This window comes from Taurulus bubalis (assembly GCF_910589615.1).
Source record: "Taurulus bubalis genome assembly, chromosome: 1".
Lineage (NCBI taxonomy): Eukaryota > Metazoa > Chordata > Actinopteri > Perciformes > Cottidae > Taurulus > Taurulus bubalis.
Genome location: NC_136589.1, coordinates 21,675,136 through 21,730,913, shown reverse-complemented (window position 1 = coordinate 21,730,913; position 55,778 = coordinate 21,675,136). Strand labels below are relative to the sequence as shown.

General features: G+C 41.8%; 2 protein-coding genes across 2 annotated transcripts; one reads left to right on the top strand and one right to left on the bottom strand.

Annotated features, from left to right (window-relative positions):
- Nucleotides 1-640: 640 nt before the first annotated feature.
- LOC306745136 (glutamate decarboxylase 1-like) lies at nucleotides 641-20,965 on the top strand (the record flags this gene model as incomplete). Its single annotated transcript, XM_079227881.1, has 16 exons — nucleotides 641-662; nucleotides 1,813-1,917; nucleotides 3,166-3,272; nucleotides 8,881-9,016; nucleotides 9,991-10,081; nucleotides 12,219-12,331; nucleotides 12,573-12,688; nucleotides 14,224-14,303; nucleotides 14,672-14,726; nucleotides 16,479-16,595; nucleotides 17,805-17,869; nucleotides 18,168-18,246; nucleotides 19,260-19,409; nucleotides 20,101-20,208; nucleotides 20,393-20,482; nucleotides 20,608-20,965. The coding sequence occupies 16 exons, from the start codon at nucleotides 641-643 to the stop codon at nucleotides 20,779-20,781; spliced, it is 1,608 nt and encodes a 535-aa protein (XP_079084007.1). The 3' UTR covers nucleotides 20,782-20,965.
- Nucleotides 20,966-37,107: 16,142 nt separating this feature from the next.
- cahz (carbonic anhydrase) lies at nucleotides 37,108-47,160 on the bottom strand. The gene is made up of 7 exons (XM_079217761.1): nucleotides 46,863-47,160; nucleotides 45,965-46,162; nucleotides 44,667-44,785; nucleotides 44,079-44,171; nucleotides 43,851-43,913; nucleotides 43,566-43,721; nucleotides 37,108-39,341 (listed from the first exon to the last, which is right to left on the bottom strand). The coding sequence occupies exons 1-7, from the start codon at nucleotides 46,894-46,896 to the stop codon at nucleotides 39,222-39,224; spliced, it is 783 nt and encodes a 260-aa protein (XP_079073887.1). The 5' UTR covers nucleotides 46,897-47,160; the 3' UTR covers nucleotides 37,108-39,221.
- Between the last annotated feature and the right edge of the window lie 8,618 nt (nucleotides 47,161-55,778).

The window sequence follows — 55,778 nt, the reverse complement described above, 5'->3', positions numbered from 1 at the left end:
TGACCCAGGCCCCGTTCAGAAACAAATACTAATCAGTCAACATCCATCATCTGTCAGAATTCCAGTGAAGTTGATCAGGAGCCACCTGGAGTCGGACCTCTCATTTATCAAGGTCTAGGCAGGAGTGATATTTGCTGCAGAGTTTAATCTAATAGTCATACAATCATCTTACTGCTGGTTCAATCACTTCAAGCCCACTAAGATAGTCTCTGAAATGTAACTTCTTTATTTTTCTCCATGTGATCGTAAGAAAAGTGTGGACACACCCATCTTAAAGGGTGTGTCCACAAAGGGTACTTCAAAGCTGAGTCAAATAAAACAAAAACATCAAAAGAGAAGTGCGAAAATGTGTTCTTTATTGCTTTATACAAATAGTTTGTATATTATTAAAGCGGACTTTCCATTAGCACTGTGAGCAAGTTGTAGAAAAACCCTTGGCATTATGTTACATTAAGGTAGGCGTTCCTTACACCCTGCCAAACTGCAGCTGGCTGCAAACCACACCTCTCTTTACCTGCTGCTCTTTAACAGCACACTGTCCGTGAGTCTCATTTGACTCTCACATCAGAACAGTTAGAGTGGGACTGAACTACACTGCTCTACACATCTTTTAACCATCTGCCATTGATTTGTAATCAACATGGATTTCTCTCAGCTGTCAGGTAAGATCAGTTTGATGAAACTAAATGTGAAGTAACTAGACATGAATGATGTATCAACTGAATAGTGCAGGGATTTAAAGCCTTTTTTGGAGAGACAGTGAGTTTGATTACTGGCAGTGGCAAGTGTGTGGCAAGTCTGTGGCAGGCGTCAGCTAGGTGTCAGGACAGCGGCGAGTCTTTGGCAAGCGTAGTCAGTGGCGAGGCTGTGGCAAGTATGTGGCAAGTCTGTGACAGGCGTCAGTCAAGTGCCAGGACAGCGGCAAGCAAACGTTACTCGTTCGGCATTGTTACACAGGTACATTACAGTAAGCAGCGTTGGGGGTTGTTCTTTATGAAATGTTTTACTTCTATCCACTTGAATAATATGCTAAATGTTTAAGAGATAAATTGACCGACGGACATAGGGGTGGATGGATGTACAAATAGATATAGCTACATGGGTAGATAGATAGATAGCAACATGGACGAACGGATGAATAGATGGCTACATGAATAGATGAATAGATAATATGGATGGATGATGAAAAGATGGCTACATGGATAGATAGATGCTAGATGAATAGATAGCTATGGGTGGATGGATGGATACATAGATAGCAACATGGATGGATGAATGGATGAATATATATCTCCATGGAAGGATGGACGGACGTACGGAAGTTAATAAAAAAATGCAGAACAACAGAAAAGCACACTGCAAAATGCGAGCGGAAGCAGTAGAACATCCTGGTATTTTTGGATACTGCATTTTACATACTATGTATTAGGACATACTAAATATTTTTCTGGCATACTAAATAGTATGGTAGTATGGGTATTGGAATGCAACAAAGATGTTGCCTAAACCTTATTGGGTCAATTTGAAAGCATTTTTTGTTTTGTTTTGTTTACAACGTTAAACACATGTTTTAAACTGTTGAAAATTATAACCGTAAACTAAGAAAATACGTCTCCCTCGAAACGTAATTGAGAATGCAGTGTAGTTGTATGGGAATGCAATGGGTTGATCAAAGAAGACAGAGACTGTTGCAAAGTCAAATCAGTTGATTTATAGAGCACACTTAAATGCAACAGGATCTGAAAATGATGAACGTTCCCACAGACTTCAGCTGCTTGTTTGCTGACAAGCTTTTCTGTTTTGTGCTTTCAGACAGAATAATTGGTAGGAACACTGGGAGGAACAAAGAGCAGAACTCAGCAGCAGTAAAAGACAGAGAGCAGACACCTGCTGACTTCAGCCGCTTCTACAGCAAAGGTGAGAGCTCAGGTTATCCAGAGTCTCGCAAGGTTTGGTCCTGCTGCCAGTCAGGACTTGGAGGCCTCCGTCATGTTCTGTGGCTGGGTCCGTGGGGCTGTACGTTCATCTTAACCAACCCAATCATGCTGCGAATTTAGAGGATAAACAAACTAAATGATTTTTCAGTGACACAACAACATTCAAATAAATAAATCTGACAATAGTTGATCAACCTGTAGTTTCCCTCAAAGTATGAAATTGAAGATATGACACAATTCTCTACACACTTTTTGAATCCATTCGTTTTTAATAAATTGCATCAAGCTGCGATTTGCCAGATAAATTCATTAACAATTGTTTCCTCATTATGTTGATTTCAAATCCAATCCGGATCAATCGGAAATTAGTATTATATGATTTCTAAGAGACAGTGTGACAGCTGGTAAAAAGTTGCTTTATTTTGTCTCTGTAAGCATGTCTCTGTAAGCATGTAAGTAAGTATGTGTACGTAAAATGTCTTCTGTTCTGCCAGGCCAGCTTTGTACAGCTTCTGATGTCTAAATAGACCCTTTAAGAGCCAACGCCATCAAAAATATGTTGGCAACGGTATGACCTCTTGTTGCTTGTTGTCGGAATCATTATTCCTTCTAAAGAATTGCAACAGGATCACAACCGTTTCGGAGCAACAGGTGACCCGGTTCAACTGGTGACTTTCAGCCGAATGCGACCGCGGTTGCTCGTAGTAACTTACGTAAATGGTTGTCGTAGATGTAAAAAAGCCATAAAAATAGAAGTTACTACTGCACTGCTCGTTTTAGTAGTAACTGTGAAATTTCACGTCAGTGACTTACCGTAAGTTTGTTTAGTTATACTGAATTTAACCACGGCCGCATACGGCGGAGAGTCGCTGGTTAAAACGGTTACTTGTAAAACTGAAACACATGCACATGCTTGTGTTTGTAGCTGGCATTTTAAAAACTAAATCAAATCAAAACTCATAATGTCTCAGCTGGTGTAACGTTATACACTAGGTTTTTCCACCAAATACATGTACTGTATGTATCTTGCCACTAAATATTGTGCCACTTGCTAATATATTCTACAGACTAATCACACCTCACTTATAGCACACAGATCTGGAAAATATTTTTTTTTAGGTTGCATTTGCCATGTTAGGTTATTCCCTTCCATAGCTTGACAACATGTTGCATTTTGTTGGTCAACTGTGTCCACAAAGCTGTTACATCTGTCTATAAATGTGTCCAGATCTGCTCCCGGCTCCAGGTGGTGAGGAACTGACCAGAGAATTTCTGCAAGAGCTGGTTGACATCCTGTTGGGTTATATCAGCAAGTCAAGTCAGCGGAGCTCCAAGGTACTCAATTGTTTGTCAGTGAACAACATAGTTGTGTTTGAATCCTGTACAGTATCGCAACACTTCCATCTGGTCTCGTACCCTCTCGTACCCTCCACACTAAAGCTTGCTGCTGTCACCCTTGTGCTGAAACCTGGTCTTGACCCCGACATCCCCAACAACTACCGGCCCATCTCTAACCTTCCCTACCGGTCCAAAGTCCTTGAGAGAGCTGTTGCATCACAACTCAAGTCCCACCTCAATCTCCACAATCTCTACGAACCCTTCCAATCCGGCTTCCGTTCAAAACACAACACAGAAACCGCCCTCCTGAAAATCACAAATGACATACTACTCTCTGCTGACTCTGGCTTCCTCACCATCCTCATCCTTCTTGACCTCAGCGCCACCTTCAACACTATCAACCACTCCATCCTCCTCTCACGTCTCCAGCACTCCCTTGGTATAACTGGCACTGCCCTCTCCTGGTTCACCTCATGTCTCTCAGACCGACATCAATTCATTGCCATAAACAACTGTAAATCCTCTACCTGCCCAGTGGCCCACCGTGTCCCCCAAGGCTCCAAGGTGCTTGGTCCCCTCTTCTTCATCATTTACATCCTTCCCCTTGGACAAATCAGCCGCCATCATGGTCTTCATTTCCACTGTTACGCTGACGACACCCACTCCACTCTCACCTCCTGTCTCACTGATATAAAATCCTGGATGCAGCAGAATTTTCTTAAACTCAACTGCAATAAATCTGAAATGCTCATCATCGGCCCTAACTCCCTCACCCGCTCAGCCCAGACCCTCTTTCTAAACATTGACGGCTCCATCGACACCCCCTCCACCCAGATCCGCAACCTCGGCATCATTCTCGACCCCACCCTCTCTTTCCTACCCCACGCAAACCACATCACCAAAACTGCCTTCTTTCACCTCAGGAACATTGCTCGCTCCAGCCCTCCTTGTCCTCTGCCACCACCAAAATTCTCATCCATGCCCTCTTAACATCTAGACTTGATTATTGCAACAGTATTCTCTACGGCTCCTCCAACAAAATTATCAATGAACTTCAATATGTTCAGAACTCTGCCGCTCGACTGCTCCCCTCCACCTCCCGCTATGACCACATCACCCCGGTCCTACGCAACCTCCACTGGCTCCTGGTCAAATACAGGATTGACTTTAAAATGTTACTCACCACCTACAAAGCCCTAAACAACCTGGCCTCTCCCTACTTTGCAGACCTCCTCCCCTTTAATGCCCCAACCCGTTGCCTCAAGTCCGCTGATGCAAACACTCTGAAGGTCATCAGGACCAAGCGCCGGACCTGGGGTGACAGGGCCTTTTCAGCTGCTGCACCCCCCCTCTGGAATGCCCCCCATCCACATCCGTGAGGCTCCCACCCTATCGTCATTTAAGCAAGCCCTCAAAACCCACCTCTTCAAACTCGCCTTCACCTGCTACTCCCTGCTCCCTACCCTTCATTACAGGACTAATTCCGTTGCAGTTTCTCCAGTCTTTTTATTTTTACCTTTTGGGATTGTTTGTTTTGTTTGTTCAATTATCTTTCTATATTTTTTGTTTTTCTTCTGTCTGTCTCTGTCAAGCGTCTTTGAGCATTTGGAAAAGCGCTATATAAATTAAAAGTATTATTATTATTATCTGCTGGGCAGGAAATAATACGCAAATAGATAATAAAGTATACAAGTGAAGGGAGATTTCACTATGAGACAAAGCACTTCCAGACTTGATAAACATGTATATTCCACCAGTACTATGTCCCAGATCACAAAGATTTCAAGGAGTAGGAGTTTTTATTAACTCTCCACCAAAAGAGAGAACAGATTTTGATGCCTCACAGGGCAGACCACCGCTCCTTAACCAAGGATGGGTCAAATGCAGAGAAGAATTTCCCTGAGGGGATAAATAAAGGATACATTATTATTATTATTATTATTATTATTATTACTATTGTTAATTAAAGGACAGTCATCCAGCTCAGATCTTCGAACTTGGGTTGCCAGAGGCCGTTACAGTAGTCAAGTCTACTGAAGATAAATGCATGGACAAGTTTCTCCAAATCCTGTTGAGACATAAGTCCTCTAACCCTTGATATATTCTTCAGGTGATAGTAGGCTGATTTTGTAATTGTCTTGATATGGCTGTTTAGGTTGAGGTCTGAATCCATAACTACACCTAGATTTCTGGCTTGGTTTGAGGTTTTTAACATTAGTGATTGAAGCTGAGCGCTGACTTTCAATCGTTTGTCCTTGGGACCAAAAACAATTACTTCTGTTTTATCTTGATTTAATTGAAGAAAATTCTGGCACATCCAGTTATTGATTTCTTCAATGCATTTAGCCAGCCCTTGTATGAGATAGTCCCCTGGTGATATAGTTGTGTAGAGTTGTGTCATCTGCATAATTATGATAACACACTTTGTTGTTTTTCATAATCTGAGCCAGTGGAAGCATGTAGATGTTGAACAGAAGAGGCCCCAGTATTGAATCTTGGTGAACACCACATGCCATCCTGGTCAGCTCTGATGTGTAATTAGCTACCGACACAAAGTATTGTCAGAATACTTTACTATCCTGCCATCAAATTGTTAAATAATTCTTAATAACAGAAGCAACCAAGCATTTTTTTAAGGTCATTAATTAAAGGTCCAATAGAAGTATAAATTGATACTCAGTAGTTACTTAGTTATACTTGGTATATAAGCAAATCACTATAATCGATGTAAAGATATCAAGGCAACCCTGTCTCCTAAAAATTACGTTCCCCAAAACTAAAATGCATTCTCAATTACGTTTGACTAGAAACAGATTTTCTACCGAATTACGTTTGTATTTGACATATTACAAATACTCACAAATACTGAGCAGATATTCTGATCTCTGTGGTCAAATCAGCAGACACTGAGATTTTAGGAAACACATTCAAACGAGCGGAGAGTCAAAAACATGTTTATTAGAAATGAGATTTTTAGATGTAGGACTTTTACTTTATAAAATGTCTGAATTGGTACAGTTGAGATGTTTGGATGTGGTCAGAAATGTTCTGAACACATCCATATCAGTCAGTATTTTGAAAACCGGGTGTTGTGTCACGTGTATCTCTCCGCTCGTTTTAATGTGTTTCCTAAAATCTCAGTGTCTGCTGATTTGACCACGGAGATCCGAGTGTCTGCTAAGTTGACTGCAGTGGTATACTGCCCTATATGGAATTTACCACCCACTTTGGGCTGCATTCCCAAACAACCTGACCCAGAGAAGAGCGGACCCGGTGCGACGGAGGCTGTTACCGGCCTCACACCGTCGGGCAAGCGGTCTTCAGACCGGACCCCGGTGCAACTGGACGTTTCTAGTCAAACGTAATTGAGAATGTGTTTTAGTTCTGGGGGAATGTCATTTTTACTAGAAGGGGTTGATCAGGGAGCAGAAAATGAAGTAATTCTCCTGTGTATGTGTGTGTGTGTGTGTGTGTGTGTGTGTGTGTGTGTGTGTGTGTGTGTGTGTGTGTGTGTGTGTGTGTGTGTTGTAACACTATTAGCTCTGCCACCACTGTTACTATTGCAGAGCTGCCAACTTTTCAAAAAACCTTGGAGTGAGATTTTGTCGGGGGTGAACAAAATTTTGCCGCGCACGCAGCCACACACGTTGGTGGCTCAAATATCAGGAAATTTGAATTAGTTTGGCATTGTACCCATGTTATACCCTGCATTTTGGTGGTTTGTGGGGCCTAAAGTCGTTGATAGGGGTGGCCTACTGGAGATGGACAACATTGGTTACATTATGTGAAGCAAAGACATAGCTGATGGTCCACCCCCAGGACATTTTGGTTTAAGTAGATGTTATTTCATGCATTCTAGTGGATTTTTGGGTGGTATGCTAAAGATGTAGCCTGGTACCAGCCGAACTTAGCCCCGCCCACAACATTTGAGGTCTGGAAGTTCGGTCTGGCACTGCTCCATTGGGGAGAAATGATCCAAAATCAAAAATTGTTCGGACCAATCAAATTGTCAGGGTGGGCTTCATACGATGATGGACAGATGACAGTAACGTAATCAATCACGTCACCAAAGAGCGCTTGGGAACCACATGTCATTAACATACCTTAGTCCAGGGGTGGGCAATTCATTTTCCCAAGGGGCCACATGAGAAATTTGGACTGTTGTGGAGGGCCGAACCAATAGTCTGAACTTAATTCAATTAACTCAATATGAATGTTATTACTTTATTAAAAAACTGTAAATTATATTGTTTTGAGCTGCTACTGGTAATAATACGTGTTACAATAAGGCTATAAAAATAAGTTTAAAAAAATGTAAACCGTACCTTAAATATGTATGTTAAAGACCAGCAATTTATTAACTTTAAACAAAAGCAATAAGTGCTTTTGATGTTTTCCAGTTCAGTTGTTCTTACTCAGTGAGAAAAGTCCAGTCTGTGTTGGCTTGAACAAGAGCATGAAGTCTGGTTGAATGAGGTGGAGATGTGAAGGACAGCTGACGGGTATCAGTGAGAGAGGATCTGATCTGTTGAACTTCATCACTAGAATGTTTGTTCTCATGTAGGTAAATCCAAAGAGAACCAACATCTTCTGAGCATCTTTCCTCATGTGAGGAACGTTCTCCTCTTTGAGAGAAGAGTGAAGATCCTGACTTAAAGTGCTCTGCCATAGTGGATCAGACCGCAAGTCAGATCCGCGGTGGCTTTGCGCGATTAATTTTTCAATCTGGAGGCGGAGACTGCAGCACGAGGCTCCTTGGGAGGCGGGGGTCTCGCGACAGAAACTGCATAACAATACGCTTTCACTTCAGTCTCTAAGTCGGCAACACTGCCCGTAGTGAGGCTGCACAATCGCGCGTGCGTGCGCGCACACATAAATAAATCGCCTTCAAAGTAAAAGCAGTGCTGTTTGTATTGCATTCATGGCGTGCACCTTATTTATTTATTTTTCATTTTTGATTGACCTCACGCGGGCCAGACTGGGAGAGCCGCGGGCCGTAAGATGCCCAGGTCTGCCTTAGTCTTTGCTCCTCCTGAGTTTCTCCCGGGGTTGTGTCTGTTTGCTAACTTCGGGACTCTTTGGGGTAAATAGGATGTCTATGCAGCGAATAGGTTTACAGATGCGCTCCTTAGCGCCATCTATCGTCGGGGAGTTTGAAAAGGAACGAACGCGCCTCGGCCCAAAATCAGCAAAAAAATTTTGCCGTGAGAAATTGGTTGTGTGGCGGGAGTGCGTGTGAAAACATGCAAAAGCGTGTGTCACACGGTGAAACCGTGAGAGTTGGTAGCTCTGCTATTGTTTGCACTGTTAGCGCTGTTAGCTTTGCTGGTGCCATGTTGAGAGCCTTTGAAAAGCAATCAGAAGGCTCTTAATCTTGTATAAATTTAATCGAGAATAATGTACATTTCTAAATTAGTTAGTACCACGAAAACCATACTTTCTTCTGATGCCAGCTAGTGGGGATGTAGCGGGCTCTTGTGTTGTGAAACATTTTGGATACAGACCAGAAGAGCTGTAATAAAATGTCAGAGGTTCCATGTGTACATTAGTAAATATTAGACACAGAACATGACATAATGGAATGATACTGCTCCCTGTGTTTTAGGTCCTGGACTTCCACCATCCTCACCAGCTAAAGGAGGGACTGGAGTGCTTCAATCTGGACCTGCCTGACCAACCAGAAACTCTTGAGCAGATACTAGTGGACTGTAGAGACACACTTAAATATGGTGTCCGTACAGGTGCGTGCGTGTGTGTGTGTGTGTGTGTGTGTGTGTGTGTGTGTGTGTGTGTGTGTGTGTGTGTGTGTGTGTGTGTGTTGATTATTATATTATTATTGACAGTTTTGTAAATATTGCCCTGGCCAGAGTCATTGATGTAGGGATGCAAATAAACAAAATGCATTTAATTTTTCCTTTACATGGAGCTAAGACATGCCCATAAAATGAAGATTAAAAGTGGACACAGTCACACAGTCACAATGCTTTGAAGCCTCGAGTTGGCATTGTGTCCATCGCCATCTTGGTCTTGGATATTTTCTTGGTGCTTTACAATATAGGACATAATAATAGACATAAATACGCCTGGGGGAATAGGACCATTTTTTGTCTGCTTATGAAATGTTGAGATCTCAAGACATCAGGCAGCTTGTTCCAGAGATCCGGTAACAGATTTGCTCCATCACCAAACCTGGATCTTATACTAGGTACAGCTAGAAGATGACCTGGGCCTGATAACCTTAGAGGTCTATTCAAGTTATAAGCAGTGAGCAAGTCAAAAATGTACTGAGGCGCCAAACTAGTTGGCGTTTTGAACAATTATCAGGATTTCGAAGGTGATTCTTGATTGTTCCCTGAGCTAATGAAGAGATTTGTAATCACAGAGTAATATGTTCAATTTTTTGTGTACGTGTACGGACTCTGGATGCTGCATTTTAAATGAGCTGAAGGCACTACGGCATTGCTGCCTGGAGGTTGCCACCTGGACACAATAACACAAATAAAAATAAACGTTTTAACAACAGCATGACGCACAGCGAAAGCAGAAGTACGATCACCTTTTTTGCACAAACACAAAACTACACCACATTAAATTCACAAAATTGTTCAAAACGTTTTAAACAGCACTAAAGCAGTTTCATTTAATCTCTTTCATGTAAAGCTACAAAAAAATAACAACTCGTAGAACGATTCAGGTTCTGTCTCTGTTTTTCCAGGCCATCCCCGTTTCTTGAACCAGCTGTCTTCAGGTCTGGATGTGGTTGGTGTAGCAGGCGAATGGTTAACCTCGACAGCCAACACGAATATGTAAGATCTCTTCATCAGTGGAAAGTATTTAGGATTTAGACGAGAAGTAGAACGGACATTGAACTGTTTCCTGTGGTTATTTGACGAGTATAAAAGAAAATGGCGATTGTTGTTAGTTGTTATGATGACAACACCCATCAGGGGTAGGGATGGGTATCGTGTGGGTTTTTTCCGATACCGGTGCTAAACCGATACTTTTAAAACGATACCGGTGCCTGAACCGATACTTTTTCATTGCCAAGGCAATTTTTTTTCTTCAAATTGAACAATACTTTAACTGTTTAAAGTATACTATAGATATAAATAAATACATACAAAACACTTGACTTCAAACTACAGCTTCAAACCTTTTAACTTCAAACTATAAACAATATATATTTAAAAAAAAAAGAACAGACACAAGCATCAAGTGGCCTGATTGGGACCGTGTGCAACAGAACTCAGACACTGTTGGATTCTACAAACTGCAGCTTTACTGGACTACACGTCATCATTAATATCAACTGGGAGAGATTTGTTCCAGCAAGCCGAGGACGGACGTTCAAAAGCTTGTGCTCGTGTCTCCAGTGATCTCTGTGTGCACGCGTTACGTGTGGTGTGCGAGTGCTGGAAGCCCCGCCCCCTCGAGCCCCGCTCTGCATGCAGGTGGACAACCGAGAGCAGAACAGCGAGTACACTTTGATCCGCGCTATTTTAATAGAGAAACGATACATCAAAATCGTATTGTTTTTAATGTACGGATACCGCGCTACCTTGTTAGTATCTATATACCGTGCAACATTACAGAGTAGAGTAAAAATCAGCTCTGGCACCGAAATCTGCGTTGCTTTTCGGTCCGGTAGGTACCGGACGTGTTGGAACCGAGAATGTTGGAGTTCTCTGTACCCAACCCTAATCAGGGGGGCCGTACATTTGGTCACAACTTGCCGGAGAGAGATCGGAAGTAGATCCGGTGTTCCCGGACACGGATGGCTGGCTTAGCTAGCTAGGCAGCCTTTCCCTCTCCAGAGTGACGGGGAGTGAGGCAGAGAGGGGTTAGACCCAGCACTGCGGCTGGAATTAGCAAGCTAGCTAACTAGTCAACTGTCCACTAGTTAGCTAACCAGCTGTTAATTTCACTACGCTACAGAAAATGAGCCGAAAAAAGCGATGTGCTAAACTCAAAGTAACTCCCATCGATTCCAAAAAAGGTTTAATGAGGTGGATTGTGGTCGGAGCTGAGGCAGCTAGCGACTAGTGACGTAACACCTGCCACTCAAAGCAGCCCCTTTATATGGCTAACTTAAGCCTTAAAACCTTTTAAAAACTCACCTATTGTTAGACTCTTTCTTCGAAAAGTGCATACCCAAACTAAAAAGGGTCTATCTTTGCAACCACCAGGGCTATTTGAATAATTCTGGTCATAATAAAAGGCTACACATGTGAGATTTTGTTCAGATGTGTAAATATCAGTCTATATGTTACTGGTTAAGATTAAATGAAGATGACACACAGAACATTTTTTAAAGGTTTCAGTTCTGCCTAGAAAAAAAAGCATTTTCAGGATTTTTTCTTTGAAATGATGCAGCTGTAAGGTCCAACTCTAACCCAAATCATAGCACAATATGTGAACATTCTCTCTGCAAAGGCTGACTTTAATAAAGTGAAGCAGAACAAAGTAAGAGAGGGTTTAGTACAGAGAAAATTCCGGCGAAGTCTCCACAATTTGCATTGGGGCACATTTCCCCACATCTGTGACATTTAAATTTAGTTATGTACCAAACTATATATTTCACTTGTATATTACTTATGGTGTTCAATACTTCCAGATACAGCAGTTTGGGCCTTTTTTCTTCTTAAAACAAGCTATGATTTACAGTTTTATATAACAATCGCTCAGTCCCCCTAGGGGGGGATTTGATTTTAAAAGGTTAACATAATTTAAACAGGTTTAAATGTTGTTGCTGTTTGGTTTAAAACTGCCACTGGATGCAAATCAGCCATGGCACACTTCACAAAAAAAACAAATGTTGACTTCACAAAGTAATCCTCGACTGTTTTCTAATGCAATTTAATATCTCTGCAATTCAGGAATCTAAACATGATATGTCTGATAAGAAGACAATTATAACACAATACAAAAAAATCCTTTTACCAGGTTTACATACGAAGTGTCCCCTGTTTTCGTCCTCATGGAGGAGTTTCTGCTGAGGAAGATGCAAAGCATTTTGGGCTGGTCTGAGGATGTGGGAGACGGAATTTTCTGTCCAGGTAATACATGCAAGGAAGGTATGACAGGAATGGATGATTGATGTTTAGAGAGACACTGAATGACAAAAATTCAGGGACATTTAAGCAACAGTTTAACTATTATGCATTAACCATTATTCTCAGTGTGTTAACGGAGGAAGTTCCAAATAATAACATTGAAACTTCTAAAATTGTACAGTATCGACATACAGTTCATACTGTATACAGTACAAGTCCATTAACCATTTACCATTTCCTGAAGGTGGCACAATATCCAACCTGTACAGCATCCTGTTGGCCAGATATCACTTCTACCCAGAGGTGAAGACCAGAGGGATTGGAGTCTTGCCTCAGCTGGCCCTCTTCACTTCAGAACAAGTAATCACAACTCACACACTATTACTAACCCCATTTGGGATTTAAGGGGTATTCACATTGAAGAGTCACTCGCTACCCGATCCGTATATTTCGCAGGCAGAATAAGTCTGCTCCCATCAGCAATATTGTAGCCTGCAAGAAAGTAAACCATGCTTTAGGCAAGGGCAGAATCCAAGGTAGTTTGGGAAACTGTTATCCCCGAGAGCCCAACTACTATCATTGCCCTTCTGCTCGCAAACTGTTCAGCTGGTATTCTTTTTGACAGTAAGTGGGCGGACCCAGTCACCATTGAATCCCTAAACATAATTGGTTATAGAGCTGAGAAGGAAGTGACCTGGCTCACTCGTTAGCTACTTCCATCATCAGCAGGTAAAAACAATGTGTTTAATTCAGAATGTTATTGATTAAGTCTTTAACTAAGTTTTAACGTCTTCTGGATGCAGTCTGATGGAGGAAGATGATGTGAATGTATTGTTGTGGGACACATTTGGAATTCACACAATCACATGCGTCGCCATCTTGGTTTCAAAACGAGGCTTGGGTGGGCAGCCATCACTGTACAGCTGTTCTCTCTCCTCCTGACTTAAATTGAAAGTAATTGACAAAACGAGCCCATTAGAGAAGTGAAGAGCCAGCTAAATAACAATGGCTATATCAGCAAAAACAGATTTTCATATAAGTTAGTAATAGCTATTGCTAGTTTCTTCTTCTTCTATCTAATAGAGTGATTCAGGGATGACTTATTGCTGTAGGTCAACCCCTGAAGTCAGCGTCGCACTGGTTCCCTCGACAAAAAGCCAATGGAATTTTTGTGTTGGATTTTGGATTATTGGAGAAAATAAGATCAAATGCAAACACAAGTATATAGACTTGGTAAATGGTAAATGGACTGCACTTATCTTGCACTTTTCTAGTCTTCCGAATACTCAAAGTGCTTTAACACTAAATGTAATTATTCACCCATTCACACCCATTCATGCACTGATGGCCAGGGTGTGAATGGGTGAATGATGACATGTTGTGTTAAAGTGCTTTGAGTGGCCGGAAGACTATGGCTTTACAAGCACAGGTGCCTATGTTAACCACTGACCTCATATCAGGCATCTAACCCCCAAAAATACTCATAATCAATAACATTCAGAATGTTCTGGATCTGATAATGAAAGTAGCTAACCAATGAGCCATCTTGCTTCCTTCTTATCTCTTTTAACAATTGCACAGGTGAGATATCGATCAAACAAAGAGAGCACTGCAACCAATTCAAATTAGGAATACACACTGGGTCTGCCCACGTACCAGAGAGCTTTTTATCTCCAAACAAAAGACGGCATCTCAGTAACAGCAACCTTTGTTCACACACACACACACACACACACACAGATATGAGCAGGGCTCTTGACATGTGCACCTGGGAACCTTTTCTTAGAACCAAACAATGCAGCCACTTCTGCCAGCTGAATGAAACGTCTACCTGTTTGCAGTGTCTTTGAATTGAGACAAATGAAGATGAATGGCTGTATTTTCACTCATTTCAGAGTCACTACTCAGTAAAGAAATCTGCAGCGGTGCTGGGGATGGGCAGTGAGAATGTGTTCATGGTGAAATGTGATGAAAGGTGGGTAAGTTCAAAGTACACAAAGGGGTTTTTAGTTGTCAATGTGATGCACAACAATGGAAATGTTTGCTCACCTGTTGCATCTTTGTATGTATCTGTGTGTGCATCTTTGGGGTAAATTTGTCCATGGGCTAGTAAACATTCTGTAGCTTATACTACATGTTTGTGGCAGTTAACACATAGTATAGGCTTAAATTTCAAATACATTGTACTATTTTTACGTTTATTGTGCATCGAGTATGATGATTGAACTCTTTTAGAGCACATGTAGAAGGCAGGCTGGTGTCAGGGGTCTGTATATGCGTTTTATACTATATGCATTAATAATTGGTCTTTACTGAACTTTGGTCTACTTCTGCTCCTTTAAGCGGTAAAATGATTCCCGCTGAACTTGAGTCTTCCATTGTTACCGCTGAAGAAAAGGTATGAATGAAAGACAGCAAATGTCCAGAAGAACACTCCTGTATAGTTTTTATGAGAAAAAATACTAAATGTGTTCAAAATACCCTTTTTCACATTACTAAGACATTATTTAAGATTTCTGATTTGTCATCAAAACCTCATCCTTGAATTTAATTGAGATGTATTATATATGATACACAGTGTTGGGGTAGTTACTCAGAAAAAGTCACTAGTCACAAGTTACTAGTTCCGTCTGAAAATTGTAACTAGATTACTTTACTAGTTACTGCATTTGAAAAGTAACTTCACTACTAGGTACTTTACTTTCCATTTTTTTAAGCAAATGTCTAAATTAACCGCAAAGATGCATGGACAAACATCATGGCCCTTTCATCACTTTATTTTCAATGTTCAATAAAGGGCATCTCTTAGCCTTTCCACATAGTGTATTGTAAACATGTAAAACAAAATGGCATATAAACATCAGCCATTAACTTGAACGAACATTAACCCTGTTCACACTGTCTGACCAAAGAAATATGCCTCACTTTAAAATCCACAAACAACAGGATACAAGAGGCTGTGTATGGTGGGGAAATTCAGGTCAAACAGCATAACACATTAAAAACAGGCTTTTGGAAACATGAGACCCCACTAAACCAAATGGGGGCCGACTCCTAAGAACAAAACCAGCTTGTTATAGGAATCATTAAGTGGTTTAAGAAAAATAGAAAAATTAATGGCACTTTTTCCCGTAAAATAGAAACAGAAATGCACTTCACCCAAAAAATAGAAACTGAAAATGCAATTAAATGAACAGAAAATCCACTTCATCATTTCCTAAATAAACAGAAAGTGCACTATATCCTATGAAGTTGATCATTTTTCTCTATTCCCTGACCCTTCAAAATAGCGATTGTATCGCATGAGTTAAAGTCTCTTGAATCTTTTATCCGACAGCCTGTTCCTCCTTGGGGTCAGAACAATACTGCCCAGGCTGAAAGCCTTTTGACAGTGTTGTGACTTGTTTTATTACATGATTTACTCTTATTGTGAAGAGCATGTAAACAGGAAGTGCTTTTACGTTGAAGGCAGAAAGTACAATTATACGTGCTTGATGACGCAAACTAATGTTGATGTTACGTGTGGAAAATATAAACATGTCGGGTGCAAGAGCGTGTTCTCAATGCTTTAACAGTTGTAATACTGCAGTTCACCAGTAGAGGGATTCCGTTCATACCAGACGTGTCTTGGTCCTCATTAGAAGCTCCACTTCATTACAGACAGGTGCACTTGATGGTATTGGAGTGTTGTATTGCTTTGCAATATCCTTAATCCTAGGGAACCTGGAGAGAACCTCCCAGTTGGATCCGGGCACTCCGTCTCCGTCTCATCCATTCCCCGCTTCCCTCCTTCTACGCACGAGCAGCTACGTCACTCAAATCACTCAGATCGAGTTCTGTGATAGACTGTTCATGCAGGAAGTGTCGTGTGACTCGCGCGCCGCTAAAAGAGAACTTTTCGGACTGGTACAAATGGCTTGTTTAACGCAGGGACGCGCGTTACTGAGGTCTAGTAAAGTAGTGTAGTTACCAATATTTTGAGTGTAATGCGTTACTTTACTTCGTTACCTATAAAAGTAATTACGTTACTGTAATCCGTTACTTTGTAACTCGTTACCCCCAACACTGATGATACAGTCACAGTTGATGCTGGAACAGACAGCACACAACACTCTGTTGGATGAGACCAGCCTCAGTTCTCTCTCTCCAGGGTTTGGTTCCATTCTATGTGAATGCGACAGCGGGCACCACGGTGTACGGAGCCTTCGATCCTCTAAATGCCATAGCTGACATCTGCCAAAGAGACACACTGTGGATGCATGTGGATGTAAGGCGCCCCATCTCTCTCTCTCTCTCTCTCTCTCTCTCTCTCTCTCTCTCTCTCTCTCTCTCTCTCTCTCTCTCTCTCTCTCTCTCTCTCTCTCTCTCTCTCTCTCTCTCTCTCTCTCTCTCTCTCTCTTTCTCTCTCTCTCTCAAACACACACACACACACAAGGAGGTTGGCGTCTGCAGATCTGAGTTTGCCTGGTGGGAGCGTGTTGGTGCAGGAGGTCAAAGAGGTATGAAGGGGTTCAGGGTTGTGAAGGGCTTTGTAGGTGATGAGGAGGATTATTTGCTGTATGGGGCGCTGTGGAGGAGTGGGAGAGATTCATGAGTTCAGGTGTGAACCAGGGGACAGTTCTGGTTTTAAGAGAGGCAAGGCAAGAGGACACTGTGTTATCATAGAGGTTGACCAGGTCTGTGGGGGAGGGGCTAAAAAAAGGGGGGAGGAGGGCATTTTTCAGTGAGACAGGCTGACAGGGATGAGGTGCAGATGGATTAGATAGTACAGAAAGTGATGGTGCACATGTATGTGTTTGGAATGGGGATGTCGATGATGCTAGGTGGTCGGGGATGGTGAGGTCAGAGCCAGAGAGGTGTTGATGGTGAGTCCTGTGGAGTAGACCAGGTCCAGGGTGTGGCTGTGGTTGGGGAAATTGATGTGCTGAGTGAAGTTGAAGCATCCAAGCATGTCCAGGGGGAGGGGAAGGGGTTAGATAATTGAGATGACCAGGGGTTTAGGGACCGTAGAGTTTGAATGTCAGGTGTTCAAATGAGGAGTTTGTGCAGGGTATGTACATCTTATAAAGGAGCCGTGTATAAGGGCAGGGGTAAGATGATTACTTAATTAGCCATCTGTACAACAGTTACTAACATAAATATTCTGTGGTTAACTGTCTGCACCCTCATTCAGTTAAGGCCTCTTATGAGAGCAAAGCAAACCTCCTATATGGTCAGTAATGGTGGTTATTGAGTAAGGCACACAAAATAAGTCACATTTAGAAAAGTTTGAGCACAGCGGAAATGTTGCCTGGAGGCGGGATGTCCCAGCTCCTCCCACCAGGAAGCCAATCTTCACCCAGGGTCCCACGTGCAGAGTGGGCGGGTCGTCACAGTCACACACATACACATACCTGCATTTATTAAGCCAGAAAGCATAATCAATCAGTATGATTTATGAGTGCCCTATCTATTGATTTTAACTCTGTCCCTCCAGGCAGCGTGGGGCGGAGGCCTGCTGATGTCAGACCGGCACAAGATGAAACTACAGGGCATTGAACGGTAACTGCATCTACTAACCACCTAACTACCAACCACTATACAACGCACTGTGAATTCAGCTTGAATAATAAAGCAAAGCACGAGGACAACTGACAATATATGCAATAAATGGAGCAATTGTTGTAGCAAAGCTATTTCCAAATGTGTGTGGAGGTTGTGTAACTGTGTCTCAATTCATTTGTCAGTTAATCAGATTTGTAAATGTGTACAGGAGTCCGCAAATGTGTATTCAGAACCATGTGAGCGTAAAATGCCAGTCAGTCAGTGTGGAATTGTTAAATTTGAAATTGTTTTCCAGAGCCTGTTCTGTTACATGGAATCCTCACAAGATGATGGGAGTCCCTCTGCAGTGCTCTGCCATACTAGTCAAGAAGAGAGTAAGACATTATCCTCTCGTCTTCAATTCAAGTGTGTATCACAATAAACTACCTTTGGAGGCTATTCACTAAATGTTTTCAGCCCTTCTGGTAAGGCCGCAAGGGACGACTATTTCCATGGATTGCCATGAAACTTTATACAGACTTCTCAGACAACACGGTCGGTCTCTCAGCTCATAAAAATGGCACCTTGATCAGTGGCCCTATGCTCCAAACTATGACGCACAACGTGCTCCTCCATTATCAATTTCAATTGTACGTGTCAATTTCTGCTCGTTACATGTGACATGCATGAACACAGAAGTTTATTCTGAAAAGACAGTTCTTATTAGAGTAAACTTCTGTGTTCTCAGGGAACAACACAGCAAGGTTTGCACAACTAAATTAAATTAAAGTTGTTAGCTGAAATTGTTAGCAGCAGCAGGTCAGAAAGAAAACAAGAGGGTTTCTAATCTCATAATCTGAGTTTTTTTATTATTATATTAGTACAGTACACTCTTAGGAATGAAAGTGCTAACTACAACCATATAGAGTTCTTCGGCTTGTCCTCATAGGAAAACCCTTTTTGGTTCCTGGTAGAACCTTTGAAAAAGGTTCCACCTGGAACCCTTTGAGAGGGTTCTACCTATAACCCCAACCATTTTCTCATCCAGACGCGTTGAGCCTTTTGCTTTACTGTTATCTCAATGCAAAGCATCACGAACGCAAGTTGTAGCACCACATCAGAGAGAGATCACGTGAGGTGGTGCATTGCCCCCATCTGGCTGGATCATTTTAATAATATCCTATGGATTATGATGTGCCATTATTTGTAAATCTTTTAGTGTGTATATTTTTGAGATTAGAGAGACGGGCATCTGTAAAGATTCTCCTTATGCGTGTGATGATGCAACCCAATTTCAAAATGGGTTTACATTTTGAAACTCCTGTCGTCCGAGCCCGGCTTAAAGGCGGCCCATGTTTGATCTCCAGCTGTATCTTGTATGATTGTCTAATGCCTCTCTCCTTCCTAGGGTCTCTTACAGGAGTGTAATGATTTCGGGGCTGAGTACCTTTTCCAGACAGACAAAAACTACGACGTGAGCTATGATACTGGAGATAAGAGCATCCAGTGTGGCCGACATGTTGATGTCTTTAAGTTTTGGCTCATGTGGAAAGCAAAGGTATTCATGTAGTGTATCAGTGAAACCCCAGTGTGATAAGGTTATTGTTCTTTACACATTACTTGCTGTGCTTTGAACCGGACTGTATCTGATATTCAGTTAATGTTGGACACTTTCCTTTCCTGGTTCCCTGGCCTTCATCTGCCTTCACACAAACTCATTTACAACCCAAGTTGGTGGCTCAGGTCTCACTGATTTTGATGACTAGCTGCATATCTCCATCCTGGTTCAGTCTTATGCAATGTGAAAAAGGGCTTAAGCAGGTTGAATACATTGTTATCAGAAGGGATACAGATCCAGGTGGTGTTGAGGTTGATTTCAGTAAAGGCCAAATTAAACAGCTCTTCTTATTTTCTTTAAAATATGTATTTTCACCACCACAGTCCAGCATCTCCTGGCAGGTGCAGAGTCCATCCGTCCGTCCACACACACACACACAGACACCACAGCACATACATATGTTGAGCAAGAGCAAAGGACCTATTGGGGTGGAGAAAACTGGCTCCATGACAGTGTGTCTACATGACATTTCCTTTTTTACATTATTGGGTGCTGCTTGGTTTTACAGTTTCTTCACTTTTCACTGATTAGTCTCAATCGAACCCCTTTGTTAGACTTTGTGATAAGATTTCGGCATGCCTGTTTAACTTTGTGTCTCTGTCTTGTCTTTGTTTGTCACTCATGCTCTCAGGGCTCCGAGGGCTTTGGATCACAGGTGAACAAATGCTTAGAGAATGCTGAGTATCTGTATGATCAATTGCAGAGGAGGACAGACTTCGAACTGGTCTTGAAAAATAAAGTAAGGCTGGTTGTCAGGGGGTAATTTACCATTTGATCACACTGTGTGACATGCACTAAACATGTACAGATTATTACAAGGCATTATCGTTATTTGGTTGGGGTTTTTAGTTCAGCGTTTCCTTATCCATTTAAATCCCCAATCAATTCTTTCTGAGCACATTTGTCCTCTGCCTCTGACACAGCCGGAGCACAGCAACGTGTGTTTCTGGTACAACCCTCCAAGTCTGAGAGGCCTGACCCCTGGACCTGATAGAGACGCAAGACTCCATCAGGTTAGTACAGAATATCAGTGTTTCCTCTGGACTCCCTCAGTAATGGCCAGGAAAATGGGTGAAACGAATTTGAAGGCGACTGACCGAGCAGAGAAAAGTGGTTCTTACTCTTCATGTCTCTGCAGGTGGCACCTCGGATCAAAGGCAGGATGATGGCGAAGGGCTCTGTCATGATTGGCTATCAGCCTTTGGGAGACAAAGTTAATTTCTTCAGATGCGTGTTCTCCAATCCCGCAACACAGCGAGAGGACATTGACTTCCTGTTGGACGAGATCACCCGGCTGGGCAATGACCTGTGATATCTAATATGATTACTTGGTCGTCTTTTGGAAAGAAATAAGTACATTCGAAAAGACAATTGTTTTACTGTGCCATTAGTCTACATTGTATCCAGCCTGGGTGCACAGGCTTTTGACTATTACTCAAAGCTATGCTCTACAGCCTCTGCTTAACATTGCAATTTTGGATCATTTTACAGCTTTGCAGTCCTACAATATATAAAGTATAGAGCTTATCCCTCGTCACATGGACTAAGTTTTCTGTTTCGCTTTGAGACAGGATGTGCCTGATTTTCTTTAATGTTACGTAGACTAAAAAAGGCAGTCCTTGAGATTTGTTTTACGTGGGAGTTAAAGGTTTTTATGTCCTCAAGACATGCTTGAAGTTTAGCGACCTGGTTGGTTTCATCTGGCTTGATCGATAGATATAAATGAGTATCATCTGCATAACAATTAAAGTGTATGGGGTGTTTTTTGATAATATTGCCTTAAGGAAGCATAAATAAGGTGAATAAAATTGGTCCGAAGACAGAACCTTGTGGAACTCTGTGACTAACGTTGGTGGTTATCGAGCTTTCATCTTTTACATACACAAACTGAGATCGATCTAATATGCTTTAAACAAACTTAGTGCAGTTTATTTAAGGCCAATAGATGGTGTCAAACATGGCACTAAGGTCTAACAGGACAAGAACCGAGACAAGTCCTTTGATGGAAATAGGTCAGTAATTGTCACCATCATTACATTACATTTAGCTGACGCTTTTATCCAAAGCGACTTACAATAAATGCAATGAGTACAAACTCAGAACAAGAATCAAGAAAGTACAATTTCTTCAAGAAGACCAAACTACAAAGTGCTATAAGTATGTTCCACTTAAGTGCTACTAAAGTGTTACTTTCTTCATTCAAGATAGTCGGAAAAGACACATTCCACTTAGTGACATGCAAGTCCATGTGGTAACCAACAGGGGTGACAGTGGATTGAAGTTCTTTCCTGTACCGTTATCGCTTCTCCAACACAGAGCATCATGCATCCCTGAACACAGGCAATAGCCAATTTAGTCAACCAGCTGGGGTCATATCTCACAGGCGCTTTCATCGCCTTGCCTACTTTTCGTAATTTTGATGTCAATGCTTTTAAAAATAATTTGTACATTATTTGAGTCAGAGGGTGCCCTATTCGAATGTACTCGGTTGCAGCTAAATTGCAGATAAAATAGGATAGAGGGAAGAAAGCATGACACTCTAGCTGAAGGGTAGGATCACGCTCCATTTCCATCTTACACATCCGAAAATGATTCTTCAGACATTACATAAATTGTTGTAGAAGACATAACATGTTGCTCTTCTGGTTGTTTCACACAGTGGTTTGTTCTTTCATTAGCTTTTTCAGTGAGTTGTCTTTGTATGATACATATGTGCCACAGAATAATATGTGAATGTTGACAACTTTTAAAATCATAATTTGTTTGGTTTTAAAGAAATTTACAACTAAATTAATTGACAGTTCACAAGCAGTATAAAGGAAGCCAGCAAAATCGCACAAGTCCCATAACATGTTTGACCTGCATTGTGTTGGAATAAAAATGAAAATCATGGAACATGACAACTTCTTTTGACTGTCACATGTGCAGCAGAAGTGTACATTTGTAATTTTTGTAAAGGCAGCAAGCACGTATTAAAACCCCTACACATCTCTGCTGGATACAATCACACTGGAACAATTTAGAAGCAGTTTATAAAGTAGAATAGCACTCAGAGCGCAGACATCGGGGCTTTCACATGCTCCTTAGAGGAATCTTTTACACTTTAAGGAATCAGAGACTTTATTAGAAAAGGCTTAGTGTTACGTAAGCTCCTCGTTCTGTTCAAGTATAATCAGGAATTCTAATCAACATGTCCTCAGGGAATAGGACAAAAATACAATAAAACTTGTTGGGAGAAGCAGAAATTCTAAAAGGTTTTCAGGAAACAAACTGTCGGAACAGGAACTTCCTCTTTGAAGTTAGAGTGCCCTGGTTCTCAGGAAAAACACAGAAAGGGAAGTTACTCTGTTCTTCTATGCATCAGCCGGGTTTCTAAAAAGGGACAGGGGATGCGGTCCAATAGTCCTTTTTGGTTAGGAAGGTTCCTAACAGGAACAGCCGATGACGTCCAGCTCTACATCTCCACAAAGGCCATTACCACTGCTACTCACTCCACTCTGACCGACTGCCTCACTGACATTAAATCATGGATGCAAACCCAACTGTGATAAATCCGACTTAATCATCATCGGTCCCAAATCTCTCACCAAAACCAGTCACAACTTATCCCTCCCCATCCGCAACTTTGGAGTCATGTTTGAGAGCAACCTCTCCTTCGAACAACAAGTCAAACAATTCACCAGAACAGCCTTTATCACTTAAAAAAATACATAGCCGTCTCCGCCCATCAGCTGCCGAAACTCTGATCCATACCTTCACCACCACCAGAATTGATTACTTCAATAGCATTCTTTATGGCACATCATCCAACATCCTCAAACTCCAGAACATCCAGAACTCTGCTGCTCACATCACCCCTGTTCTCCAGAACCACCACTGGCTCCAGATCCCACAACGGATCCAATACAAAATCCTCCTCACCTCACAAATCCCTCCATAATCAGGCCCCCACCGACCTGCTCCACCACCACACTCCATCCCGTCAGCGCCGCTCCTCTGATGCCAACACCCATACAACCAAAGACCGGACATGGGGTGACAGAGCCTTCTCCACAGCTGCCCCCTCCCTCTGCCCAAACTCATCCGAGACTGCACAGACCTTCCCATATTCAAAACACAAATCTTTTGAGCCTGGTCCTGTCCCACCTTAAAACCCTCACTGACCCACATTACATTGCTGTTGCTGAAAACTGCTGCACTTGATATTCTCTCTGCTGTTGTACTACAGCACTCATTCTTTTATTTGACTTCAGCTCCAGAAGCTTTGATGAAAGTGTTAAACTGGACGAGCTCTTTAGTCCAAGTCATGTTTCTGATTATCATCTTTCAACTAATTTGTCATGTTACAATAAAACATCAAGTCAACACTAGGTCACATAGTTGTGTGGTGTTTCATAAACTGTTGTCTGCATTTTCTAATCTGCATATAAACATAACAAAAAGAGATATGAGACACACGAGACATTGTTAGTGGGAGAATGTATTTAATTCAGCATGTTTGAAACTGAACAGACAGTTTAACAGCTTTGTACTCTGAAAAATACCTTTGTTTCACTTTCATTTCTAACCTTGTTAATAAAGTAATACTTTGAACCGGGTTGTTTAAATCGTCTGCATGACGCAACACTGAGAACACAGGGACAAAGTATTTAAGATGCGCTTTATTGTAGTCCGAGATGGGCTACAACGCTATAGTGTCATCGCAGCCACACGACGTCACGAACATCCACCTGCCGTCGTGTGGCTTAGTGAAAGTGGAGTCTGATTAAAGTGTATTTTCCCAACTCATGAATTCTCCTTTCCATCTTTCCTTGACGTTTTCCACAGAGGTAAAGGAAAAGTGGTTAGATGGTCATTTTTTTGGCTATTAGACTGCAGCCAGGGTCTCAGGAAATATTAATGTCAGAAAGGGCCCTCACTCCTTTAAGTTGGTGCCTTCTACGTATAAGCAGGAATTCTAATCATGGAAAAAAGAATCGGTGAGAACCCTAATTTGCTAAAATAAAACCTCCAAACGTTGATTATTATATACAAAACATTTATTGAAAAATAGAATTACATTTTTAATTAGAAATTTTAATTTGGATATTCAATTTAATCTTTAAAACCAAGGGTTGTCTTGTAGAGTGCAGACAGTGTTCAGTAACGCATGTTCCTTCCATTTCCTCCTGGAAGAAGCAAAAAAGTAAATTGCGGCAAAGAAAGCTGGTTTTCACCACTTTAGGTCTCCAAGACATTGAATGAGTGAGTCGAACAGGAGAAGCTTTTGTCCCATGTAATGAAATAGCATTTACCCTTTTGTTTTACAGACACAGAAATTCTTTCAAATTGGAAGCCACAGGCAGAATTATGACAAATGACGAGTTTCAAGTTAGAGACTATGAGTCGGACTGAATTCGCAGGTAAAAAATCCACGGCCTGCCACTGATTTCCACCAATCTACACAGACCAAACCAGAGATATTTCAATCTATTCTTGAATGAAAGCTCCAGTTTTAAAAGCAATCTGTGCCGCATGACACAAGAGGGGATAAAAGTTGTGATTCTTACTTTGGGGTTTCCCAGGTTTCCCATAGTATCCACTGTAGGTTTCCTGCTGGCTGCTTTGCTGGTCTGTAGACAAACAGATGCCAGAGAGAAATGGTTCCATCAGCTTTGTGTCCGACATGTCACTGTTTTCCTGTGCCCGTTCTTATTGGTTACAAGTGGGTGGGTTCAGTTGATGGGGAAACAGATTTACTAGTACCCTAGTGAGACATTTGAATCTACATTTGATGTTTGGTCACTCAAATCAGTCCTGAAATTGAGTACAATTCAATAATGCCATTTCACGTGGCAGATTTTCTGGCTTTGGGACAGAAGACAAGTTTGATTTTTAAGAATGTTGTTGCATTTTTGCAAAATTGCATTTTGAAGTTAGCGCTTTAAAAAAAAAAAAAAAAGAACACATTACAATTTAAGCCTCATGGTACTTTGTTGGGATGAATTCTTAAAAACACGATGCATTTTAAATCCGTCCTTGACACCAATATTCCCAACCACAATACATTTCTTAAAAAAAAAAAAAATTGGGGATTAACTAAATTGAAAATCTAACCTGATGACGGAGGCTGTGGCTGCATCCACTCTCGATTACTTGCTTTACTGTGACCTCTGTTCCTATAATGATTCTTCTTCTGGTTTTTCTGCATTCTTCCCCTCATGCTGAATTCTTCAGCATGGCCATCAATTGCCTTCTTATCTAGAAGACAAGCAACCATTAAAGCACTCCACACATTTCTCTCAAGAGCAGCACACGTTAGTCATGGTTGAAGCGAGAAGAAGATCACCTGTGCATTTAGAATTATGCCAGTCTTTATCCTTGCAGTCACAATCCTGTAGTTTTTCGCACTGGACGCCACAGTCCACCATATGAGCCTTTGACGGAGACACGTCGGCCATCTTCTGGTCCGCCGTCGGGACACACAGTTGCTGGTTTTTCGGCTGGCTGACTTCTTTGTTCCCGCCTGCTTCATCCTCCATGTCCACTTCATTCTGGAGAATCATCTGGCCTGTAGAGGAGATTTCCCCCCCTGCCGCAGAGTTCAAGGACAGTGTTTCTTCCTGCTTGGGGGAGCAGGGGCTTTTCTCCTGCTGCTCATTTATAATGAGAGATTCCTGGTTTGGGCTTTGATTAGCCTCGGGTTCAGAAGACCCATTTTTATCCACGTCCTCTTCAGTGGCAGGAGATACAACTATGTTGCATGGTGGCAGGCGAGTCGGGGAAGCGAAGGAATCCTTTTCCGAAGGACCAATGTTCTGAGCTTGCTCTGGTCTCCTCATTTCAGAAGCATCCATTTTACTCTCCATTTCTTGCTTCTTTGGTGGACTTCCCTTCTCAGCGGGGGTACTGAACATGAGCCAGCTGTCCAACATTAGAACAGTATCAGAAGAGGAATACCTGCGAGTCTGCCTCCTCTCTTCACCAGCTTTGACAATTTGGTTGTCCGGGGTTGACGGTTCACCATTTTCAGCTTCCTCCGTCCTCTCAACGATTACTTGAGGCTCAAACATGCCGTTTTGCAGAAGCCACTCTTTAGTGGGGATATAGGGTGCCAGAGACTCCACAGACCAAACAGACTCATTCATTTTTCTCTTAATCTGACCAATATTTAATGACATGTGATAGGGAGTGATGTCTGCATTGTCCCCGTGTGGATTTGTCTCGTTGCCATTTTCCTGCTCTTTGTCACGGAGCTCATCGGAAGAGTTTAGTGAACGCAGCAATTCATCTCTGTAGGGTGGGCAATGGCCAACATAGCCGACCGATCCCATAGACCCCGTATCACTTTTGGACTCTGCCTTTCGATCTTCATAAACTGCTCTCATTTTGAGGATCTTGCAAAGTGTTGCACTGTCTCTAGAGCTTAAATTATTGTCAGCATCATTGGCAAAAACACTATCAGCCAAGGCTGGACCCTTTGTGGTCTCAGTTGGAATCTGGTAACCAAACTGATCATGCTCTACTTCAGTTCCAAGGCTATTTTGAGGCAGCTTGTCTGCCATTGTCAGTGTCGTGCCACCTCCCCAACTCATTAGAATGTCAGGAACAGAGTCACGTCTATCTTGGACAACTTCCTCTTGTTGAGAAGAGCTACACACAGGAACCATACCATCTGCAGAACTCACTGACCACACATTGCAGCGAACGTCTAAGAAAGGGGGATCCTTCTCCTGACTGACAGTGTCTTTATGGCTTTGCTGCTTTTCTAGAGCTTCTCTGACGTGCGCCTGAACGGTCTTCAATCCCGTAGGCTGCAGGACAATGCAGCGTTTGACTGTGCTACATGTGCTGGTCCTTTTGACTAGTTTGTCGTTTGCGTTGCTGCCAGGTAAGGTATAGTTCTCAACCTCGGCAGAGCCTCGTTTTTTGGAGGTGGAGTTCAAGGGCGATGGAGAGTTTGAGGCGGTTCCACCCCCAGAATCGGTGCTGAGGATTGGGCTTTCCTCACCGTAGGCACCTACACCCCTCCGTGTGGGTTCCGTTTGGACCTCAGAGTTCACCGTTTCTCTAACAGGACCCGTATACGGCTGGTGGACTCTGCGGGCCTGGTTAGGGTGCTGGTAGGGTGCGCTGGGAGCGTAGACCTGGGGGTGCAGCAAACGCCTGTAGTCGACTGGTTGAAGTTGAGGGTGGGGAAGAACGTAGGCTGGCGCCTCCATGTAGGGAGGAGGGAATGGGGGCATTACCATACCATAGCCTAGAGAGGTAAAAAAGAAAAATGATTGGTCAAATTAATTGAGATGATCCAATCAGTAATACCTTGTAACATCAAGGTTTCTTACAATAAATACAATTTCAGGAATATTGTATTGAAAAACTAAAGATTTGTACAGATGTTCATGTTATTGGTCACCACTTAAAACAAACTGTACCCAGTAGGATGCGCAATTTTAGCTTTCACCTTGAATAAGGCAATTGAAAAAAGGGAAATCAGTGGAAGGTCTTAAACCTTACTTAGACACACACCGAACTTAGACTCACCCATGCCTGGAAAGCCCGCATAGGGGTTATAGGAGAAGGGCATGGGCCACTGGTAGTGGAGGAAAGGGGGTGGGTGTGGGTGTGGCGCTTGGACATAGAAGACAGGCCTGGCAGAGACATGGTGTTGGGGATTGGATGAAGGTCCTGGGTCTTGGCTGGCGCCGTGCAGTCCTGGGTCTTGCTGCTGAGAAGGTGGTCTATTGCTGTTTTCACGAGGGTGCGGGTTCCCTCCATTTGGTCCTGGATGAGCTGGTGGAGGTCTGTTGACAGCCGCCGTTGCTGACATAGTCAGCCTACAGAACGTGGAGAAAGAAGGATTTTAGGCAGTTATGCATCCAGTCATTTCCCAAAACACTTGGCCACTCTAGATTTTAGAAAACATGACTCAAACATAGGAGGAAATAGTGAAACGGTGCATTTTTGGACCAGTTTCAGCGCTGCATGATCACGGTTGATAAATTCACTGTATTCAATTCAGATTATATTGCCCAAATGTAGCTGTCGCTAATGTCAGCCTTTAAAGCTACACAATACTCAAGAACAAAGCAGTGACTGATCTATGTACCAACTGCTAACAGTGTGTATACCCCTTTTCACATCAGACATGTTGCTGCAGGAAAATCATGAAAGGAATTTAAACAGACATATTGCTTTTCATACTCGTTCAGACCTGTACTTTGTACTAGAACATGTTAACCGGCTTTATCGTTAAAAACACTTTCATACCGTGTCTGAATCTACCTCTATTCACCTTCAGTGTGAAACACTCCATCCTTTTTTAAAGTGTAACTTCATCCCCAGTTCAAAGCAAGCCTTTGTTGCTGTTGTATTCCAATCAGCCTGCGTGTGACATTAGAAGGTGAGCCAAATCTGAAAGACTTATTGAATCACATGATTTCCTAATCTTGGCAGCCCACAAACAACTGATTGGGTTATCTTATTTCAGTTTGGTAGACACTCCAGATATATCTCTTTAAAAACAATAGTAGCTGCACCCTCAAACAAAGTCTTGTAGGCTGCCTAGATCGGGAAGAAAAAAAAAAGAGCGATTAAACAAGCCAGTCAGATGTTTCTCCCCTTACTAATGTCATAGGCTGGCTATTAAAAAAAAAAACTGTTTAAAAATGTCTGAACAGGTTTGAAACTATTTTTGCAATCTGACATATGTACATGGTAAATGGACTGTACTTGTGTCACTTTTCTGGTCTTCAGACCCCTCAAAGCACTTACACACTTCACGTCATCATTCACACACACTGATGGGAGGGGCTACCATGCAAGGTCCCACCTGCCATCAGGACCAACTAACACTCAAACCAATGTTCATGTACACACACACACCGTAGGAACAGCTCAGGAGCAATTTGGGGTCAAGCGTCTTGCCAAGGACACACAGCATGGATTAGCGGAGCCGGGGATCAATACGGCGATCCATTGATTAAAGAACGAACCTGCTCTAGCACTGATCCACATTGCCCAGAACCACTACATAGTGTTAGTGGTTCTGTCTGACCCACTCGTATGCCCATTTTACATTTAAATGAATTAAAGAGTCTAAAGTCAAGTTGCATTCTGTCCTGAATAAATGAACCAAAACATGAAATAGCTTGAAGCTATGATCTAAAGTGAGGAACAACAGAAGATCAAATTAAACATGAACCCCTGTAAAACATACGACACAATATTCAACAAAAATTGAATCATTAAAGAGGGGAATCCGAGTTCCAGAATCATTCATTTGCATTTTGTTCTGATGAAAACATTGAGTCACTTTACCTTGTTGAGAATTGGGATGTGAAAAACACACAGAGCAACGCACAGAGAGATTTTATGTGAGCAGCCGACACACCTGAGTTTAAGTAGCTGCTGGTCAGTCGCGTGTGTAGCTGATTGGGAGCCACTAAGCAGCACTGAGGCCTCCTGCAGTTAGCCGTCACAACACTAGGTGGAGCCAGGTGGGCTCTCCTCATTTGTCTGGATTTATATCTGCACAGTTTTCAATCCTATAGCTTCTCCATCTGTTCATGAAATATACATTTTCAGAAAACAGTAGCTTCAATACACATTCAAGCACTAAGAGCACCTATAAGTGACAATTTATCTATTACTAACATGTCATCATTGACAGGATCTTTCATGTGTATCTTGGATACTGTGGGTCTAGATTATCCTTCTTTAACACCCGTCATTTGACATAACTAATGGCTCAAGAATGTGTTTCATTAGTTATGTTGTCCAGACAAGATACACTTTAATGAATTAACAGCAACTCACCCGTCAGGACCTTCATGTCTAATGGGCCAATCTTTCTCTTTTTTTTCTTGTTTTTTTCCAGTAGAGATTTACAGTCTAGAAGTCTGGTGATGTCTAGTATGGTTGTGTTTGCTGTTTTATCAAAGTGCCAATGTTGGAACTGTAAACATATTCAGAGGGAAAAGATCCTATCTCCAGTTTGACCTTTGGTGGACCAAAAGACCAAAGACCACCAAAGACTTGCACAAGGTTACAAAAAACACAGTGTTATAGATTTTAGTTTAGTTTTTTGGCACATTAAATAAAGTTGTTTGGATGTGTTTGGAGTGATGTTTAATAATGTAATTGAAATCCTCAACTCCTTCGTGTTCTGGTTTCTGCAAGTCCCTACATGTGATGGTAATGGATGACAGTAGACTGCAAACAGCACGACACCTTTACTAATTTACATATCTCTGTGGAAGTGGGAGAAAGACACCAACGTTGCAATGCTCGCCACTTAATCCTAATAATTTAGGGACAGATTTTCTGATGTTGTCTTCATGAGAGACTCATAAAGTGACACAAAAGGTGAGGGTCCATATATAAATGTGCATGGGGCTTTTCAGTGTTGTAGTCACAGTCACCTGTACGACCCCCTTCATTTCTCTCTTGGCCACTTGGAGGCACCAAATCTGCCCCCAACACAAAATTCAAAGTTCAAATGGCTCCAGTGTGCTCTAGTGTAGTGAACTATGTCATTTCTTTTGAATTGCTGCATTCCAGAGATTTATTCCACTAGAACCGTTAGTCTAGTTGCCAGTCTAGAAAAATGAGCATAATCACCTATAAGGACAGTGTTGCAGAGACTGTTTAACCAATATGGACTAAATCTGAGTGCTTTTTGGGGTTATTGGGGATGCTGAATCCATTACTGTCAAATTCAACGTTCAAAACCAGTGACTGTTTAAACCTGAAGTGGCCATACTTTCATACTTTCCTCAGCTCGTCTCGGCCTCTGAGCTACAGCCATCTACATTCTCAGCAACAATACAACGTGCTCATTGTCTATTGGTGCTGGAAAATGGGTCACCTGCCATTGGAGAGACGGGATGGTGCGACGGACGATAAGGGAACCAACATTCCATTCCATTATCCAAACTGCTTATCCTATTCAGGGTCAGGGGCGCTGGAGCTGATCGAACATGGCCCCTCTTGCTGTGAGGTGAGAGCAGCCACTACACCACCGTGCAGCCCTGGAACCAACAGAGAATATGCAGGGGAACAGGGGTTCCCTGTGAGGTCATAATATTGGTCAATGCAACATTTTAGGTGCGTTGACCAATATTATGACCTCTAAATAGAGAGCTTGAGATAATAAGTATCAACTACCAGTTTGTTTACTCCCTGTACATTGCTAACCGACAGTAATGATGGCCAGCATGACAAAGAGAAAGACCCAGGTTGTACCGGGATCAAACTTGAACTGTTTTCTTAATTCAGCAGTGAGTGGAATAAAATAAGTATATAGCAATGTTTATCCCACACATTCGATTCATACAAAGTCTGCTACCCTTCTCTTCTCATCAGGTCGAAGCAGTCGTGATGAGCAAAGTGGGAACCAGGAAACAAACTACAGACCATGCAATGGTTGGACAACAACCAGCTAACCAACACATTATCATCTGCTTGAATACCACCGCTTGGTCACGCTTCAATCTATAACGCTCTAGGTGGCACTCAAGCTTCAGTTTTGGACCTGTCAGGGACGGCATGCTAGTTTCCGTTTGTTACCCTGTCTTTTCAAAATAAACTTACTCTTTGTTCGGTTTAGAAAACATGGTGGTTTAGGTTCAAATAATCATGTATGTTACTCAAAATAAGAACGCTGGTTACGAAAGTGCCGTTAGGTAAGTGCATCAGAATCAGAATCAGCTTTAATGGCCATATAAGTTTACACATACATGGAATTTGACTCCAGTTTCACTTAGCTCTTTGTGCTTATACACAATATACAATAACAAGATACATATTTAAAAAAAGACATTGAAGACAACAGTACCAAAAAAAAAGTGCAGATAGTGCAGATGGAAGAGTCTGATTAACTGTTCAACAGAGTGACGGCCAGTGGAAAGACGCTGTTCCTGTGTCTGGTGGTTTTGGCGTACAGTGCTCTGTAGCGCCTACCAGAGGGGAGGAGTTGGAACAGCTTGTGTCCAGGGTGTGAGGGGTCTGCAGGGATCTTTCCAGCTCGCTTCCTGACTCGTTATAGTCTTGTTTGGTGGCCGATCCAAACCACACAGTGATGGAAGAACAGAGAACAGACTGGATGATGGCGGAGTAGAACAGGATCAGCAGTAACCAGTAATCATATACGTAACAAAACTACAGTAAAATAAGTCAAAATGGTCTCCTGGTTGAAAGTACTGTGTTTGACCCGTCGAACCCCCGACCCCACCCAGCTTTCTTCTAAACCTGCTTTTTTTCCATATCGAGTAACCCATTCCATAACGTAATATGGTTGACAGCATCATTGTGTATACACACCCACTTGTGACATGTGATGTGGCGTAGTTCGTTTATAGCCTGATGATAGCTTTTTACTTTTGCCGATTGCATTTACGCTTTAGAAATGATCAAAGTTGTGCTCATTTATGAAGATTAACTTGCAAAACAAAACGTATAAGTGTCACAAACTTGTGTTTTCACGAGCTGGAGCAGCTCATAACATTATCATTACTATGTAATATAAGGTCATAATGTAATAATCTAAAACATCACAAAAATATGACTTATTGACAAAAGAAAGCTTCTTCAATTAAGACCACGATGTCTGATTTGTTGACTAATCCCAGAGGAGGAGGCAGCCCTACCAGTTTCTATAATATGCCTCAACACCAGCACATATAAAAAGCATGCACATGACAGGAATGCACAGAACAGCATGCACAAGCGTAAACATAACTGATGACCCGAACACTAACCCCCATCCAGGAGGCTTCATCAATTTACAACTGAGTGATGAAAATAATCTCTCGATCATTGGTTGTCCCCCTTTTCGAGTCGCTATCCCCCTCAATCATCACACAGTCATCATATGAACATCCCATATATACTGTATGCTGGCAGGTGTTTTTTTTGGTTCTAAACATTTGGGCATATATATGATCTCAATGTGAGCCCAACGAGTAGTGGGTGATTGTGCTGTGAAATGGTGGATTAAAGTTCGGTTAAAATAGAGGGCGCTTGTGTGGAAGGGGTGCTGTCCATAGTCCTGAAATTGAGCAAATGAGATAGAAAGGTCTGGGTTTCTTAGCCTGCTTGCTTTTTATGGTTGTACATCAGAAAGTGAGGGGACAGTCAGATAGAGAGAGAGAGAGATCCTCCTCCTGCTGATTTTGAGTGATTATTGTGAATGCTCTGTCAAATTAATTCAAATGAAGGATGCTTCATTTGGGATGGCAGATACTTTTTGAATTTTCAATGTGTTCTGTGACTTTTTCTCTTCCACTCTCCATCACATGGTGCTCCTCACGGGTCATTCTCAGGTTACTGCAGCTTCTGCTTCGTGAGCATAAAATGCTACATACATATTTATGAGGCCATGAACCCCAGCAGAATGATCAAGGTGTGGTCACATGATTCTGTTTGCAGATAAACAGGTCAGCACGCAAATTGTCCCAACGGAAAGCTGTTTCTACGACCCCCCTTTTTATTTTTTATGATACGAACATGCAGTTGTCATGGTTACTGTTGTCACTTGGCCGAGGAGAGAGCGGCATTGTGTGTTACTGTGGGACACGGGGGGAGGGGCGCCTGTAGTGCCAGAGAGGGGAAGTTGGTGAGGGAACCCTTTCATTACATAATATTTGGAATTGACACAGAGGATTAGTCATGCAGTTCTCCACCTTAGCGAGGCGGAATCTGTAGAGCAGCAGATTAATGAGAAATCGTGTTTGCGATCACAACATGACCCTCACGTTCATAAAGTCCAAACCATCTTCAGCTTCTCTCTCCTCCACTCGTTGTTTGTCCCTAAAACAGTGGCCTAGTCTGTGAAGCAGAGAGCCCATAGAGACCATCAAAGCTCCTTTCATAACCTGACAGCCACACACACACACACACACACACACACACACACACACACACACACACACACACACACACACACACAGTGAATGTCCCCAGCTTGCCTTTGAAGTTAGCCATTTTTGTAGCTCTTTGGTGCCGCTGCCAGTTCTGGGTCATCTGTCCTCTCATTAATATCATCTTCAGATTCATTAGACTGGAGCAGAGGAGAGTAAGGGGGGGATTGGATGAACCATCAAACTCTTACCAAAGGCCGTCACACATGGGCAGAAATATCCTTAGGTTTAGGCAACAGACCTACTTATAGGAAAATATCATGTTTTGGGTTAAAATAAACCATTTCTGGCAGAGAGGGCAAACTTCTCCCGCAGAGCGAGAAAAAGTTTCAAGATGTTCAGCAGTTTTAAATCTGTGAGCATCGCCCATACAAACATTGTTTGTCACATATACAAAAGAACTGAAAAAATATATATGTATATATTGTTCTTGATTTTGTCTTTTATATGTCAGACATCCTCTCTCCCTCCCGTCCATCACGGCAGCAGAGACACTGAGAAACTGTCAGAGACTGTTGAATGTCCAACAAAGACCATCCAGCTAATGGTTGGTGATGATGAGGACTCGCACAAAGGAGTCACCAACAAACAGCCAACTATTGTTACATAAGACCAACACGAGCCAATATCACTTACCCGCTTCCTGTTTTGCAAATGATTTTTGATAGAGGCTTAATTCATAAATAAATAATGAATACATTATTACAACAAAGCATCCTCATCCTCCCTCATTAAAACTTTGTAAAACCAGGTCACTTTCTCAAAGGAAGTGATGAAACTGAACCAACATGAAGTTGGAAAATCAGAGGATAAGCAAAGTCATTAGGAGTCATCCTCTGGAAACCATGAATGTCTGAACAAAATCCCATGGCAAGCAATTTAATGGTGAGATATTTCAGTCTCGGCCAAAGTGGTGGACCAACCGACAGGCCCATATTACTAGCATGTCTAACAGTGCAATATCTGTGACTACCCATAGACTGTATGTACATAGTCATGGTGACATAATCCATTGATGCGGACTACGGTTTTGAAGTTATTTTAGTCGTCACCAACTTGTTTGTTTTTTTTGCAACCAGAGGATACACAAGAGGGTGGAGCTAAATTCAACAGAATGCTGAATAAGACATTTTTAGGCGACCAAAATGTTACCATTATTAAGTAGCCCTGGTAGCGACCAGTCAATCACAAGGTAGCCACACACTAGACTAGAGCATACCCTGGTATATGATACAGGAGGACTCTACAGCAGGTGATTAAACCCACCCAGATAATTATTGGAACCATCTCCTTAGCATCAGTGATATTGGTGACAAGAGGAGCCTGAGAAGAGCTAAAGAATATTAAAATGTATCAGCTGACCACCAGATTTCAGAGCAGCTTTTGTCCTCTTTCTGTGAGACTTCTTAATTCATCTGCGACCCTACAACATATAATATCGTCAAAGTAGACTTTTTTTTTGTGTTTTTGTGTTTTCTTATGTAGCAAAATGGGACTGCAATCTGCGTTTTGTTGTGCAACCCGGTTGCACAATGACAACAAAGCAACCTGTTTACTCCAAATGGGACCATAATTGACTAAATGATGAGATAAGATACACTCATGATCATACATACACTCATGCATAAACATGCTCAAATACACTTGTTGTCGACAATAGTTACAAAGAAGAAAACCAGGTGTGACCAACACAGATAATAAATGATCAAGTCACAATATATTAGTGTTATGACTCAGGGCATCATGGAAAGAAGCCCCACCTTAGTCTTAGTGCTGTTCACCTCCCCGCCTGAGGGGAGGTGTTGTGAAATGTTTTGCCTTGCACTGTGCTTTTTCATTCGCTGCAGGTAATTGGACGGCTACTTAGGAGGGAGCCTGTGGGGTCGGCTCTCTCTCTCCAGCTTCCAACCGGGCCATGCTGCACAAGAGGGATCCTTGGGGTGGTGGGGTTAGGAAGAGTGTCGGTAGGGGTGAGAAGCCCTTTTTGTTTAGCCATGTTTTCTCCTGTTTTCGGGTAGGGAGATAGGTAAGACACCTGTATTTTCTTTTCTTCCTTTTGTGGTAGGGAAGTTAGATTATGTGCACAGATTGTTTTGTTTGTTATTTTGGGCCAGGCTCACCCTGAAGAATTTATGACACCTGGTGGAAAATAAAAGCATCATTGAACTACTCATCTGCAGCATTGGTCCTAATTTGGGAGGTGGGGAGACCCATCCGTATGTTGCGCTCAGGCTCCCCTAGGTTAGTCTCAATTAGTCTCCATAAAATCTCATCATATCACACTACTTGTGGCTATTTTATATTTTGATGGAGGATGAATGAATGTTTCTCCAGATTTAGCCTGCAGATTGTCTTTCTGAACCGTCTGGCTGAAGGAAACAGCCATATTTCTGGGTTCAGAGTGTGTGTTGGGTCGCCTCCCTGAGCCCAGATAGGACTGAAGATAGTGATGTTCTTTTTCCCTGTGATATCCATGGCCCATTGAGTAAGACGCACATGCTCAGACTGACGGGTTACCATATCATACTTGTGTGCCATATCATATTACACTCTCTAAAGCCATTTGATTAAACAGAATCATGAGTTTACTATAAACACCATCGAGTCTAAGCCTTCTGAAGAAACACATCCTCTTTCGTAGCCTTGGACAAAGGTTTTCAACATGCACGTGCCGTGTGAGCGAGCTGACACCAATATATTTATGTGATTAGGAGTTGTGAAAAAAAAGAACAGACATCTGCAAGTTATGAATATTTATTGATGAAACTCTTCTTCATTAAGGCATGACAGATTCACAAAAAAGCATTTTTTTCCACATGTAATTTGACAGTAGTTTTCAGTGACATCATTTTTTTCATCATAACCCCACTCAGAAAGCTGATTGTTTTATTACATTGATATAAAAGCTAAAAAGGTAAGATTTCGCTGGTCTCTTATGAATATTTGCCACTGATCTCACTTCAGTTAGATAGACTGATGACTATAGACATTGCTGACAAATGAATTTAATGACAAATTCTATGACCAATGTCAATACTGCAGCGTGAGTTAATATATAGTCATAAATTGATCCTTTCAGTTCTTTCTTTTCAACTCACAGCATTGTCATACATGAGTCCTAAAGGCAATGTTTAATGCACTGTGGTGATAGGTAGTTCAGTTGTCATAGTTTGTTTTTAAAATATATATAAAACATGGACTGACACTTATTCTGTAGAGTCACTGATAACATGAGCTGAGCCATGACCACAGTAATGCAGATGTCTCAGTGAAGTTCTGGCTACATTTTGCAACAACAAAAAAAGCAAGCATTTTCCAAATTGGATGGAAGCCCAACAGAGACAAACAACATGCATTATTGTGTGCATGGCCTCATCAGCCAGTACCTTGTAGGACTGTCTCTCACAACATACTGGAACATTCCAAAGCATTACCATCGTGAGATGATCACACGTCTAAAAACCTTCTTGTGTACAAGTGCCTGCCCGTTGATGGTCGGTGGCCACAGTGGACAATGGCAAAGTCGACACTGCAAAATGTTACGCATCAAATTCAGCGTGATCACTTTGTCCTGAAGGGACAACATGAGGCATCAATTAAAACTTTAGCTTGAACAATCTGTCTGCCGCACAATTCACAACACAATAGCAGCAAATCAGCTTCAGGAAGGCTTTTCAAACAAGGCAAAGCATATTGCCTATGAATTAAAAATATTCATCTGTATTATTGGTAAATATCCCTGCATGTAATTTAGGCCTACATCCAAGTCCAATAGGCGGCGGCCTTTTGCCTATAACTGTACTAAATAGCACATCATCTCATAATATAGATCTGCCGAAGAAGTCTTTTATACAAAAAGTATTTTACTGTTGATTTAGATTCTTGTATTTATTATTTTGCATTAATAAGACAAACATAACTTTTATAAATCTATTTTGGGTATATTTTGTCTCTCAAGTCTTGGCATCTATCAATATACACTAACTTGTATTATCAGTTATACGGTGCCAGAGATATTAGGTTGCATATCCGAGATCAGGTGCCAGAATGCCTGCCCTTTAGTTAGAGTTTGTTAGATCACTAGTCCGTTGGTACCTGGATTCAACACAGCCGCCAAACAAAAAATTAACATATGTTTTTGCAAACCACAAAATACATTGAATTAGTATGTTTCTGAACCAAAAACATTCTTCATAAATATGATTGACATCAGCCTCGTGTCAGGCTTGCAGAAACGCTGTGAAGATGATACAACGTGTGTCTCGCTTGTAGTTCATAAGTACGATTCATTGTAACGTGGTTGCGTTAGCTAACATCAGCTAAGTTATTCTTCTTCTAGTGTTTTTTTGTCCAAATGGCTTCAGGCGCACCACCTCTCTTGACCTATTTCTTAACGTTGTCAAAGCTTATGAGTGCTTCAAAGTTCTTAAATTCAAGATACATCCAGTTAGTCTATGGCGTAGAAAATGCAGTGGTGGGCCGTCAGGGCCTGCTAAGCCTTCTCTGCTGGCCTAAACAGAATCACAAAGTTATAGCTATTTTATAATTCAATTATAAAATAACTAGCTAACTAGTGCTCGCTGTTCACTTTGCGGGGGGGGGGGGCGTTGCATCGCGAACAGCTGATCCACTACAGGCCCAGTTAGAAAATCCACGGCCCACCACTGAGAAAATGTAAGCAGAAAGTATTGCATTCTACTTTTCAAGTTGATGTGAATTGATAATAGAAGCTAAGTAATAGAAGCTGAATAAAAAATGGGAAAGCATTGCAAAATGGGAGTAAAGAGGTTCGGTACAAGGAGGGACGGATAAGCAAAAGGGGGCAAGGAAGCCACATAGATGGAGCAGGGGTTCATTTGAAGGAGGCGCGGAGCTGGCGGCCCTTGAGAGCCTGACAGGGCCGGTAGTTGTCCACCATGCAGCACGGAGCTTCTCCATCACCAGTGAAGAGGAGGCCGCGGAACTTGGCCATCTAATAAGGAATGAGAGACGAGGAGAGAAGGGATTAATTAGCAGTCGCTGAAATCCAAAACATGCCTGGACTGAAGTACCACGATTGTTGTTTCGAAGTGTAACTGCGTCGTCACTGAGAGCAGATGCTCTGGAGCTGCATTCGTGGCCGAGGAGCAGAAATGCTGATTCAGCAGGACGGTTTTCCGCTCGCAGCTTGTTCTATGCGCTCGCATCACGTGCATGAACGAGGTTTCTCATGTGCATGACTTCATAGTCTTATTAAACTCCATAGCTCCATGTCTGCTGTTTGTTACGGTTAAGTTTCCGATATGTTTGTCAGTAATATCTCGCTGAGCTAATGAAACGTAGCTAACGCGTGAGCCATGTGTTGTGTTTGCTGCCGTTAAAGCAGAATACATCATGAGCCTATACCAGCCACTGCTCTGCTTTTATACTTAAATATTGTATAACACTTTCACACAAGAATGTGTGAATATGTGTACGACAGGTGTTTGGCTAGAAGTCCAACACCTGCCGTTCAATTAGGACAACATATTTTCTGTGCCTGCAGAATAATTTCTCTAATGTATGTGGACACAGAGTGTGTGTTGCTTAGGAACCAGAAGGATGAAACATTCCCATGAGCTCTTGTATCCTCACATGGCCAAATCAGAGTGCACTTCGATGTACATAGGAAGAAACAGGCAGTGTTCGCTCGTTTTCTACCAACCTACAAACGCTAGAATAAAAAAATAACAGTTCTTTTGAGAACTACCTTTGCAAAGGTGCATCATATTTTTCTCGCAAGCCAATTGGAGCAGACTGGGCTATTTTTTGGATGGGGGGTCCTAAAGAAACAAGTACTAAAACGCAGCGCTTCAGACAGAGGTATATTATTATATATACAGGTGTATTCAGACATACAGTATGAGAAAAATAATCTGTTGTTTGAACATCAAAGCGTGTGAACTTCGTAGAAACTCCAAATACAAATATGAACCTGAAAATAAACATGATGTGTCCTCTTTAAATAAGGAATGTGGAATTGAATGCAATAATCTGCTTCACTTCTTCGGTTTGTCTTTAATCCGGTGTTAATACAGAGCAGCCAGCCTCACGACCTCCTGCTGGGGCTGTTATCTCACATGTACACATGGTGGTGTAAAACGCAGCCCTGCTGACACTGAAGGTAGTCCCACATGGGACATAGCAGCATTACGATGTTTCAAGAAATCATCCCACAGTTGAAAGATGCTTCACCGCTTACAAATGAAGCCAAATCACTGAGCCACTTGTAACAAGTGCACATGTTAAGGGGAACGGTGAGAGTAAAACAGCTTGTGTGTGTGTGTGTGTGTGTGTGTGTGTGTGTGTGTGTGTGTGTGTGTGTGTGTGTGTGTGTGTGTGTGAAGCGACGAAAACAGCAGTGTGGCGAAAACAACAACTCCTCAGGGAGCCATTTGGCCTTTAGCGAGCTGGTTTGCCGGGATTAATTGTCAGCGGGCTCACGGCCCTTCTTCCTCTTCTCTACATAAGCACATTTCACCGTTGAACATCTATCATTTATCTAGGGAGGTAAAGCTAAACCTTTAGAGGGAAACGTCTTCTGACATATGAAGGTATAAGGCAGGGGTGGGCAAACTTTTGGGCTCAGGGGCCACATTGAATAAAAAGAATTTGACAGACAGGCCGGGCCAGTATCAGATGGATGGAGAGTGTTTGTGTGAACCTGTCACGGGAGGACAATGTTGCAGACCCAAATGCAGACCACATGAGAGTATGAGTATCTGGTAAAACAGATTATTGGAGCCAAAGGGAAGGTGGGGAGCCTGTGGTCCGCCACAGGGGGTGCTGGGCGGTGTGAGACCCGTGTCTCTACACTGGACGACGGCGAGGCCGGCAGGGGGCGGTGTGAGAATATAACGTAAATGACTCAGCTTTTTTGTTCAACTCGCTGGTTAAATAAAAAAAAATATTTTGCTCACTCTTTAAATTGGCTGCCAACTTCTTAGCAGTAGCCGCCCGTTCTGTCGTTGACTGTTGGCTAGCATAGTTAGCATGCTTGGCGGAAAAGTGGCGGCTAATATTGTATTCTTTGAATACTGCAATGGTTTCTTGGCAAATAAGACATACTGCCTTTGATCGTACTTCGGTGAAAAAATACTTAGCAGTCCACTCATTAAAGACTCTGCACTCACTGTCGACTTGTCGTTTCTTGGGTCCACTCATTGTGACAGAAGGGATCAATGCAGGAGGATGGCAGGAGGCTGGCAGACAGAACCCTATATGTCACATGACATGAGCGCGCAGGGTGGCGCAGTTCCGTGGGTCGAATGTGGTTAGTTATGTTAGTTATACTGAGGAAAAATACTCTGCATGCAGCTGTCAGTTCATTTTACAACTCTAAAACTGTTGTAGTACAAACCCCGTCTCCGGCGACAGAAAGTGATTCATATTACCGTAATTCTTCTAAAGTTAACGCTTTACGACATAATTAAAAAGGATTCTGACCGCTAAGAAGTGGAGCTTTTCAGTGTTTTGCGGTATATTACGGTAATAAAAAATAAATAAAAAGTGTTGCCCTTGTCTGTGGGATCAGTGGGGGAGGGGTGGAATTGACCAGCGCAGCACAGCAAGTGTTGTGTGTCGCTCTAGTTCAGCAGAACACGGCAGGCAGCGGTCCGCACGGCGCGTACAAACTTCTGTAACGCCTCTCTGTTCCCGACTTGATTTTCCCAAAGCACGATTACCACAACAGACCAGCGTTGATGTTTCTTTATGCTTATTTAATGCACAGCGCTCTTTTAGGCTTTTCGTGTGTGTGTTCTTTTGCAGCAGAGCTGTGTGCGCAGCAGAAGGCATTACAGCGGTCTTTCTGCTGCAGCAGAACACACACATAGTAGTGTGTAGTTCACGCCGTAGTTTGCCCACCTCTGGTATAAGGTGTTAGTCATGTTCAAGAGGTAGAGTGCAAACTGCTCAGTGGAGATACAGACAGTCTGTGTAATCTAAGAGGAACACAATGCCCTGAAGGGTCAGACCCACCCTGCTGTAAAGCCTGATATGGCTCCTCACGCCCCTTTACAGGGGTTGGACCAGCATTCTGCGGTTCCTTAAACCATGTACTAATGAGTTGATTAGCAAATCAAAGTCTGAAGTGCGTGTGAGGCTATTTGGAAATACTGTAAAATGAAGAAATAACTTCTTACTTCTCATTCTCTTTGCTCTGCAGTAATTGACTGGCTCTTCCTTTTGATTTCTCCGGCTCCCTGAGGCTCGACACTTCACGCGCTTTATTTTCTCATTTTAAATTGAACTCATTCAGCTTCCCCCAGAGAGCCCAGCAGCAGTCCCTCCAGACTACATGATCAAAACAAGCAGCATGTCCAGCCCACATAACAGCAGGTGGGCTGCCAAGAGAGATGTCTGTGTTTAGGACTGCCACAAATACACACAGGATATTGTGTGCACGTTCACGCACATAGACACGTGCACTTTATACTTGCACTGAAACACCCAAAGCCGTATGACTGTATTTAAATCATATCGGTCTGTAATCCAGTTCTGTTGTTTTCATGTTTGGCCTCAGACTGAAGTTCAATACTACATGCATGTGTTACTTTATTCTGTTATACAGTGCAGCCCTGTGAAAGGACTAAAGCTGGCATTATTATACAAAAGAAATGAACAAAAACATTACTCAATTAAATTATTAAGCCTCAGTTATCAATTAAATGTGCATATGAATTTGAAAATGTATGCATGTAATATAATAAATAAATAATGTATTTTCACATTTGTTTATTTCCAAATTAATACATTTCTGTTTAGTTTTTTTCCTTCTATACTCGTTAATTATCTTATTTGTAAATACATTTTACTTCATCATATCATGTATTAGCCTGGTGCACCTTGCTAACTCTGCTGCTATTAATGCTCCTCCTATTATTTGTGTATGTTACTCTCGATGTTTTTTGTATGTCCTTGTATTACTGCAACAACCAAAATTATCAAAGTAACCTGTACATTTGTTTGATGATTTAGGGTATTATTTATTTATTTCCTTATTATTTTATTTATTTATGTACTGAGTTGTTTATTTATTGATTAATCATGCACAATTACTGTCATTAAATATAAGTATATCAATACTCAAAATATGTAACTTCACAGTTGGAATAACTCATTTATATTTTATGAAGGTAAAGCGAGAGAGTACTGTATATGAAGCAAAGTTCTGTACTTGTGCAGGGCTGACACTGATTGGCTCCTTGAGGACGATCCAGGAGACGCTCTCAAACAGGGGAGGCGTGGTCAGAGAGCCGTCATAGGTCCAATAATCCAGAGAACCAGGAAGAAGGGTCTTTGCGTCAAAGTTAGCAAAGGTGGTCTGCTTTCCCTGCAGGTGGTCAAGACGAGAAGGATGGAAAAGGAGTGAGAGAAGGAAGCCATTGTTACTCCTTGGCTATCTTGACTTTTGAGTTGTTAGTTTCCCAAGCATAGATAGTATTAGCACATTTGTCTTTACCTTGGTCTTAATAGCATCCAAGGCATCCAGAACTTTCTGAAGTCTGGGGTTGGCAGCACCAATCTGGAACACAACACAGACACACACATTTGTAATTATAATACTTAAATACAGCGTTCGTTATTTGGCTTTTCTCTTTACCATCAAAAGTCCCTCGGAGGGCATGAATACCGAAAGCATGATTTCCCTGTAGTACAGTCACAGACTGATGAATCACTGGAGACTCACCTTGAGAAAGACCCCGACCACTGCGAGTCCATCGGGCTGACTGGCGGACTCTCCAAAGCTCGGGTACTTAGTGTTCCAGTGCACCAGGTGAAGCTAACAAGAGAAAGAAAAGTTTGACTTTTAGCAGGCAGCAACCTCTGGTTCTGAAAAGTGAAGCCAATGTGGAAATGTTTCTACTTCCCTCTTGATTTATTCCTTCAGTAAACATTGCAAACATGAGTTTATGGTCTCATGTTTAGGCTTACGTTATGGGTCCTAAGTGCTTTTCAGTCAAATACTTACGTTTCTTAAAATAAGTCAACGCTGACTTTTGATTTAAAACGGGACACGAACAAAAGTTCTGAAAAAGTCTAAGTTTAAGTACATTTGTTACATAACTTCAATTACGTTGCTTACGTATATTCAGTGATAGTTTCTGAAAGGTCTCAACATTTTATAAACAGATGTGTTACTCTCATATATATTTGACCTAAACTTCTTGAATAAGATAAGATAGTAACACCATAAACACCACACAACCCCCTAAAATGAACTGAGGGCATGTTACTATGTGGGAGTTGTTAGCAGAAGACCCAGTGGCCTCAGTACCTCACACGGGAACTTGATGCCGTTGACGGTGTGTTCGGAGCCTCTGTCATCACTGGCTCCCCAGTGGAAATGAAACTGCTTCAAGCGGTACGTTCCAGAAATAGGACCTCCAGTCAGGGCTGGTGAGAAAAACAACCGAGTAATTAGAGACACATTCAGGGAAAGAGATTTAACATCAACACTCTGCTCCTCAGTAACCTGCACATGATCACAGTCAGAGATGACGTTCTGTGAATTTGGCTGTATATGGTCGTATTACTTCTACTTCTTTATATTACATTTTAATGCTTTCATTCTTTCTATTTTGTTTCAACTGTATGCCGTTTGTTGTTGTGGTCCTGTTCATCAAAGCAATCAACGTAGTTTCCTAATGTTACTCATTCAGAGGTGAAAATTCAAATGGTGCATGTAATTTATTTAAACCATAGAGAATTTGTGAAACATTCCTTTTGAGACATCCTCTGTCAGTGAAAAAAGATGACCACCACTGTGATGTAATTTTGAGGGGGCAGTCCGCTGACTTTTACAGGTAAAGGTCAGTTAAGGTCATGGTTAGTACAATTTAGCCTGAGAAAACATTTGTATTTTATATTTATTAGGAGAAAATAACACTTATGCAAAAGTCATCCAACCCAGAGCACCTCATTGATAGAACAACAACTAAAACGGGTCCTTAAGAGACCGGACCCCAAGTGGCTCCCAGGGTGGTATACAGCAGCCGACTGCACTGCATGGCAAACGCAGAATCCAATTTCATGAATGGGCAACTTTTCATGTGAACATTGAAATTAAGTACACTACGAAAGAGTTGGAAATAATAGAAATTAATAATGATGTGCACTGTCAGATGAATGTTGGACAAACAGTGTCAGTGCAGCAGGGTGAGGTGGTGCCGATGTCCTGCTGACCTCCAGATACGCTCTTATCTGCCACAGTACACACAGCAGGGTGGAGGCCCAAAGCAGACAGACAGATAACGTTTACTGTACTGTAATACTGTAATACGGTAAATACTGTAATACTAATGGGCTGGAAGAGTCAATCGTGTGGTTTTACTCATCGATCCAAAGATCCGCATTGACATAATGTCTTGTAAACAAGCTTAGGAATAGTGTTGGATTTCAATTCAAACCACATTTATTTTTAGTTTAAAGGGTTTGATTTAAATGGTGTTCACTCTATTATCAACCCAGATCTTCCTCATTTCAGTGTTTTGGTTAATTTTGTGAAAAACAGAAATGAGGTAAATACATTATGTATATTTATGGTCTTATGCAGCAGGAGTGAGCTGTGCTTACTGGAGCTGTCTGTGTCGTCCACATAGTCCACCTGGAAGGAGTGCCCGTTGTTCAGGATGCTGTTGGCGTTGGAGGGGTCGTACTTGATTTTCAGAGGCTTCAGAGTGGGGTCAAATTTGGCCTCCTTAGGGACAATGTTGATAGGAGACTGTCTGGGCCCGTTAGCTATCGGGCAATTTTCTCCCCATTTGTCAGGTCCTGCAAATACATATTGAAAAATATGAAATGACATGTTAGTAGCAAGTGCTTTGTCCTATTCTTGTATGTTCTGTGCAGAGCACTTTTACGCCAAGTTTCCCTGTAGATTTATGACAAAGAAAGTATTCTCCTTTCTTTTACCTTTGCAGAGCAGAAAAAAAGTATTCAGATTCTCCACACTTGAAAATTAGCAAAGGTTGTATATTTATAAACACCTTCTCAAGTTTACTCAGCAGCAGTGTGATATTCAGATCCTTTAAATAAAATAAATATATAAAAGTAGCAATTGTGCACATAAAAGTACAAATACAGAATCAGAAAAAAATGCTGCACTAAACTGATCAAAAAGGGAATTTATTTCTGCATTAATGTCTGTGTTGCAGCCAGTCATGTTAATTATGTGGCGAAATTCAAACTCTGAGTCTGAGCACTTTTTAAAAGTTGAGTTTCATACATGAAACTCACCTACACTGAGCTGGTGGATGTTTAATTAGAACAAAGTCGGCTGTCAAGGTGAACTGTTTATGACATCTGAACCCTGAAGCTGCGCTGGAGGAGACTGTCATGTGAATTATTGAAGTCGTTCCGTGTTTTCTGTGGAAGAAAACTTGCTGACCGCAGCACATACTGACTGCACCCCGAGCTGAGTCAACCTGTTACATGTAAAGCTGCCGTCCGGTGCACGCTCACGGATCCTCACCGTTAGTCGGTCCGTATCCCCATGCGTGAGCCATGGCTGCACCCCGCTGTGTGCTTTCCTGATGACACGAAACAAAGATTAATCCCGGTCCAGGTCGTGAGGAGGCTGATGATGGATGATGATGATGATGACGATGATGATGATGATCAGACACCCGCTGCTCGGCTTTATATATGCAGACTCACACCGGGTGGGTTTGGCTTGTCGTTCCTCCAGCGGGCCGGTCCATCAGGAGACGCGATGGAGGCGTCCTCCTTTCCTCTCCTCGCCTCTCCTCTCCTCTCTTATCCCCTCCTCTCCTCTCCTCTCCTCTCCTCTCCTCTCCTCTCCTCTCCTCTCCTCTCCTCTCCTCTCTTTTGGTTTCGGAATATTCGAAAGCAGATTGTTAAAGAGATGCGTCTTTTTATTTCCTCATCCCCTAGCCTCTCCGCTCCCGGGCAGAGATGGACGCGCATTCATCACATCCACCCTTCAGCGCCCGGTCGCCGCGCTGCTCTTAGCTGTTCCAGGATCAGGTTGAGCGTTTGGAGCGGCGCCGCGTGAGGATGTTACGCTCCAGCGGATTTCAGCGCAATATCCTGAGGTCGACATTTTCCTTTTCACCTCTTGCCAGCCGTCTTCGACCCCGGTTATCCTCGCGGTGCTGCACGCGGCACGGGATGTGCGTGCCTGCGGCTCTGTAGGGCCGGACAGAGAGCTTTTGGAGCCTGATGGAGAACACTGCCCCCACTGCACTCCCGAAACGTTTTGTTGATTATTATTCATGTTCATTCACATTCATTCAACCTGCAAAAAAGAAGAAGAAAGAATTATAACCTTATACATGTGGCACTATGTTAATTAACGGTTTAGCATTTAAACAATTGCTATTTTATTATCATTTTCTCAACAGGGTCCCACAACAAAATGCAGATTTTAGTTCCATTTGTCTACATAACAACACACAAAATCACAAAAAATATATAATGTGGAGGAAGAGTTAAAGAGTCCCACAGCCAGAGTAAAGGAGCTGATACTTCTGTATCTTATTGCAGACGTGAGCTCCACACGGCACCTCTTCTCACCATATCCCTGACGCTCATGGTCACCAATGATGTTACGACCTGTAACCACATTAGGCAAACAAAAACAATTGACACTTTTTGTGTCAGTTATTTGAGGGTATACTACGGAGCTGAATGCCCAATCTCAGCTGCAACAGCGACTCAGGTCGTCCTAGGCTTGTGTGTGAGTCCTCGTGGCACAATGTGGTCCTGCAGACACCGGTACTGCAGTATAGTACCACAGAGGAAGTTTGGAGTGCTCCGCCAGGTGTTTGGCCGGTCTGTCGGTTCAATGTATCACTTCTGAAATAATCACATTAAGGCGGTGGCTCATGGGGTAAGTGGGTAGTTCTTCAGACACTGAAACCCAAGTGTATACAGCAGCCGACTGGATGGGTTAAATGCAGAGGTCAAAGTTCATGTATGAATAGACTATGATGTATGGGACAACTGAAATGATGTAAACAAATCACAACAGTCAAAGATAATGAATTACCACTTTGTAATAACTCCATGCTATTTAGGATTAGTTAAGCTTGAGTAAACACCTAATTCATCATTTATAGACCATTGTTCCAACATGAACACTCATTAGTAACTATTTAGTATGTAATATGTAAACACAGTTCTAAACGTTTTATTTTTTCATACTTTATAAATGATGGATTCCCCATTTGTAAATTAAGTAATATATATTGCAAATTCCAAATATTAAGGACTTATAGATGATGCACTAATGGTTAACATGTGCTTTATAAACGTGTTTTAATACTGCAATTCATGACTAATTCAGGTAGTTACTAGTCGTTAGTTAAGTATTGGTTAAGTATGTTTTGTGACCTCATCTAAAGTGAGGACTATCTATGCTTTACAACCCATTTATAAATGACATTGAAAGGCCAGCAGTGCCTCAAAGCTACAAAAGTCTCAGTTATCTTCTCAACAGAAAAGGGAAATAGACACAACACAAAGTGATAAAGAACATCCATGTGATGGTGATGGGGGCGATGCCCGTCAGTGACACGAGTGTTGAGTATGTTTCATAGTTTGCTGTCACATACATATTATTGGTTATTGATTATGAGCTAGCTAGCTGTGACGTGTTTGCTAGCTAGCCAGCTAGCAATCTCCTCACTCACTAGAGGTAGTTAAATGTAATTTATTACATTCATATTGATATGCACTGTCGGATGAATGTTGGACAAACAGTGTCAGTGCAGCAGGGTGAGGTGGTGCCAATGTCCTGTTTGCGTCCAGATACGCTCTTATCTGCCACAGTACACACAGCAGGGTGGAGGCCCAAAGCAGACAGACAGATAACGTTTACTGTACTGTAATACTGTACTACTGTACTACTGTAATGCTGTAATGGTGTCATACTGTAATGATGTAATACTGTAGTACTGCATTACTGTAGTACTGTAATGCTGTAATACTGTAGTATTGTAATGATGTAATACTGTAACACTGTAATACAGTTATACTCTAATACTGTAATGGTGTAATACTGTTACTGAATCAGCATGCGTTCAGCATTAACTAGGCTTTAGAGTTGCTCATCATGACTTGTTGTAATAGCGAGCGGCAAATCAGCTTCTAATCAGCTACATGTTGAAGACAAGGAAGCATCAGCTCCTCTTTCTCTTTTCATCACATCACATCAGGTTTGTTCAAAGTCACCAGAGGGATTTTGAACAAAACCTAGAAGAAAGGAATGATCATTCCTTTCTTTGGCTTCACCTGGTGGTAGCTTATATACGTTCAATACGGCAGAGAAATATGCACAGTATCCTGGCTATCTGCACACATTCATGTGGAAAAAAAACATTGATAAAAACATGCAGAAAATAAAACATGTTCACATGTGTGACAACCAACATGAATGTGTTTTTAGTTCCCATGTGTCGCCCACTCTTCACATGATGATGTCAACAACGATGTATAAGACTGGATCATAAAGGATTGCCTGTGTTGATTGTATATCTTTCTATTCATGTCTTATACTGTATGTAAAGCATGTTGTCATACTAATACACTTGTATTGTCATGTCTTTAAACATGCTTGGTGTACATGTAATATATGTATACCAAGCATGGCAACAATATTAACAAAGGCATTTGATTTTACCCGTGGCTTTAGTCAGTTAATATATTTGCTGCCACCTTGTGGCCAGATCAAGGATAACTGTGACACTTCTTTCTCATTTCTGATTATCTAACATAGATCACAGACACAGCCATAAGGGGAGGAGTCCAGCTTTTCTTCATTCACAGACGTACATCAGGTCAATGTCTTGACGTTTATTGACTCAAATCCCCAGAACATGTTGCTCTGAAGCAACAAGTAAGTCGAACCATGTTGATCCTGTTCTGTCAGAGTGCACATATGGCTGCTTCTGATTGGGATAATCTGGATCACAAGGTTGAGGAATTGGGGGTCTGGTTTTCTGCACTTTTAATTTAATCTGTGATGGATCTGCTGCCACACAACTAATATAAAAGGCTATGTTAACTAGTGTATGTGTTCTACTCTATTGTCCTTAGTGTATTTTTATATGTTAGTCTCTTGTTTATTTGTATATAATATGTACATAGATACGAAGAGAGCATAGTGTAACCGGAGTCAAATTCCATGTATGTGTACACACACATGGCCAAAGCTGATTCTGATTCTACTTCATTTTTGTGTCTTATTTAGTTCATGTTGACCTTTTGACCTCATGCTCATTACCATTCCCATTGTGCATCCATAAGATAACTGCGGAAGCCCTGAGAGGCAGGTGAGGGGAAAAAAACATCTAATCTAAATAGTTTTCTCTTTTCTGTGTGAAAACTTATTTTCTACCTGTTTTCAACCAATTAAAAAATAAGAAAAACAAGGAAATGATCCTGGCAAATGTTTTTTCTCCCTGTTCTTTAAAAAATAATTTTGTTTCATACATCACACTAGATATTTTATTTAGTATTTATGATGGGTCACTTTTATATGATTCCAGCAGTTTATGTTGGCTTTATTTGCTTTGTTGCTTTGGTCTTGATACATCTTTTTTTTCTGATTGACAAGATTGACAAGAGCTGGCACAATAATTGAAAAGCTCCTCCATCCAACATGGCAAACCATGAACATGTTGCATTTATGTTCACAGTCTGTGAACAAAATGATTTCTTTTTTAGCAATTGCAAAACAAACAAACAAACAACAACAACAACAACAACAACAACAACAACAACAACAGACAACTGTCAGTGAGATTACTAATCACAATATTGACTTCATTCGAAGTGTCACAATGAAATGAAACAGTCGTTAGGAAAATAAAAAAGCAGTAATGACCAATGCAATAAACTGTTATTGTGCAAATAATTAAATGTACTTACTGTTACATGTAATGCAAATTAAGTGTACTGTGGACATGTATGACATGACTCAAGTCTGTGCTATCAGATTTAAGTGGCCTACTGAAATACACACAGACAGACACACACACACACACACACACACACACACACACACACACACACACACACACACACACACATGCTGGCACACTTTTGGAACAGCAGATTTGTGTTGTCTGAAACGCTGAGCAGGGCAGAGGATGATGACATGAGGCGGGACGATGTGTCGATTCCAGCTCTCCTGTCAGTGAGACGCGGTCCTCTGAGGATCTGGTTCAGTCTGCCTTGCGGTGCTGTCAAGCATCCTTTCTCTGTGCCTGTTTGTGTCCCCACTCCCTCCCTACTTCTCATCAGGAAGGACTTCAGGTGAATGCTGCTCCGCACAATGAAGCGCTAATTGCAGTGCGAGCTGCTTCATCATTAGCTCTCATCATTAACTCTCATTATTAGCTCTCATCATTAGCGTTCATCATTAGCTCTCCCTGAGCTAAATACCCCACTTCATTTACCCCCCTGCTGTCACCAGGATGCATCCTGCAGGAACCTGATGGAGATGGAAAGTGAATCTGACACAACATTGTGTGCATTTGTATGTTATTTTATTTTTTATTTGTTGGGATCTAAATGTATTTATACGGCTATACCTGAAATATATAATTTTGTATTTAACTGATGCTTTAATCCAAAGTGGCTTAAGTGCTCCATTTAGAGACAAAGAGAGACAGGGAAAGAGTTATGAGTAGTTCAGGTGCAGCCAGGACAGATGGACACATTCTCCCATCTCTCATGATGGAGCTGTTCTCCAACATAACACGACGGTTTAGATCTGACGAAAAGGTTACTCCTCATCTGTTGTGCGTGCACACTAAAAGTACTGCACTTCCATTTGACTCTTGGTACAATGTTTCACTGTGAAGTAGGAGTACACAGTAAGTAGTATACAGCTGAGGTTCATATTTTTATAAAGGCTTTAAAAAAAAGTTATTTGGAGTACAGTGACTGAGAATAATAATATAATTCAATAACTTTGTATTTTTCATGCGCTTTCCAGAGAAAAAAAAAGTGTCAAGGCGTGTCAATTTCCTCTAATTACATGCATGCTGTTGTGGCGTTATGCTGCTCGTATAGTTAGTACACTGTTATAGTTCTACTACTCGTGGATTATCTAAATCACTGTTAGATACAAATGCACGGAGACCAGAATACGGTACAAGTCCAATCCTTTTACTGGCGGACGAATCACACAACTGCACACCCCAACCATTCCCGAACACATAGTAGTGACAGTCAAACACAATCGAGCACCGAGTGCTCGGTCCAATATACCACACATGCAGTGTTTTCCAAACAAACCTGTCTTCACAGGAAACAACTTAGTTAGGTTTGGGAAGGTTTGGGTTAAAACACGTGTGGAAGTGGCGTTATAGGTACAACAGTTACGTGACAAGTAATGAACGCTGACTTTTGGTTTCAAGTGTGGGCCGCGAGTGGGACAGTCTCTTGGGTCAAAGACCAAATCCACATCCCCTCCCGGCTCACCTGTGTGGGTTTTGGCAGCCTTTTCAATTCCTCGTACGTGATTGCGTGGATTACATAACAATTGATTTTGTGAGATATCGACGAAGGACAGCGCATTCATTATCGTAGGTGTAGCTACAAACGCTGGATGAGACCAGCCTGCGCTCTCACTCCCAAGACTCCAAATACAGCAGCTTGGTAAAGGAGGACGTCAGGTGACGTAGTATGAAGAGAAGTAAATTCCAGGTAAAGATGAGGTTGGACTCGATGGTTTAGTCCAAGAAGTCAGGACTTTCACCCAGATGACCAGTGTTAGTGTCCCACCTGAAACCAAAAGCCTTGAATGCATTTATTGTAAGTCCCTCTGGATAAAAGCGTCAACTAAATGAAATGTAATGTAAAAAGTCATCACTGACTTAAGGTACTACGTTGCTTACGTAACTTAGCTTATTTTAAGTTATTATTACTACGAGAGGCTCAATGTACTAAACTTTACTCAATGCCTGTCCAAGGCTAAGCTTTCAATTATAATAGGATAGATACATGAATAACAATGCATCATATTTGAATTGTATATTCTTTGGAGTAAAATCTGAATTTGTAACGATCATTAACATTTTTCTGTAGCACTACAATGTTTTCCTCTGAAGTAGAAGTACACAGGAAGTAAGGGCTTCAGGACTGGGTCTCGCATGTCTCTGTCCTTCACAGGCGGCAGCTCACTGACTGCAGCTCCCTTTTGCTGCTGGATGCTGGATATAGTAACGTTACGACCAGTGGCGGCCGGCCAATAGAGGGCCATGAGGCCTGGCCACACCCACCTTGATCCACCAAAAACAAAACAAAACAAATATTTAGAATATTATTAATTATAATAATATTAATAAATTATACAAATTGTCAATATTTGTGTTTTTGAGCTATGGAATATACCCAGTAATATTTGTAAAATAGGATATCTGCGCAAAATATATGCTTTTCCTGCTTGTCCTCTCCGTTAGTGCACCTCTCAGCTGCCCCCGTGCACGTCTCTGCTGCGCCGTGCACGTCGTGGGGCCAGATCGATTTGGCTCAAGAAAGACGGGTCTAATAAACAGTTTAGCCAATCACTTATTAAAGATATAAATGAGTGACATACAATTTATCCAATCCGCGCCGTAAAAAAGATCCATCTTGGGCCAGTCTCATTTGGCCCAAGGGTGCGCGTTTACGTCTCTCGTACTCGTCTCTCGTGTGTTTTAAGATGAGATGCTTTTATTTTGAAGGCGGCACTGAGTTTAAAGTTGCATTGCGTGCGGATTTAATGTCGAAAAAGCTACGGAAAATACGGTCAGTTTTGTATACAAATTAGAACCAGTAACGGTATTAGCACTCCCCCGAAGAGGAACAAGGTTAGTTAAAATTGTAATAAATATGTATGTTTTAAGGAAATTAGCGTAAGTGTTGGCTCTGTGTGTGTGTGTGTGTGTGTGTGTGTGTGTGTGTGTGTGTGTGTGTGTGTGTGTGTGTGTGTGTGTGTGTGTGTGTGTGTGCTATTAATGCAAACGAGGAGTAAGTTAACATAATTATCATTTTTGTGCCTTTGTACACAGCTCTTACGTTGGTTTTGGAAATTTATCAATACATTTGAAATCATCAGTCAAGTGCAGGACCACTTATCTTACATGATATATTACATGATATATATATATATATATATATATATATATATATATATATATATATATATATATATATATATATACATTAATAGACTGAATTGTATTAATAAGATGTCCTTATTATGTCAAAGTGTTGGAATAAGTGTTAAATATTTAACTGCAAAGTAGTAATGCGTGTTTAATATTTTTTTTGTTGCATTGAATCATACTGGGATGTTTGTTAAAATTGATTAGCTGGCCCATACCAAAACAATCCAGCTGCCGCCACTGGTTACGATCATAGACTGTATATGAGAAGTGGACGTAGTCTCTGCTTTCTGGTCTGTTTGACTCTAAATGGGCCATCATTTACTAAATGAACATTGTGTTGTATTGAAGAAAACTCGAAACTAGAGATTGAGACATAAACTCATGTTTATAATGTTTACTGAGGGAATAAATCAAGAGAGAAGTATAGTCATTTTATCATAGACTTCAATACAACCAGAGGAGTCACCCCCTGGTGGTCAGTAAAGAGAATACAAGTTTTGAGACACTTCACTCGGCAGAACCGGAGGTTGCCGCCTGGTTACAACCAAACTCTTCTTCACTTTCTGAGTGATCAGTCCGCTCTCAGCAGCCCTGCAGTAGTGCGAAAATGTCTCGCTGGTGTAACGGTTTCTCCGCCAAATATATATTGGCCACTAAATATTGGGCCACTTACTAATGTATTCTACCCACTCACTTCAGCGGCATTCACCATCTTTGGTGGTTAATGCCCTTACATAGCTGGATATCTATTGCTCTCCGCTGTACTCATTTACAACATCATTGTTTACAAAGTGTAAAAGGATCCACAAGTTGTAACATTCAAATGCAATGAAATGCATCATCTGACCTGACTCTCTCGCCCCTCAACACATATATATGAGAAGAAGAAATAAGAACCATGACAATATATTCCACAATAAGGCTGATTAAAGTGTGTGTGTGTGTGTGTGTGTGTGTGTGTGTGTGTGTGTGTGTGTGTGTGTGTGTGTGTGTGTGTGTGTGTGTGTGTGTGTGTGTGTGTGTGGTTTTACAGTGCTGGCAGTAGTCTCACAGCCTGAGGGTGAAACATGTCTCTGAGGCGGCTGGTCTGAGCTCTGAGGTTCTGTAAGCATTTTCCTGAGGGAAGAAAGGAGGACTTCCTCCTGCAGCAGGAAGTGGAAATGACCTGATTCCCCCGGCAGGGACGTTCCTCAGATTTTTTGTTTCTGTTCTGTTTTCCTGTTTGTGGTTCAGTCAGGTGGCCATGCCGCACCAATGTGGGCGTT

What these genes read in the sequence shown, in the direction of transcription:
- cahz (XM_079217761.1), bottom strand. Translation starts at nt 46,896, where the DNA reads ATGGCTCACGCATGGGGATACGGACCGACTAACG. An exon ending in TGGATGCTATTAAGACCAAG is followed by an intron (nt 43,722 to 43,850) that starts GTAAAGACAAAT and finishes GACCACCTGCAG; the next exon opens with GGAAAGCAGACCACCTTTGC. An exon ending in TCAGTGTCAGCCCTGCACAA is followed by an intron (nt 39,342 to 43,565) that starts GTACAGAACTTT and finishes ATTCCTTATTAG; the next exon opens with ATGGCCAAGTTCCGCGGCCT.